The sequence below is a fragment of the Cygnus olor genome (assembly GCF_009769625.2).
Source record: "Cygnus olor isolate bCygOlo1 chromosome W unlocalized genomic scaffold, bCygOlo1.pri.v2 SUPER_W2, whole genome shotgun sequence".
Lineage (NCBI taxonomy): Eukaryota > Metazoa > Chordata > Aves > Anseriformes > Anatidae > Cygnus > Cygnus olor.
The window spans coordinates 995,277-1,056,224 of NW_024429073.1; the positions used below are offsets into that span (position 1 = coordinate 995,277).

At 44.7% G+C, this 60,948-nt stretch overlaps 1 protein-coding gene across 1 annotated transcript; it reads left to right on the top strand.

The window, feature by feature from the left end:
* The first annotated feature begins 26,602 nt into the window (after window positions 1-26,602).
* LOC121062912 (erbin-like) lies at window positions 26,603-60,002 on the top strand. Its single transcript, XM_040543210.1, is given in 11 exon segments — window positions 26,603-26,620; window positions 26,990-27,101; window positions 27,858-28,041; window positions 28,885-29,191; window positions 29,193-29,507; window positions 29,509-29,915; window positions 32,565-33,014; window positions 33,016-33,074; window positions 39,456-39,544; window positions 50,746-50,893; window positions 59,839-60,002. Coding segments are annotated over 11 exon segments (2,253 nt in total).
* Window positions 60,003-60,948: the final 946 nt, after the last annotated feature.

Here is a 60,948-nt window from a genome sequence, read left to right on the forward strand (position 1 = left end):
ACCCTGTAACAATGGTGAAAGAACACCCTAATATGCCTTTCACTTTTGTTCCCACCTGTGTTAATACTATTGTGGCTGTATAATGACCACATACAAAATTACATTCAAATCCATTTCAGACTGGCCCAAGGGGAAGTGCAAGCATCCAGAATTACAAAGCACAGGAGACTAGATTTTGCACTACTCGAAGAAAACTGTTTTCCATGTTCTAAAACAAGACAACAAAAAGGAAAACCTTCAAAGGAGTATTCTAGAAGGAGTTGTGCCTTTTCTCTAGCATGAAGTAAAAAAAAAAAAAAGTGAAAACAGAACTACTAAAAAACAAAGCAACTGGAAGGGTGTTTCTTACACTTGCTCAAAAAGTTCTTGAAGCTGCACAGCTATTTCTTTGCTTTGACAAATTTATAAAGAAGAAAAGGGGGGAACTGGAGGAACAAAAATGTTTTTGCACCAGAATTGGAGCTATAGGTAACCATACAGCTTGCCTCTCACGGCAGGGTGTGAGTGCTACCCGGCATCTGGGAGAATTTGCCTTGTGCACGAGGACCTTGAATGCTACCGAGGACTTGATGGGAAACTGCTCAGGACTTGAGATCCCCAGGGCAGATCTCTGGTGGTACTGGGGAGGGAAGATCTTATGGTCCACCCTACCATCTAACTGGGGAGGCACTTGTGCACTTGTTCAATTAGCTATACCCTTCACCCTGGCATTTGAAAGAGAAACATCACAAATACCCGGAAGAAGTAAAAGAAGCTTAGGAGTATCATTCGATGATAGAGTGTACATAGATTCTATTGGGGTGGCTAGAGGAGTTCCCGATGAACATAAAGCCAGGAATCAAATTGCTGCAGGGTTTGAGTCACTGTTCTGGTGGGTAACAATCAATAAGAATGTGGATTGGATTAATTATATTTATTAGAATCAGCAGAGATTCATAAATTATACAAGGGATGCGATAAGAGGAATTGCTGAACAACTAGATGCCACCAGCAAAATGGCTTGGGAAAACAGAATAGCATTAGATATGATGCTTGCGGAGAAAGGAGGTGTGTGTGTGTGATACTGAGCAACCATTGTTGCACTTTTATACCAACAATACTGCCCCGGATGGCACAGTAACTAGAGCATTGCAAGGGCTTACCACCCTTGCCAGTGAATTGGCAGAAAAATTAGGCATATTTACATCCTTGATCGTAGTAGCAGGAGTTTTGATAGCCGTTGGTTGCTGCATTACCCCCTGTGTAAAAGGACTAGTACAGTGGTTAATTGAAACTGCACTACTGAAATAAATGACTATGGAGCCACCACCTTACTCAGATAAGGTGATGATATTAGAGGAGATGGAAAGCAAAGAAGGTGAAGAAGAGGAAGATATCTACCAAATTACACCTTAGAGAAAAGTTTTGCAAAAATCAACAATTTATAAAGAAGAAAAGGGGGGAACTGGAGGAACAAAAATGTTTTTGCACCAGAATTGGTAACATAAGCACAGGAAGTACCAGACATGCTGCTTCTTAGGAATGCCCAATGTGCACGGGGGGGGGGGGGGGGGGGGGGGTGAGAAGGGGGAGAAAGGCAAGTACTAAATTGATATTCAACAGAAAAGCATTTACTGGATGTATGTGACCATGTAAGAAAGAGTTTTTTCTAGAGATGTTACATTGTTTAGAGGAAAGGAATGTGGTATTGAGATATGCTTGCAGTGATAACAAAGCTTACCAGACCACCTTGTAAAATGCAGACAACCAGACTCCTTAGGTCTGGTTGAATTAGGTGAATTTCACGGTAATTACATGAATAGGTGAATAGGTGGATTAGGAGAATTAGGTGAATTTCACGCAAATTAGGTGAAATTCACGGTATCAAGTCAAGCCAGATAAGGGAAGAAACATTATCACCTCAAAGAGTAAAAAAAGTCAAAAGAAAATTGAAAAATAACAGGCTGGCAACTGAAAGCTATGTATTATCTGTGAAGCATCGATAGGTTGTGAACCTGGACTACCCAGTCAATGGGGAAACAGGGGAGGGTCCCTGTCATTGAGAGATAAAGAATATAAACTGTACTATGTGACTAGTAGGTGCGCTCCTGCTTGTGGGACGCCCGCCATTGCAATCACGAATAAAAATGCTACTTCACTGAGATCCTCGCCTGAGCCTATGTTATTGGCTACAGAGTGTTTCTCACGATTTGGGGGCTCGTCCGGGATCCAGTCACCTACCGGGGAGCCCCACCGCCGCAGCAGCAGGAAGGCATGCCCCGCTGATTTCAGCGGTCCTGTCCATCCACGGTGGCGGTTCTGCAGAGAGCTGACAGAGGGCACGAGGCTGATTAAAGAGGCAGGATCCATGAAGTACTGGGGAAGGGAAGAAGGTAGGCACTCCGGGTTTAAGTATTGATCCGGTAACTCTGTGCACAGACCAAGGTAAGAAATATTAAGTATTGCCTTGGGGGTCGGGTGAGACTCTGTGTGACGTGTGATTGAGACGTACTTTTGTACGAAGCGAGTGTGGAGTCCTGATCCGCGGTTCCGTAGCTCCGCGAGGGGCGCGGCCGGAGACGGACGAAGCGTGAGATAAGGGAGAGAAAGGAAGAGTCTCGGGAAATTTGGTGTATGGTAAGCCCTTGCACAGGGAAGTGCTTGGCAGTAAACCCCCATTTTCCAGAATCGGAACGTTAGTGTGTGGTACCCTGCAGGAGGGAAATTTCTGTAGCAGCACACTGACAAGGGATAGGAAAAATGGGAAATATGAGTTCCAGGGGACAGGGAAATATCCCTGGGGGAGTGCCTACCGACAGTTCTTCCTGAAGAATGATAAGAAATTGGAAAAATAATCCCAAAATTGGAGGAAATGATAAAAGAAGAAAATGGTTAAATATTGTGTATCAGCCTGGACAAAAGAACCAATTAAGGAAACAGCAGTATTTTGGCCAAAAAACAGGCCTGATGAAAATTCAGGCTTTAAATTTAGGTGTAAACAATAAGATTCCTTTTTTTTCAGAGGAGGAGCCAAGTTATGCTCCCTATAATCCTAATATTGCACCGGTGGCAGCAGCAGTCGCTCCAGGAAGGGAGACAGGGACTGCAATTAACACTGTCCCTAGAGAAGAGCGTACTCTAGGCTCTGGCAAGAATTAGAACAAGGTAGAAGAGGTACTGAGAATTTTGCCTTCCCTGATACTAACAGTACTAACACTAACTGTGTATCCTCTTAGGTGAACTTCCCCCCTCCTTACCAGCAGAGAGGTTAGGGGTTTTAAGGAGATGAAGTCTTTAATTGAGGACCCCAACAGGCTAGCCGAACTATTAGACCAGTTCCTAGGACCTAACTTACACTCTTGGGGGGTGAATTATGTATATAAATATGTTGTTTACAGGGAAAGAAATGGGAATGATCAGGAGGAGAGCTGCTATACAAAAATGGGAAAGAGCTCATCCTCCAGGACCAGGGGTAATACCGGCAGGGCAGAAATAACCACTTGCCGATCCTGGCTGGAATAATACTAGGGTGCAACACAGACACAGACACAGACACAGACACAGATTTCTAGGTTGGAAGAGACCTCAAGATCATCGAGTCCAACCTCCGACCTAACACTAAGCACTCCACTAAACCATATCGCTAAGCTCTACATCTAAACGTCTTTTAAAGACCTCCAGGGATGGTGACTCCACCACCTCCCTGGGCAGCCCGTTCCAATGCTTAATAACCCTTTCGGTAAAGAAGTACTTCCTAACATCCAACCTAAAACTCCCCTGTCGCAACTTTCGCCCATTCCCCCTCGTCCTGTCACCAGGCACGTGGGAGAACAGACCAATCCCCACCTCACTACAGCCTCCTTTAAGGTAACTGTAGAGAGCGATAAGGTCGCCCCTGAGCCTCCTCTTCTCCAGGCTGAACAAGCCCAGCTCCCTCAGCCGCTCCTTGTAAGACTTGTTCTCCAGACCCCTCACCAGCTTGGTCGCCCTTCTCTGGACTCGCTCGAGCACGTCCATGTCCTTCCTGTAGTGAGGGGCCCAAAACTGAACACAGTACTCGAGGTGCGGCCTCACCAGAGCCGAGTACAGGGGGACAATCACTTCCCTAGACCTGCTGGTCACACTGCTTCTTATACAGGCCAGGATGCTGTTGGCCTTCTTGGCCACCTGAGCACACTGCTGGCTCATATTCAGCCGACTATCAACCAATACTCCCAGGTCCTTCTCTGCCAGGCAGCTTTCCAACCACTCATCTCCCAGCCTGTAACTCTGCTTGGGGTTGTTGCGCCCCAGGTGCAGGACCCGGCACTTGGCCTTGTTGAACTTCATACAGTTGACCTCAGCCCATCGCTCCAGCCTATCCAGATCCTCCTGCAGAGCCTTCCTGCCCTCGAGCAGATCGACACACGCACTTAGCTTGGTGTCATCTGCAAACTTACTGAGGGTGCACTGGACGCCCTCATCCAGATCATCGATAAAGATATTAAAGAGGACCGGCCCCAGTACCGAGCCCTGGGGGACACCACTTGTGACCAGCCTCCAACCAGATTTGACTCCATTCACCACAACTCTCTGGGCCCAGCTATCCAGCCAGTTTCTAACCCAGCGAAGCGTATGCCAGTCCAAGCCCCGCGCAGCCAGTTTCTTGAGGAGAATGTTGTGGGGAACGGTGTCAAAAGCCTTACTGAGGTCAAGGTAAACCACATCCACAGCCCTTCCCTCATCCACCAAACGCGTCACTTTGTCATAGAAGGAGATCAGGTTCATCAAGCAGGACCTGCCTTTCATAAACCCATGCTGACTGGGCCTGATCGCCTGGTTGCCCTGCAAGTGCCGCGTGATGACCCTCAAGATAATCTGCTCCATGAGCTTTCCTGGCACTGAGGTCAAACTGACAGGCCTATAGTTCCCCGGGTCTGCCCTCCGGCCCTTCTTATAGATGGGTGTCACATTGGCTAGCCGCCAGTCAACTGGGACCTCCCCCGATAGCCAGGACTGCCGATAAATGATGGAAAGCGGCTCGGCCAGCTCCTCTGCCAGTTCTTTCAGTACCCTCGGGTGCATCCCATCGGGCCCCATCGACTTGCGCACATCCAAGCTCCTTAGCAGGTCGCCAACCATTTCCTCATGAATAGCGAAGGCCACATCCTGCTCCCCATCCCCTTCCGCCAGCTCAGGGCACTGGGTATCCAGAGAACAACCGGTATTGCCGCTAAAGACTGAGGCAAAGGCGGCATTAAGCACCTCAGCCTTTTCCTCATCCTTAGTAACCAGGTTTCCCCTCGCATCCACTAAAGGATGGAGATTCTCCTTAGTCCTCCGTTTCGCATTGATATATTTGTAAAAGGATTTTTTGTTGTCTTTAATGGCAGTAGCCAGGTTGAGCTCCAGATGAGCTTTGGCCTTTCTAATTTTCTCCCTGCACAGCCTCGCTACATCCTTGTAGTCCTCCTCAGTGGCCTGCCCTTTTTTCCAAAGATTATAAACCCTCTTTTTCCTGCTAAGCACAAGCCGCAACTCTCTGTTGAGCCAGGCCGGTCTTCTTCCACGCCGGCTCGTCTTTGGGCACGTGGGGACGGACCGCTCCTGTGCCGTTAAGATTTCCTTCTTGAGGAGCGCCCAGCCTTCCTGGACTCCTCTGCCCTTCAGAACCGCCTCCCAAGGGACTCGGCCAACCAGCGTCCTGAGCAGCTCAAAGTCAGCCCTCCAGAAGTCCAATACAGCAGTTTTACTGGTCCCCTTCCTGGCCTCGCCAACAATAGAGAACTCTACCATTTCGTGGTCACTCTGTCCAAGATGGTTTCCGACCACCACATCTCCCACCAGTCCTTCTCTGTTTGTGAAGAGAAGGTCTAGCGGGGCACCACCCCTGGTAGGTTCACTGACCAGCTGCATCAGGAAGCTATCTCCCACACTCTCCAGAAACCTCCTAGACTGCTTTCTCTGTGCCGTGTTGTGTTTCCAGGATATATCCGGGAAGTTGAAGTCCCCCACGAGGACAAGCGCCGACGATTTTGCAACTTCTGTCAGTTGCCTATAAAACTCCTCATCCGTCTCCTCATCCTGGTTCGGCGGTCTATAACAGACCCCGACCAGGACGCTAGCCTTGCCGGCCTTCCCGCGGATCCTAACCCACAGGGATTCAACCTTATCATTCCCAGCCTGGAGTTCCACAACATCAAAAGATTCTCTAATGTAGAGAGCCACGCCACCACCCCTTCTGTGCTGCCTGTCCCTCCTGAAGAGCCGATAGCCAGGCATTGCAGCACTCCAGTCGTGGGAGCGGTCCCACCACGTCTCCGTGATGGCAACCAAGTCGTAGCCTTCCTGCTGCACGATGGCTTCCAGCTCCTCCTGTTTGTTACCCATGCTGCGTGCATTAGTGTAGATGCACTTCAGCTGGGCCATCGCCTTCTTCCCCAGCCTAGCCATTGTTTCCCCCGGCACGGCTCCAACAAGCCTTCTTTGAGCCCCGTCCCCCTTCTTGCCTAGTTTAAAGCTCTCTCTATGAGCCCCACCAGCTCCTGGCCTAGGATCCGTTTTCCCCTTGGAGATAGGGACCCGTCTGGGGCCATCAGGCCAGGTGCCGAGTAAAGCTCCCCATGGTGAAAAAAACCAAAATTTCTGTGCTGGCACCAGCCTCTGAGCCACCTATTAACCACGTGAGCTTTCCATGTCCTCTCCGTGCCTCTCCCTTCCCCCGTAGGGATAGACGAAAACACCACCTGCACTCCCGCTCCCTCCACCAATCGTCCCAGCCCCCTATAGTCCTGTTTGATAGCCTTCAGGCTTCTCTTTTCAAGATCATCACTGCCAGCCTGGACTATCAAAAGCGGGTAATAGTCAGAGGGGCGAACCAGGTTTGGAAGCTTCCTGGTAACGTCTCTGACCCTGGCCCCAGGGAGGCAGCAGACTTCCCTATGCGTGGGGTCAGGCCGACAAATAGGGCCCTCCGTTCCCCTGAGGAGGGAGTCGCCCACAACAATCACCCTTCTCTCTTTCTTGGTGGAGGCAGTCCTGAGGCATGGAGCCAACTTCCTCACCTCAGGCATCCTCCTGGGTAGGCTTCCTACCTCGTCCTCACCCACCGGTCTCTCAAGCTCCAGGGCCTCAAACCTATTGTTCAAGGGCACCTGGGAAGGCAGCGCCGGAAGGGGAGGGCATCTCCTGCGAGGTCGAGAAGGGACCTGTCTCCATTCCTCCTCAACTCGCAGGTCCCCTCCCTCTGCCCGATGGCAACAGGGCAGGGGGTCCACCCCCCTTTGGGGCATCTCACCCTGGTCCCTCTCCCTCCGGTCCTGCAGGGAGTCACTCCACCAGTCTATCTCCCGCTCGCACTCCCTGATATCCCTCAACCTCTGCACCTCCTCCTTGAGTTCCGCCACCATGCGGACCAGGTCGTCCACCTGCTCGCACCTCACGCAAGCAGTCCCCCTGCCTCCCGCCGATGGCAGCAAGAGGCTCAGACACTCCCCGCATCCGGAGACCTGAACTGCTGCATGTTTGGACGGGCAGTCGGTCTGGGTGTGTACTGACTTCCTAGAGAAAGCAGAAAATCATATGAGAATATATACAGAAATCATATGAGAGACTTGGGGTCAGAATGAGAAAGTACTTGGGGATGAATCCTGAGGACCTGGTATCCCAAGGGCTCTTGAAAGTTCATTTTGTGATTAAAGCCTGGCAAGATACAGAGAAAATGCTCCAGGAGGTGGGGGGATGTAGTCACTGGGGGGCCCTCCTGCGGGAGGCCCTGAAGGTATATGTCAGGAGGGTAGATGAGAAGGAAAAGCAGAGAGTGAAACTAATGGTATTGACAGTGTAGCAGGTAGTCAGGCAGAGGGTTGGAGAAAGAGGAAGAAAATCTTCAGGGAGAGTCAGGGCCAGGATGGAAAGGAGAGGAAAAGAGATGAAGGAATGGCAGGCAGGGAAAGCTACCCGTGTTGCGGCCTGAATCCTAGCAGGGACAGGTTTTGATAAGACGTTTTAAGTGTGGCCAGGCTGGCCACTTCAGGTAGGAATATCCGGAGTGGAAGAAGGAGGAGAGAAGGAAAATGGGATGAAATATGTTATACTGATATGTTGTTTCAGCATCCTGGAGGGAGAAAGGTATGGAATTAAGTTGGCCAATGACTGAGACTTTGGTGAAAGTACAGGCTGGAGAAAGATGAAAAGAAGTGTTAAAAAGGGTTATTGAGGGTGTTAAAGGTGTAGTATATAATGTTTGACAGAGCTGTTTTTTGAATGAGTTGGGAAAGTTGAATGAGCAGGGAAAGAGGATGTAGGCATTATCTAAGTAACAGTCTAGAAGTTTTGGTATATTTGCTGTGGTGTTTGGTCAGTTTCCCAAGTATCGAGAAGGGGGGGGACGGGGGGGCAGCCTGCTCCACCAGGGGCCTCTCCACAGGCCGCAGGGGGCTTCGGCTCCGGCGCCTGGAGCGCCTCCTCCCCCTCCTTCTGCACTGACTTTGGTGTCTGCGGAATGTTTCTCTCTCCTCGCTTTCCCAGCTGCTGTTGAGCAGCAGGTTTTTGTTTGTTTGTTTGTTTTCTTGGATGTGCTCTCACAGAGGCATGGACTGTGTTGCTCATGGCAACACATGTTGCTCATGCAACACGGCCCCCCTTTGGGGCCGGATGAAATTGTCCCTTATCTGCCACGGGGTGGTTTCTGGATTCTCCTCGTGGGGGCTGCCACTGCAGCCCCCTCACAACCTTGCCATCAAACCCAATACGCTGGGGCAGCTAGGTCATTACTGGCCTGTAAAGTATCAGGGATTAAATTAACTAATGAAACCCTAAAAAGTGATGGGGGTAGAAGGGGCTGGGATAGCAGTGCCACCTTTGGGGGATACCAAGCTGAGACTAGGGGATAAAATGATCTCTGGGCAATTATTGTATGTACCCAAGGCAGGGACTAACCTGTTGGGAAGGGATTTGATGATGAAATTGGGCATTCAAATAGTAAATTGTTAGACTGGAATAACAGTGTTATTAATGGAGTGCTCTCAGGCCCTGAGAGCAAAGATATATTCACCTCTGACTGGGAAGACCCAGAAATGGGGGCGGAAGCAACAATACAGATGGACAGTTTTACCTCAGGGGTTTACAGGGCCACCAATTTATTTGGGCAAGTTCTAGAACAGATTTTGGAGCAATTCCAACCTCCCCAGGAGGAATTACTGTTACAAAATGTGGATGATCATTTATTGTCAGGACAGGAGAAAACAGTTGTGAAGGAAACTACTAACAAGCTATTCAACTTTCTGGGAAAGCAGGGCTTGGGAGTATTGAAAAATAAATTACAATATGTAGAAAGAGAAGTCAGGTATTTAAGGCATCTAGTGCCTGAGGGAAAACTGAGAATAAATCCAGAGAGGATTCAGGGAATTGTTGAAAACTAAGAAAGAACTAAAAAGTTTTAAGAGAAAGATTTTTTTAAGGAATCAGGAGCCACGAAGTCTGAGGGAAAATGGATACTCCCTGATGGGAGAGAAATGCTGAATAAAGCACCAATGAGGCAAATATTAATCGTTTTACATCAAGAGAGTCATTGGGAGGTGCAAGCAATGTGTGATGTTGTGCTAAGAAAGTATGTCTGTGTAGGAATATACACTTTAGTGAAGCAAATATGCAGAGGATGTACCATATGTCAAAGGGTAAATAAAAAGGTCATCCGTAACCCACCTAGATGGAAGATGGGAGCCAGGGATTCGACCTTTCCAAAGTATACAGGTAGACTTTACTGAGTTACCTAAAGCAGGGAGACTTAAGTACTTGTTGGTCCTAATTGACCACGTGACTGGATGGGTGGAAGCTTTCCCCTCGGTATCTGCCACTGCAAACACGGTGACTAAGGTATCCCTGGAGCAAATAGTCCCTAGATATGGGATAGCTGAAAACATTGATTCAGATCAAGGAAGTCATTTCACTTCACAAGTACTGCAAGGGTTAATGCAGGCCTTAGAGATTGAGTGGGATTTTCACACCCCCTGGCATCCCTCCTCTTCTGGGAAGGTGGAGCAAATGAACCAGACATTAAAGAAGCAATTAACTAAATTAGTGTTAGAAACCTGACTTCACTGGGTAAAATGCTTACCCTTAGCACTGCTCCAGGTTCAAACAGCACCAAGAAACGATATAGGAATTTCACCATATGAGATACTGTTCGGATTACCCTATCTGGGCAGAAGGGATGAGATACCGCAATTCGAAACAAGAGAGTTTTCTTAAGAACTGTATTCTGGGGTTGTCCTCTTCTTTGTCATCTCTCAGGACCCGTGGGAAATTGGGTCCTGATTCAGACCTGGAAAGGATCAACTCCGGCCTGAATGGGAAGGACACTTCCAAGTACTACTAACCACTGAAACAGCCGTAGGAACTGCGGAAAAAGGTTGGACTCACTATACTCGAGTGAAGGCATCCGTCGACCCTAGTACCTGGGAAGCTGTTCCTACAGAAGACTTGTTGGAAGCTGAAATCGAGGGGAAAAATCTCATAGTGGACTCTGAGTGGGATAAAAGCTTACAATTGTAAACTAACCTTTTATTTTCACAGGTAACTAATGAGTGTGACTTGCGATTGAGAAAAAGGACAGACCTATAGTGAATTGAAGTGCTCCCAAGGGGGGTTTGTTATAGTAGTAGTGTACATCTTATTCTTTGTATTGATAATTATTTGGAAACCTAAGGGTTAAAAATAATGACAGGAAAAAATCAATTATTAATTTTGTTTTTAGTGATTGTAGGCCTCAGAGAAAGCCTTGGTCAATTGGCAACTTGGAAAAGGCATGACCAGATAATAGTAAGATGGGATACCCCGTAAAAATATGGGTGAATGTGACAGAGGGTTATGTACCACAATCTGTCATGTTTGATGCTTGTGAGGTGTTAGCTTGTGGAGATTTAAATGCCCAACGACACTTGAGCAGAGAGAACAAATAACTGGGAGAGACCCAACAGCCAGATTGAGAATAGCTAAATGGAAACGATCCTCTATTTCCATCAGAGAAAGGGAGAAACTCAAGGAGAAAACAGGAGAGAAAACAGGAGGCCCTCTCTGAAATGCGGCAGTTCAAACATTGGAGATTGAAACAGGGTATGGGGATGTGAATGCCTGGATAGAATGGGTCAAATATACTGTCCAGAGTCTCAACCATAGCAATTGCTATGCTTGTGCCTCGGGACGACCGATTGCCCAGATAGTGCCCTGCCCATTGAGGTGGACCAAGGATTCCCAGGGGATGCGATGTATGATTGCATTGTACCAAGAGAAGACTGCCTGGGGAAATGAGGCCTGTAAGTCTCTCTCTTTGCTGTTCCCTTCCTTGCGTGATAGCAATATCAGGGTTCCCCCTGCATTCTCTACAGCTATAGGTAACCATACAGCTTGCCTCTCACGGCAGGGTGTGAGTGCTACCCGGCATCTGGGAGAATTTGCCTTGTGCACAAGGACCTTGAATGCTACTGAGGACTTGATGGGAAACTGCTCAAGACTTGAGATCCCCAGGGCAGATCTCTGGTGGTACTGGGGAGGGAAGATCTTACGGTCCATCCTACCATCTAACTGGGGAGGCACTTGTGCACTTGTTCAATTAGCTATACCCTTCACCCTGGCATTTGAAAGAGAAACATCACAAATACCCGGAAGAAGTAAAAGAAGCTTAGGAGTATCATTCGATGATAGAGTGTACATAGATTCTATTGGGGTGGCTAGAGGAGTTCCCGATGAACATAAAGCCAGGAATCAAATTGCTGCAGGGTTTGAGTCACTGTTCTGGTGGGTAACAATCAATAAGAATGTGGATTGGATTAATTATATTTATTAGAATCAGCAGAGATTCATAAATTATACAAGGGATGCGATAAGAGGAATTGCTGAACAACTAGATGCCACCAGCAAAATGGCTTGGGAAAACAGAATAGCATTAGATATGATGCTCGCGGAGAAAGGAGGTGCGTGTGTGTGATACTGAGCAACCATTGTTGCACTTTTATACCAACAATACTGCCCCGGATGGCACAGTAACTAGAGCATTGCAAGGGCTTACCACCCTTGCCAGTGAATTGGCAGAAAAATTAGGCATATTTACATCCTTGATCGTAGTAGCAGGAGTTTTGATAGCCGTTGGTTGCTGCATTACCCCCTGTGTAAAAGGACTAGTACAGTGGTTAATTGAAACTGCACTATTGAAACAAATGACCATGAAGCCACCACCTTACTCAGATAAGGTGATGATATTAGAGGAGATGGAAAGCAAAGAAGGTGAAGAAGAGGAAGATATCTACCAAATTACACCTCAGAGAAAAGTTTTGCAAAAATCAACAATTTATAAAAAAAGAAAAGGGGGGAACTGTGGGAATAAAAATGTTGTTTTTGCACAGTTACAACTGTGCAATGTAACAGAGTTACACTGTTTAAAGGTAAGGAATGGGGTATTGAGATTGTTGTGGTTTAGCCCGGCTGGCAGCTAAACACCACACAGCCGTTCGCTCACCCTCCCCCCTCCCTCTCTGGGATGGGGGAGAGAAACGGGAAAGTGAAGCCTGTGAGTTGAGATAAAGACAGTTTATTAAGACAGGAAAAGAATAATAATAATAATAATAATAATAGTATTAATAGTAATAATGTGTACGAAATAAGTGATGCACAATGCAATTGCTCACCACCCGTTGACCGATGCCCAGCCTATCCCCGAGCAGCCGGTCCCCCCTCCACCCCGGCTAGCCACCCCTATATATTGTTCAGCATGACGTCAGATGGTATGGAATACCCCTTTGGCCAGTTTGGGTCAGCTGTCCTGGGTCTGTCCCCTCCCAGCTCCTGCTGCATCCCTAGCCTGCCCGCTGGCAGGACAGAGCGAGAAGCTGAAAAGTCCTTGGCTTGGTGTAAGCACTGCCTTACAACAATTAAAACATCAGCATGTTATCAGCACTCTTCTCATTCTAATCCAAAACATAGCACCCTGCCAGCTACTAGGAGGAAAATTAACTCTGTCCTACCTGAAACCAGGACAAATACCTACCCTCCTATGGAGTTTGGCAAATAAATTAAGTGGTTTTCATCAATTTTAAATGTTGCTACCTTCTTCAGGGAATCTGTAGGAAAACAAATAACTAAATAAAAAAGGGCATTTGAGTTCATTAAATTTAAAATTGAATTAAGGGGAAAAAAAAAACTACAGGCAAGCAACCACATCTTTTGTATTTCGTGGTATGCCTATAGCATTCTGTATCTGCTAAGAAAATAAGATGAGCTTACAGAACTTGTTTGCCAGCTTACCACATACCAGTCATAGGAAAAAAAAATCTTTTTTATTTTTTTAAAACTGTTACAGTTTACAGTCACTCATCTATTTACAAACTACTTTATAAAAATCAAGAACGCTCCAAAACAAATATGAATGTTATTATTCAGTTTTGTCTAAAACTGGAACTTTAAATCAATTGAAACTTCTATCTAAAAGGTAATTTGCATATTTTAAATATTCTGTGTCTAAATGTTTTAGAACATGAGTTAACTGAAAATACAAACCAAGAGACTCTGGCAGATGCTGAAGTGAGTTACTGGATAACAGTAGGTCTTGTATTGTTTCACAACCTGAAATACCTTCTTCAACTACTTCAATGTTGTTTTTAGAAACATCCAAGTAGGTCAGTTGTTTCAAAGTGCCTATGAACTAAAAGGAAGAGAAAATAATGCATTCTAGGAAGTGCAAGTTCAAAACAAAAAAGCCAGTAGTTTTGACAAAAAACTGTTTCTCAAGTGTAATGTCACAGGAAAAGAGAAAATCTATAGTGCTGAAATACAATTTTATGTAAAATAGCCAAACTTTATAATGAAATATTTTGTGCAGATACACACAGTTAGTGTTTTTCTACACCCATAGGCACACCACAGTTGTTCTGCAGGTCTCTGTAAAGTCAGTCTGCTGTAAATTCAATTGTTTGATCAGTTACCATGAAGCAAAAGATTGGAGCTTTAAAACAGACTTAAAAGAGATGTACGGTGTAACACAAGAAAATAATTAGGCTCTAGTAAAGTCTTTTACTGCTATTTTTGAATTTTGTGTAAAACTGCATCCTACTGAACCTCAAAAGCAATAATGAGTCAATAACTGTACTGAACTGAAGAACAAAACAAGCCAAAATATAAGCTTTTATTACATTGTCATATGAATGAAGAATAAGCTTGAAGATTTATATGCACATCTACTAAAATCTTTATGGGAAGATACAGTTGCTTTCACAAATACAGTTTCACTTTTACTGTAAAGTGGAAAGGTTTGACATCCACTCAACTCTTCTCAAGGAAGAATTAGCTGAAGTGAGAGAGGAGTAAAGACTACTGATCAGGCAAGATCGCTTCACGTCAAAAGACTGCTAATGATTTTAAGTCTGAAAACAAACCATCTGCTTCCCAAATTTCAAATATTATTTTACTAGAACGTAAACACAGGTTCACAAATACTAAGATAATAGGTCATCGTACTACAATAATTGGTCATCCTGGACCCCATGTAATTCTGAGACATGTCAGGAACCTAGATGAAATGGACAGATCATTTCCTCAGGAATTTCCTATACTCTGGGTACATATGGCATAAAATCCTCAACAGTCATTGCTTACTTTACAACCATTACCAGTAAAAATCCACACAACTTTTATCCTGTAAATTCTTGCTTGCTTTCTAATACATAATTCCTTTTTTGGAAGGACTGGGCAATGCTAAATTTGATCCAGGATTTGATCTAGGATTTTTACCCCTGAATTGGAACATAAATTTTAGAGGAGAGAGTTTTTGACGTCAGTGCCAGGGAAGCTCATGGAGCAGATTATCTTGAGTGTCATCACACGGCACTTGCAGGGCAACCAGGCGATCAGGCCCAGTCAGCATGGGTTTATGAAAGGCAGGTCCTGCTTGACTCACCTGATCTCCTTCTATGACAAAGTGACATGCTTAGTGGATGAGGGAAAGGCTGTGGATGTGGTCTACCTTGATTTCAGTAAGGCTTTTGACACCGTTTCCCACAGCATTCTCCTGAAGAAACTGGCTGCTCATGGCTTGGACTGGTGTATGCTTCGTTGGGTTAAAAACTGGCTGGATAGCCGGGCCCAAAAAGTCCTGGTGAATGGAGTTAAATCCAGTTGGAGGCTGGTCACTAGCGGAGTCCCCCAGGGCTCAGTATTAGGGCCAGTCCTCTTTAATATCTTTATCAATGATCTGGATGAGGGGATCGAGTGCACCCTCAGCAAGTTCGCAGATGACACCAAGTTAGGTGCATGTGTCGATCTGCTCGAGGGTAGGAAGGCTCTGCAGGAGGATCTGGATAGGCTGGACCGATGGGCTGAGGCCAACTGTATGAAGTTCAACAAGGCCAGGAGCCGGGTCCTGCACCTGGGGCACAACAACCCCAAGCAGAGCTACAGGCTGGGAGATGAGTGGCTGGAAAGCTGCCTGGCAGAGAAGGACTTGGGAGTATTGGTTGATAGTCAGCTGAATATGAGCCAGCAGTGTGCTCAGGTGGCCAAGAAGGCCAACAGCATCCTGGCTTGTATAAGAAGCAGTGTGGCCAGCAGGTCTAGGGAGGTGATTGTCCCCCTGTACTCGGCTCTGGTGAGGCCGCACCTCGAGTACTGTGTTCAGTTTTGGGCCCCTCACTACAGGAAGGACATGGAAGTGCTCGAGCGAGTCCAGAGAAGGGCAACGAAGCTGGTGAGGGGTCTGGAGAACAAGTCTTACGAGGAGCTGGGGTTGTTCAGCCTGGAGAAGAGGAGGCTCAGGGGCGACCTTATCGCTCACTACAGGTACCTTAAAGGAGGCTGTAGAGAGGTGGGGGTTGGTCTATTCTCCCACGTGCCTGGTGACAGGACGAGGGGGAATGGGCTAAAGTTGCGCCAGGGGAGGTTTAGGTTGGATATTAGGAAGAACTTCTTTACCGAAAGGGTTGTTAGGCACTGGAATGGGCTGCCCAGGGAAGTGGTTGAGTGACCATCCCTGGAGGTCTTTAAAAGATGTTTAGATGTAGCACTTAGTGATATGGTTTAGTGGAGGACTTGTTAGTGTTAGGTCAGAGGTTGGACTAGGTGATCTTGGAGGTCTCTTCCAACCTAGATGATTCTGTGTGATTCTGTGAAATATTTTTGAAAAAAGCATTATTTTTCAACTGGGGCTCACAATAAATAAATCAGTGTACAAATCCCTCTCTCATAGAGGAGGTCTAAAAACCCTTAAATTTCACCAACTCAGAAGAGCTTTTTTCAAAACCCACAAAGTGTACAAGATATTGACCTAGAAAACTTGGAAACAAATTTTAATTTTCTAGCAGCAAACAGATGATGCATCTGTACAATACAAGCAAACCAGTCTATCCCAAAAGTAAAGTGCAGGATGTGCTCCCATTACAATTTATTGTTAGTAGTATCTTATTTATCAGGGAAAGGTAAAACATCCATGCTGCATATGATTTCCTACTTAAACTTCCCTCATGAGAAAGTAATACAAAACAGGTGCTACTGCAGCTTAACAGCTACAACCAAATTCAGTTAAATGCAACTCATTTTTTTTTTATACTGTAAGTATATAGTATTCCTACGTAAATTGCAGTCCTGGCTCCCATAAATTAATTTTTCAAGAGAATATCTTAAACTTCTTTTTATTTTTTTCTAATCAATGAAGACTACCTTTCAGACAGATCTTTAACCAAAAAAGCAGTTTCAAAACTTTTTGTGCTTTTTCCAAAAGATCTTAATGAAATACATTACCAATAATTGACTCTTCTAGATAAAAGGCTGAGAGAGATGAAGCAATTAGTCAATAATATACCCAAACAGGTAATTTTACAGCCTAAACTTAGTTCCTGTCTGTTATGGCATAATGTGGGCTTAGACATGTTAGTTTAGAGCTCCCACAAGGCATATCTACACTGTAATGAGAATATGTCAGTAACGGTTATAAGTGTAATACTAATGAAAAAAATCCTGAAAAACAATTCTTTATCTACCAAACCATACAGCTCTGCATGATCTGTGGCTAATGAAGTACCTGCTGGTGGTACACAGTGGCTTGACTTTATCATATGGCAGGTCAGTATGTTCCACTATAATTCTATTTATTTCAATTCCCTGTGCTGGTTTTGGATGGGATGGAGTTAATTTCCTTCATAGTAGCCTGTATGGTGCCCTATTTTGGATTTAGGATGGAAATAATGTTAACATGTGATAACATGGCATGGTAACATGATGACAAGTTGAATATGAGTCAACAGTGTGCCCTGGCAGCCAAAAGGGCCAACCATATCCTGGGGTACATCAAGCACAGTAGAGCTAGACAGTCAAGGCAAGTGATTGTCCCACTCTGTTCTGTGCTGGTGCGGTCTCACATCAAGGGCTGTGTACAGTTTTGGGCACCAAAACATAAGAAGGATCTAAAAGTATTAGAATGCATCCAAAGGAGGGCAACAAAGATGGTGAAAGGTCTAGAAGACAAGACATATGAAGAGTGGCTGAGGTCACTTGGTTTGCTCAGCCTAGAGAAGAGGAGACTGAGGGGAGACCTCATCCTGGTCTATAGCTTTCTCATGAGGGGGAGCAGAGGGGGAGGTGCCGATCTCTTCTCTCTGGTGACCAGTGCTAGGACCCAAGGGAACGGCATGAAGCTGTGTCAGGGTATGTTGTGGTGTGATTGCCTAAAGTAACTTGGAAAATCAAACTACTATTCATATTTTAAAAAGAAAAGTACAGCACTGAAGAGGTTTTCAGGGCAGGGCGCAGCTGCATGACCTGAGTGTTCCCTAGGCTTCTAACCTTGGATGTTACTGCACCAGGGGAACCTGGTGTGGTAACTCTAAGAAACAACGTGGAGTGTAGAGTGGCGTGGAGACACCACGGCTAGGCTCTGACAAGAGGGGGACTCGATTGTTCTTGTGCACACTGAAACTGATAAACTGCACATTTGCCACCCTGAGCAGACGACCTGTTATGTTTTTGACAAAATGCTGTACTCTAGTGAACTTTTGCTCATCATAACATCATTACAACACCAAAACACACCTCCTTCCCAAAAGCTACCCGCCTCCGAGGTACGACCACCCCTCACGGAGCATGCGCTCTGAATTTCTTGGAGCCTATACCTTTAAACGAAGGCAAGAAAACTTTTCACCAATCACAGTTAAGATATGCTTGACTAGAGTCACTCAAGCTCCACCTAAAAGATAGAAAATAATATAAATTGGCTCAAGAGAAATGGAATGTTGGGGAAGATACCATTTTCAGGACAGATACCATCACGAAGATACCATCGTGACTTCTGGGTCAGTCGATGGGCTGAGCCTCTCTCCTCCCCCCCCCCCCCCCCCATTGGGACGTCTTTGGGTGAGATTTAAGCACTTGACTAATCTCTAGAGTCTCTGTGCCTTTTAATGCATTAATAGCCAGGCTGTATTCATGAGTATTTAATGCATGCTAGCTTGCTTTTGCAGACAGTAAATTATCGCCGGCAATCCAAAGAACCTGTGTACCTGTTGCTGTAATAAATTGCACTTAATTACATTGTTCCTAGCCGTGATAGTTCTCATTGAGCACGACTAGAGTAAGGGCGTGTTACGTTGTTGGAGAATCCGTGATCGTGATAGTTCAGTATCCTGAATCCAGCCGGGCCCACATCAATTAATACGTTAGTGGTGAATCTGTGACCGTGATAGTTCAGTACTCTGAATCCGACCAGACCCGTAACGGTTAACCAGCTATACCCCTTTAACGCGACAGATGTTCAGATTGGATATCAGGAAAAGGTTCTTCACCGAGAGGGTGGTCGAGCACTGGAACAGGCTCCCCAGGGAAGTGGTCATGGTCCTAAGCCTGTTGGAGTCCAAGAAGTATTTAGACAATTGTCTCGGACATATGGTCCGATTTTTGGGTGGTCCTGTGTGGAGCCAGGAGTTGGACTTGATGATCCTTGTGGGTCCCTCCCAACTCAGCATATTCTATGATACCTGATTGTATGATACGGAGTCAAGGACATCTTCTCGTGCTGCCCTGCCAGCGAGGAGGCTGGTTGGGATGCACAAGAAGTTGGGAGAGGGCACAGCCAGGACAGCTGACCCAGACTGACCAAAGGGTTATTCCATACCATACAACGTCCTGCTAAGCAATAAAAGCTAGAGGGAAAGGCGGAGGAAAGGGGGGAGGTTTGGAGCGATGATATTTGTCTTCAAAAAAAAAAAGGTTACATGTGATGGAACTCTGTTTTCCTAGAAATGGCTGAATATCTGCTTGCCCCTGGGAATCATAGAATCATAGAATGGTTTGGGTTGGAAGGGACCTTGAAGATCATCTAGTTCCCACCCCCCCTGCCATGGGCAGGGTGTGATAAACAAAGTTGTGTTTTTGGAGTAGAAGGTGTTTTTGCAGTGGAAAATTCCACTAACCTTGCATATTCAAAAGTGATTGTGTGGCATAGCAGTGGGTGGGGAGTATGTTAAGCAGATAAGGGGAAGGTCCCACTGTCCCAAAATTAGGAGGATAGCTAAGAAAAACAGGGTGAGCAGTACAAAATGAGTAAAAACAAAAATCAGGGGCACTCTAGTCATGAGAGAAGAAGGAAAAAAAAAGGAAAAGGAGAAATTAACGGTTGGTCAAATAAAATTGTACATATATGGTATAGTAACAAGCGTTGAGTAGTTTGTGAACCTGTAGTACTCAGCCAATGACGAAACAGGGAAAGAATCAAGCGTCGGGAAATAGGGAATATAAGGTTATGATATACTTTTGCTGTGCACTCCTGCTTGGAGGACGCCCACCATTGCAATCACGAATAAAAATGCTACTTCACTGAGATCCTCGCCTTAGCTTGTGTTATTGGCTCCAGATTGTTTCTCACACCCAATGAACAGATCCTGATAACAGAAACTATGACTGAACAGCTAATGAAAGACTTACATGAAGGGACACACTTTGGCACTGATGCCATGGCAGATAGCCTAAAGCACTTTGCAATAGGACTAAAAATGCAAATTATCGGAAACCAAGTAGTGCGAAAGTGTCTTGTATGCTGTGCAAACATCCCCAAGATCCAGCCAAAACAACCGCCAGGGAGACAAGAAAAGGGATGAAACCTGGGGAGTACTGGCAAGCAGACTTTTCCCAACTGCCTAGACAAGGATCATAGCGATATCTCCTAGTTCTGCTGGACATGTTCACTGAATCGCTAGAAGGCTTCCCATGCCAAACTAATAAAGATAGGGAGGTTGTAAAGGCTTTACCGAAAGAAGTAATCCCACACTTTGGAATACCAGAGGGACTAGGTCCCTATATCTCCTAAATCTAGGATCACTAGATCACCTAGATCTTTAGGTGATCCTGCTTGGCAGGGGGGTTGGACTAGATGATCTTCACAGGTCTCTTCCAACCTCATCCATTCTGTGATTCTGTGACTCTCCTCAGACAATGGACCTCATTTTATATCAAAAGTAGTTCAAGAAATATCGAGAGCATTACACATTAGGTGGGACTTATATACTGCTTGGAGACCACAATCAAGCAGACAAATAGAATGAATCAAACACTGAAAAAGCAGTTCACTAAAATTTGACAAGAAGCTCAACTAAAGTGGCTGGAAGCCTTACCAATAGCTTTGCTGAGAATTAGGGTAGCCCCCAGAGCTAGAGAAATAGTTAGCCCATTTGAATTATTATATGGCAAACCATAACCTGTAAATGAATTGGTGACAGAAGGGAGTCAAATGCATGTCAGAGGGGAGGGTTGGGTCAGACAATATTTGTGTCTTTGTCTTCCATGGTGTCCTCTCTCCATAGATATGTACAGGAGTGACTACCGATTCCATTGGATGTTCCAGCACACCCATTCCGACATGGACATCAGGTGCTGATCTGAACTTGGAAAGGCTTTCCACTTCTCTAAAGGAGAAGTGGAAAGGACCTTATACTGTCTTGCTCCACTTCTGCACTGCAGTGGAAGGGATCAAAAGAAAAATTGATTGTGGATTCACTACATTTGTGTAAAAGCAGCACCACCAGAAGAGGAAAAGCGAGACACACCATCAGAAGAAGGAGCACAAGAGAAATTGTGGCAAGTTGAACCAACTGTGGACTTGAAACTGCTGTTTAAAAGGACAAAATTATCTTTATTCTGGTTATACTTTCCTTAACAAGGCTGACTTATGGTTCCAATTCTTGGATACAGAATTCTATAGTTCGATTAGCTTTAAAATTAACCCATTTTGCAAATATATCGTCTTGTTGGGTGTGTACATCCATGTACCTGCTTCAGCATGAGGGAACTCCTGTCTATGCTATACCACTCACTGTGAACAAGACAGACGTGTGGCAATTAGCAAACTCAAGTAATGCTCTGTCCTATAGATAATGCTCTATCTAGTTCCTCTATCCCTGTATATCCTAGCAAAAAAGAAAATCTATCATGTGTATACTCAATTAGTAGAAGTAGGGAGAATGCTGCCCAGGGATCATATGTAGGTTCCTGGAACCTGACTGGACAATGTAAAACTATTATTACAATTGAAACTACCAATTACACTATCATTCATTAGAAATTATGGAAATAGAAGTGGGCCTATCGGACTCCAGTGGTGGATATCCCCGGCAGGGGTATATTGGCTATGTGGTCCACGAGTGCGCAAAGTACTTCCTCCTGGATGGTATGGGACTTGTGCCCTGGGAGCTGTAGTTCCAGATGTTAGATTCCATAAACATGCAGACATAAGGGGTTGGCTAAGATCACAGGCTTTGTGACGCCTTGGGAAAAATGAGTAATTTATACCTGGTTTCATGCTTTTGTGAGGGCTTTAATCCTTTCGTTGGAAATAATAGAACTTGAAAAGGCAATAATAAACATTTCTGTGACACTAGAAACTATAAGCAATGCCACTATCAGTGCTCTTGGTCGAATAAAAACAGAAATAGAACAAATATCCCAAATAGCCTTGGAAAATTGCCTTGCCTTAGACGCACTACTTCCAGCTCAGAGAGGTGTTTGCACTGTGATAATCTGAAGCTGCTGTGTCTATGTAAATAAGAAGAAGCAAATTCAGACAGATATCAACCGAATCTGGCAAGCATCCCGTTTGTTTCACCAAGTATCTTAGGATGCAGCCATTAATAGTAGACTAGATTTTTTCTGGCTCTGGTAATGGTTGCCAGACTTTGGATGATTAAAACAACTGGTTTTAGTTGTCATATTAATTGTAGTTATAATAGTCATATGTAGTTGTGTGGGAACAAAAATACTGTTTTCGCACCAGAATTGGTAACATAAGCACAGGAAGTACCAGACATGCTGCTTCTTGGGAATGCCCAATGGGGGGGGGGGGGGGGGGGAAGGGGGGAGAAAGACAAGTATTAAATTGATATTCAACAGAAAAGCATTTACTGGGTGTATGTGACCATGTAAGAAAGAGTTTTTTCTAGAGATGTTACACTGTTTAGAGGAAAGGAATGTGGTATTGAGATATGCTTGCAGTGATAACAAAGCTTACCAGACCACCTTATCCCTAACCTGGGATAGTTGAATAGTATTGATATTATGTATTAGTAAATGATATTCCATATCATTCATGTCATGCTCAGGTTACACCTTTTCCAATACTTTCTAATTAATCACCATTTTCATCTATGGTATATAGAATGTCCACTGAGTTTGCATAGTCCGTGACTGACTTCGGGCTCCATCTGTCACAGCAGTCTTTCAGGGCAGAAGAGATGGTGTATGATGTTGGATCGTCACATGTTGAAGCCCGTTCTCGTTCCATCACCTCTCTGTGCTTGTCCAATTCTATCAAAATTGATTCATTATTATCTGTGTGGCTGTTACTGTGATACCATTAATAGGACATTGACATATAGCAATCATGGTAATGATGACATACAATATTGTATAATAATTAACATAACACAATTCAACTCATGGGCTATTCTCACCCAGTATTAAATCCCCTTGAGGTACACACCGGACCTCCCCATTCTTTTGCATTACCACCAAGTGCATCCAGGTCCCTGAGCAAAAGCAATCCCACGAATGGGTTTGCCTTTTCCTGAGGCAGGAGTAGCCCAGACTGTTTTACCCAGCATGTTTCTTACGTGCACTACAGGAACTTTATCCCCTTCTACAGTACATAACAGGTTTGATTGGGCAGGTCCAGCTCGGTTGGCAGATCCCCTAGTATTGACTAACCAGGTGGCCTTTGCCAAATGCGTATCCCAATTTTTGAATGTCCCAGCACCCATTGCTTTCAGTGTAGTCTTTAACAGTCCATTGTATCGTTCAACTTTCCCGGAGGCTGGTGCATGATAGGGGATGTGATACACCCACTCAATACCATGTTCTTTGGCCCAAGTGTCTATAAGGTTCTTTCAGAAATGAGTCGCATTGTCTGACTCAATTTTTTCTGGGGTGCCATGTCGCCATAGGACTTGCTTTTCAAGGCCCAGGATAGTGTTCCGGGTGGTGGCATGGGGCACAGGATATGTTTCCAGCCATCCGGTGGTTGCTTCCACCATTGTAAGTACGTGGCGCTTGCTGTTGCGGGTTTGAGGGAGTGTGATGTAATCAATCTGCCAGGCCTCTCCATATTTGTATTTCAGCCATCGTCCTCCATACCAAAGAGGCTTTGACCGTTCGGCTTCCTTGATTTCAGCACATGTTTCACAATCATGAATAAGCTGTGCTATAGTGTCCATGGTCAGGTCCACCCCTCGATCACGAGCCCATCTGTATGTCGCATCTCTACCTTGATGGTCTGAGGTGTCATGGGCCCATCGGGCTATAAATAATTCACCTTTATGTTGCCAGTCCAGGTCCACCTGAGCCACTTCAATCTTAGCAGCCTGATCCACCTGCTGGTTGTTTTGATGTTCTTCAGTAGCCCGATTCTTGGGCACATGAGCATCTACGTGGCGTACCTTTACAACCAGGTTCTCTACCCGGGCAGCAATATCTTGCCACAATGCAGCAGCCCAGATGGGTTTGCCCCTGCATTCCCAGTTGTTCTGCTTCCATTGCTGTAACCACCCCCCACAGGGCATTTGGTACCATCCATGAATCAGTATAGAGATAGAGAACTGGCCACTTTTCTCGTTCAGCAATATCTAAAGCCAGCTGGGTGGCTTTCACTTCTGCAAACTGACTCGATTCACCTTCTCCCTCAGCAGCTTCTGCAACTCGTCGTGTAGGACTCCATACAGCAGCTTTCCACCTCCGATGCTTTCCCACAATACGACAGGACCCATCAGTGAACAGGGCATATTTCTTCTCATTTTCTGGTAGCTTGTTGTACAGTGGGGCTTCTTCAGCACGGACCACCTCCTCCTCTGATGATATCCCAAAGTATTTGCCTTCTGGCCAGTCCATAATCACTTCCAAGATTCCTGGGAGACTGGGGTTTCCTATTCGAGCCCGCTGAGTAATCAGTGCAACCCACTTGCTCCATGTAGCATCAGTTGCATGATGTGTAGAGGGGACCCTTCCTTTGAACATCCAACCCAGTACCGGCAGTCGGGGTGCCAGGAGGGGCTGCGCTTCAGTACCGACCACTTCCGAAGCAGATCGAACTCCTTCATATGCTGCCAATATCTCTTTTTCGGTTGGAGTGTAGCGGGCCTCAGATCCTCTGTATCCCCGACTCCAAAACCCCAGGGGTCGCTGTCGACTCTCCCAGGCTCTTTCTGCCAGAGGCTGCAGGTGGGGCCATTCTCTCCAGCGGCAGGGTTGAGCACCACCTTTACACCCTGTCCTGCTTGGACTGGCCCAAGGGCTACTGCATGAACTATTTCCTCCTTAATTTGTTCAAAGGCTTGTCGTTGCTCAGGGCCCCATTTGAAATCATTCTTCTTGCGAGTGTCTTGCTGAAAAGTCCTTGGCTTAGTGTAAGCACTGCTCTGCAACAATTAAAACATCAGTGTGTTATCAACATTCTTCTCATCCTAAATCCAAAACATAGCACCCTACCAGCTACTAGGAGGAAAATTAACTCTATCCTAGCTGAAACCAGGACAATTTCACAGGCAGATTATTTTGCCTGTGTTGTGTAAGCAGTGGAGCATGTGTATGTCATGTGTTGAAGAAGCTTTGTAACAAGCGGTTGTGGCTGTTGCTGACTCTTTCCCCACTAGCACGTTCCTTCTTCTACATGCTTTCTGAAAATACTGGTTTTGAACATTTTTCTTTAGTTTAAAAACGTAATTTCGGAAAATCATATTAGTTGTCTAACAACAGTGGCAGTAATTCTTTGAATCTGGCTGTACACTAGTTAGCGAGGCAGCAGTGCATAGTCATTCAGGAATACTGAATTCCTTACTTCCACGTAATAACCTGCTGGTAACTCTGTTACAGGTGAACCCAGTTATCTGTTTCGGTTGTGGAGAAATAGATTGTTTTCTTTTTTTTTTTATTTTATCTTTTTTTTTTATGGAGACTATCGTACAGTGTTTGCTATTTCTCAGTCAGGTTTGTCCTCCTCTACTCCAGTCTAAAGAACTGGCCAGGTAGTTAGGTGGTGCTCCAGTAGGTTCTACACATTAAATGTTATGAAACTAGTAAGAAAAAGTGAACATTGACAGACTTCTTCTGCAATCTGTGACATGGATTTTGTAGCATTTGTAAGAAGTATGCCTGTTAGAAAGAAAATTTCACTTTAGGTAAGGAAGTTTTTTTTTTTTTTCTTCAAAATATTACTGAAAACAACTGCTTTTTTAAAGATGATAGGAATATAGGCCTGGCAGTAGGATACCAAATCTATTGCATGGCTGCTTTTGCAGGCAGCTTCATCAGTTAATCTCTTTCATAAGTGCACTGAGTTCCATCTTATGTTTAGGAACTAGTGATTTCTATCTTAAATCTATTCAACTTCACTTTACTCCTCTGTCACTGTTGTTCTTGAAGTTAAATAATTTCTCTTCCTTTTGAAATTCACCCTCCAATATAAATTTCAAGATATAAACCCACTTTTTTTCTTTTTTTTTTTTTTTGCTACACTAGACAAGCCAAGCTCATTCAATCTTTTCTCACAGCATATCTCCATTCCTAAAATAATCTTGATAATGCTACTCTGTAGCTGTTATAGTTTCAGTTTGAGCTCTTTTCTGCAGAACCAATACCCAGCTCGTCAGTCTGGGGTGTTTGCTGGTTCAGTGATAATGTAATGGGAGTCAACACTGGGAGGAGAGAAGCAAACATGACTGATGTGTCAGGAGTAAACTGGTAATTCCTTAGTACATTTAAGACCTCAGATAGAGCAGCGTGTGCAGTTTTGAGCACTGAAATTCAATGAAGGTGGAGAGCAATTACATAAAGAGTCCAAAGAGAGCAATAGCAAGTATTAGTTATCTAAGGTCTAGAGAACTTGTAAGGAAAACTGAAAGTATTGGTGTCCTTTAGTCTAAATATGTGAAGTCCTTGGGGCAAGAGGCAGGGGAGGAGATGCACAAGAGCAGCTTTACAACACGTGGTAAGTAACTGCAGAGAGAAAAGGAATAAATTGTAACCCATTTCCACTGGCAGTGGGACAAAAAAAGTTGTAATGCAATAGCATAAATACTTCCTTATCTGTTACTGGAAAGTTTGTATTTGTCACATCATGTTAATATCTATTACTATGTCATTGAATGATGATGTAAAATGATGGGTGTTGTTTTCTTCTGACATAAACTGAACTGGAGGTTCTCTCCAGTGGTGAAACAGAGGTTGCATCTGCTTGTTCTGAGTAGGTTCTTGCAGCCGAAGTTACCACCAGTTTGACTATCATTCCCATGGCGTTCATCACTGACAATCAAGCCAGTATACGCTGCTTCCTAAAGATAATTCTGTGGCAAAAGTTACTAAATTCAGTTGACTTGCACTACAAACGCAGTACACAACTGTTATGTTGCTCATTTCTCTTTTTCTCTTTTATTGTTTAGTGGGTGACAGTTTAGATGGCACTTACTTAACCTTTAAGTACTTATTTAAAATGCACAGCATTCAGTTTTTTTTCCTTTAACAGGATTCAGAACTCTCCTCTGATGAAGAGATTAAAATGGCAGAAATGCAACCACCGCTGATAGAAACCTTGATAAACCAACCAAAAGTGGTAGCTCTCAGCAATAATAAAAAAGGTTAGATATAAAAAGCAATAGGTGTTATGTGATTCAGATGATTTCTTGACTCAAAATGGCTATTTTTTCCAATTAAATTATGTAAAAGATTATTTAATTTGTGTGTTTTAAAAGAAATATGATCAATTCTCATGTTAAGCAATGAAAGCAGAAAAGAATTCTTTAGTATCTTATACTTAATTGAGTGTGGGGTAGAGAAAGCTGTATTGACATCCTAATTTTCTTGATTCTTGTCATCAGTTTAAAAGCAGAGGGGGAAAGGGTGTCTTCTGTTTTGGGGGACTGTTAGCTTGAACACACTTGATATGTTTAAGAAGGAACTGTGTATGCTTTCAAAGTTCTGCATGTGAAGCAGTGTACTTGGTTTTCATAGGGGCTAATAGATTCATGCAATTGAAAACTTTGGAGTCATTGCAAAAACAGAAAATCATTTGATGGATATTTTTGGGAAATATTGCATTATGCAACACTATGTAACACTAGCTTATACCAAGGAAACTTGGAATAAAGCAACAAGTTCAATTTCTTTAACAGTTGAGGGCTATTTATGTCAAGCCCAATATTTCAAAAATAGGAACTATTGCCAACAGTCTTTAGTGAGTTTATAGTTTGCAAAGGTATTAGCTTATATGTTATTTTCCAGTAATAAATATCACTGAAGATCAAGATACAGTTTCTAAACACCATAACATAAACACATTAAATGGTTATTAAACAGATATATGTCTAACTAAATTGGCAAATTTTTTGTTTCAGATGATTCAAAAGATGCTGATTCGTTATCAAATGAAGTTACCCACAACAGCAATCAAAAAACCAGCAACTGTTCCTCTCCTTCTCAAATGTCAGAATCTGTTTCCTTAAATACTGATAGTAGCCAAGATATTTCTCTCTGTTCTCCAGACAAAGAAACATGTGCTGCTGTTTTATCCAAGATAAGGTTTGTAAAATACAGTATACCACTGAGCAAGTATAATAGAAAAATATTACTTAATCTTTCATATTACATGTCAATTTCTTAATTTACTAATCATTCATTTATCATTTATCAAATAATTTAAATGTTAATGTTTTAAAATAATGTTAAGTAACAAAGTAGTTCTTTCAAAACAGAACTTTAGGACAATTAAATTCAGAGACCAATTTTAGTATCCAAGACATGGTTACATCTCTTCTAATAATAGGGTATAATAATCTCATCCTTAATAATTTCTGTTATCCCTGCAAAACACTTCCAATACAACATTTTAAAAGCTCTGTTTTTATTTGCATAATGCTGAAGATCAATTTGAGTATTAACATAACTATAAAAAAAAACTTTTAGAAACTTAGAAAAATGAACTTAGTTTGCTACTCTTTTTGTGGTTTTAGTTAAAATGCGCCATTCTTTTTAAAATGTGGCAGTAGAAACAAGACTTTTCTCCAAAATTCTCATTGAACTTGGAAGTATATGATAAGAAATTTAGGTTATTGTCACTTTGTACTTTTTGATACTTTTAAACTGTCTTTAATCATTCCTGTTGCATTTAATTAACCTTCAGAAATCAGTGCATGATCATGTAATTGACACAAACGAGTTGCCAAAATGAGCCCTTTGTATAATGTATTTTTGTAATGGTAAGATAGAAAATCATAAATTTGGTTTTATACTGATCTTTGTCCTGTATTGTGTGTACAGTATTGCTGTGTTGCATCCTAATGATTAATTTTTCTAAAACAGTTCTTAAAGGAATATCTTGGAATATCTTTTGGAATTTCTTTTAAGAGACATCTTTTCTTCCAGGAGAGAAGATGAAAATTTGAATAATCTTTTGCAAAATGGAGGTGAATTGAGCATTATAGTAGAAGAAAAAATAAATGTGCAAGAGAAGGTTACAAATTTGTCTCAATATGAATTAAGCACTGAAGAAAGATTAGGCCTGGTAGGAAAAGATGTTGATCTAAGCACTCGTATGGAGAAGTTTCACAAATTAGACCAAATAAAAATGCGTATCAATAAACTGGTTAATGAAGAGGCACTGCCAGTTCCTGTAGAAAAGTTAAAAACACAGGAAATAGCATCAGTAAAGGGCTTTTTGAATAATAATATGAAAAGAAAAAAGTGAGAATTTGGAAAATGGAAATCAATATCCTATAAATAAAGTTAATGGACATCCTGAGGAAGCAGTACAGTCTCCCAGTAAAGGTGAACTAATGAGAAGCACTACAGTTGATTTTGATTCTTCTGCTGAGGTGTCTATTTCAAGGAGCACTGAAGATCTGTCCCCACAGAGGTATGGACCTGTGATGAAATCTCATAGCAACACCAGTATGGACACCGGTGGACTGAAAATCTATGATATTGTCACTGACAATGTATTTCCACAACCATACTCAGTGGTAAAATCTGCATCTGGTAGTGCAGATGGGAAAAAACATAGTCCAAAGTAAATCCACTACTCTTCTATATGATCAACCTTTGCAAATTTTTCCTGGGTTGTCATTGTCATCACCTGATTTAATATCTTCTACAAAAACTGTGTTCAAGTTTGACTCAAACCACAATCCTGAAGGTGCTAATGTAGTGAGAGGATCAGTGACAGGTGTTGCACAGATGTTCTGCACTCCCCAATATAATATTCAGTACAGCAACAATGCAACAGGAAAAGACACCTCGTGGTCCCAGAAACACAACACTCAAGTAGAACAAGCCAGCTTACCTCCTTCACGTCTGCTAAGGTCTGACAGCACAGAAACCCCCAGCTATGTAAAGCATTCTGCTAATATGAATTTTTCCAAGCACAATGTCCGAACCAGTTGTGGTGGTTTTACCATGCTAGGCAGCTGAACACCACAACCGCTCTCTCACTCCCCCTCCTTAGAAGAGGAGGGGAAGAAGTAAAGGGAAGAACAACTCACAGGTTGAGATAAGGGTAATTTAATTAAAGGGAAAAAATAATTATTAAGGAAAGATTATTATTAATCAGACAATTTAACTAAAGAGAAAAAAGGGAAAGGGGAAAAGGGAGGGGGGAAAGGGAAGAAAACAAAACAAAACAAAACAAGTAAAGGCTATGTGGAAGTGCAGAGGAAAGAAATTACTCTCTACTTCCCACAAATGAGCGATGCTTGACCACGTCCTTGAAGCAGGGCCTCAACGCACGTAGCCGGTGTTCGGGAGGAGGACAGACGTTTTCACAACGAGAGCCCACCCCTCCCCTCTTCTTCCTTTTTCCACCTTTTATTGCTGAGTGTGACATCATATGGTATGGAATATCCCTTTGGTTGGTTTAGGTCAGCTGCCCTGGTGATATTCCTTTCTCACTTTTTTGCCCACCCCCTAGGAGGGTTAGAGAGAGTCCTGATGCTGTGCCAGCACTGCTCAGCAGCAGACACAACACTGGTGTGATACCATTGCTGTTTTAGCTACGAGTGCAGAGCACAGCACTGTATGGGCTGCTGCAGGGAAAGTTAACATCCCAGCCCGACCCAGTACAGTTGGTTAGGGTTTGGGTTCGGGTTTTGCTTGGTTAGGGTTTGAGTTAGGGTTTGGGTTAGGTTTCTGGTTGGTTAGGGTTTGTGTTAGGGTTTGGTTTGGGGATTGAGTTACGATTTGGTTTGGCAAGGGGTCGGGTTAGGGATTAGTTAGGGTTTTGGTATGTTTTTCAGTTCGGGTTCTGGTTAGGGTTTGAATTTAGGTTTGGGTTAGGGTTAGGTTTTGGGTTACGGTTTGCGTAAGGGTTACGGTAACGCTCAGGGTTTGGATAAGGGTTTGGGTTCGGGTTAGGATTAGTGTTAGGTTAAGGGGTAGGGGTAGGGTTAGGGTTAGGGTTGGGTAGGGTTTGGATTAGGGTTTGGTTTAGGGTCAGGCTTAGGGTTTGGGTTAGTGTTTGTGTTGGTTAGTGTTTGTATTATGGTTTGGTTTTGGGTTAGATTTTGGGTTAATTTTTGTGTTAGGTTAGGGTTTGGATTAGGGTTCTGGTTAGAGTTAGGCTTTAGGTTAGGCTTTGGTTTAAAGTTTGTGTTGTTTCGGTTTTGGGTTAGGATTTGGGTTACAGTTATTGCTTGGGTTAGGGTTCTGGTTAGGGGTAGTGTTTGGCTTTGGTTTGGGTTAGGGTTTGTGCTAGGGTTTGGGTTGCTTAGGGTTTGGTTTAGGGTTTCTATTGGTTAGGTTTTGGTTAGGGTTAAGTTTACGGTCATGGTTAGGGTTTGGTTTAGGGTTTGGAGTGGTTAGGTTTTGAATTGGTTAGGGTTTGGTTTGGTTAGGGTTAGCGTTAGGGTCAGGGTTAGGGTTTGGATTGGTTAGGGTTTGGAGTGGTTAGGGTTTGGGTTAATGAGGGTTTGGGTTCGGGTTTTGCTTGTTTAGGGTTTGAGTTAGGGTTTTGGGTTAGGGTTTCGTTTAGGGTTAGAGTTTGGGTTAATTTTTGTGTTAGGTTAGGGTATGGATTAGGGTTCTGGTAAGAGGCTTTAGGTTATTTTTTGGGTTAGGGTTTGTATTAGGGTTTGGGTTGGTTTGAGTTTGGGTTACGGTTAGGGTTAGGTTTTACTTTGGTTAGGGTTTGCATTAGGGTTTGGGTTAGGGTTTGAGAGTTATGGTTTGGTTTAGGGTTTGGGATGGTTAGGGTTTGTATTAGTGTTTGGGTTAGCGTTTTGGTATGTTTTTCGGTTAGGTTTTCGTTTGGTAAGTGTTCTGGTTAGGGTTTGGATTTAGGTTTGTGTTCGTGTTTGGGTAAGGGTTACGGTTTCGCTCAGGGTTTGGATTAGGGTTTGTGTTGGTGTGGTGGTTTTACCGTGCTAGGCAGCTGAACACCACAACCGCTCTCTCACTCCCCCTCCTTAGATGAGGAGGGGAAGAAGTAAAGGAAAGAACAACTCACAGGTTGAGATAAGGATGATTTAAGTAAAGGAAAAAAAAATAATTATTAAGGAAAGATTATTATTAATTAAACAATTTAACTAAACAATTTAACTAAACAATTAACAATTTAACTAAAGGGGAAAAAAAGGAAAGGGGAAAAGGGAGGGGGAAAGGGAAAACTAAACAAAACAAGTAAAGGCTATGTGGAAGTGCAGAGGAAAGAAATTACTCTCTACTTCCCACAAATGAGCGATGCTTGACCACGTCCTTGAAGCAGGGCCTCAACGCACGTAGCCGGTGTTCGGGAGGAGGACAGACGTTTTCACAACGAGAGCCCACCCCTCCCCTCTTCCTCCTTTTTCCACCTTTTATTGCTGAGTGTGACATCATATGGTATGGAATATCCCTTTGGTTGGTTTAGGTCAGCTGCCCTGGTGATGTTTCTTTCTCACTTTTTGCCCACCCCTAGGGGGGTTAGAGAGAGTCCTGATGCTGTGCCAGCACTGCTCAGCAGCAGACACAACACTGGTGTGATACCACTGCTGTTCTAGCTACAAGTGCAGAGCACAGCACTGTATGGGCTGCTGCAGGGAAAGTTAACATCCCAGCCGGACCCACTACACCAGTGTTGCATATAACACTCATCAGTGGATGACTGGAAGACATATAGATATGTGGGCTGTTCCACAAAATGATAGACTGCTCCCCAGAGCAACCAGACACACTCTTCAAAGACAGAGCACTGTATCCTGTACAGCTTCTATAAATGTTGGTGATACTGGACCTTCAAGGCAGGCCCAGGTTCCTGAAGGAGACTATTTAACATACAGAGATTTGCATTCAATGGGAAGAGCTCCACCAATAATATTTGGGCAACAGAGACCTCTTTCTGCCAGGACATACAGCATTGATGGTCCAAATGTACCTCGACTGCAGATTGCTCAGCCATCAGTGAATGAAATGCCAGAAAGAACTGTGTCAGTTAGTGACTTTAATTGCTCATGGACTAGCCCCTCAAAGAGATCAAACCCAAAGGTTAACTCTGAGCACTCTTTTTTAGACCGTCCAGTAAAGTCGTCATGACTGGAGGGAATGGGTGTTGCAACATATTGAGGCTAAAAAGCTAGAAAAGATAAAAATAATTTCAAACTTTTCTATATTTCTGTCATCCATTTTATATGGAATAAAATAAATAATCTGTTTCAAACTGCTTTTAATTACCAGTGAAAATGTACTTCTGATACTGCCTTAAAAAGGATAAACATGCTGAATACTGGAGAAACAGTCAAATGGTAGACTGTAAATGAACTTTTCCCCCCAAAGAAAAGTCTCTTGTTTTTACATCATATTCCCTTATGCTTCTTGATCTTTCTGTTCTGCCTTTTTTTTTTCTTTTTTTCTCTCTATTTTTTCCCTTTAAGAACAAGGAAAGAAAACCAGTAAAATCTATTTGGAAATATAGCTCTACACCTTCAGTTGCTGAAGAATTCAAAAGCCATAATTAACATATATTTGTCTACAAGCTAGTTGTCTCTTGAACTTGGATATTTGACAGATTGTTGAATTAATATTTATTGTTGTGAGATGAGAACACTTAAAAATTGTGTTCATTTCAGGAAATCACAGGAGGTTTTGATATAACTAGAGATGACAAACAGCATTCTTTATGTACTTTAAATGATATCAAAAATCTGAGATGATTTATAGAGCTGAAAAATTAAATATCTTCAAAGACATCAAGTAGAGACTGGAAGATTATAATGTCCTATGCTGTCCAGTTAAACCACTTTAAAAAATCATCACTAAATATCGGGCAGAATGTCATTAGTCTGATCCTGTTTCCTTGGAGGGAAAATGAGTAAAGCAGGAAAAATGCATTCTGATTATTCCAACTAGATGGATTTTCTTTTTAAATGTATTTTGAAAAAACATAGTTTGGTTTGTGATTATTATGCCCTACTTCAATATCCTTGATAGCTAAAGAAGTTTATTTGGAGATGGTTGAAAAAATTAAACTCCGTATGTGATTTTTATTTGTTGAGGGTTGATTTTTTTTTTTTTCATGAGGCTCCTGGAGTACTGGTTTGTTAGTAACTGGAAAGAGAGAGGGGGAGAGGGAGACTTAAACCACTGTGTCTGCTTGTTAGCCAAAATTGGAGAAGCTGGTTATTATTTTATTAGACCTTTTCAGCTGATGAAGGTGTAAAAAAATCTTTCAAGGGTTTAATTTGCATAAGGAGTGATATAGAATAGTTTTAAGTCCTGCAAAAATGATTAACAATAGATTCCAGCCAAGTAACCAACATTTATAATCCATTTGACAAGATGTATGAGAGCATATCCAGATAAACTGATAAACTACGATTATCCATCTGGTTGAAGGAAAGTGAAAACAGTTCATGAGACCATTTGTAAAGAGAAATTTGCATATATTCAAGAGAAACAATTTGCATATCTGTTGCAAAGCATATTTTATTGAGGGATAAAGAAGAAGGTTGTACTTCCTTTGTCAACTGATGCGGTCACTCCATCATAGAAAGCCACCAGATTGGTCAGGCACGATTTGCCCTTGGTGAAGCCATGCTGGCTGTCTCGGATCACCTCCTTGTCTTGCATGTGCCTCGACATTGCTTCCAGGAGGATCTTTTCCATAATCTTGCCAGGCATAGAGGTGAGGCTCCACCAGGTCCTCCTTTCTACCCTTTTTTAAAATGGGAGTGATATTTCCCTTTTTCCAGTCACCAGGGACTTTGCCTGACTGCCAGGACTTTTCAAATATGATGGAGAGAGGCTTGGCAACTACATCAGCCAATTCCTTCAGGACCCTGGGATGCATGTCATCAGACTTGCATGTGTTTAGTTTCATCAGGTGGTCTCGAACCTGCTCTTCACTTACAGTGGGATGCAATAATAGATTTTCTAACTTCAGTAATTTCAGTTGCATTTCTACAGACATTAGTTATTGGGAATTTGCATAGTTGTTGATATGTATTGCATATGTAAACTTTGACAATGCAAAAAAATAGTTTTCCCATGATCCTTTAGATTTTCAGAAAGAAAAAAAAGTGGAAAATCTTGTAAATTGAATACATCTGATCTGCAGATATACATACACATTGACATTTCTTAGAATCACTTTGGCATAGTGATTAGACATAATTTGACATTATATCTTTATCAGTGATCTGGATGAGGGGATCGAGTGCACCCTCAGTGAGTTAGGTGTGACCAAGTAAGTTAGGCAACACCAAGTTAGGCACGAGTGTTGATCTGCTCGAGGGTAGGAGGGCTCAACAGAGGGATTTGGATAGGCTGGACCAATGGGCAGAGGCCAACTGTATGAGATTAACAAAGCTAAGTGCCGGGTCCTGCACTTGGGGCACAACAACCCCATGCAATGCTACAGGCTGGGGGAAGAGTGGCTGGAAAGCTGCCCAGCAGGAAGGGATCTGGGGGTATTGGTCGATAGTCAGCTGAATATAAGCCAGCAGCATGCTCAGGTGGCCAAGAAGGCCAACAACATTCTGGCTTGTATCAGAAATAGCATGGCCAGCAGGACTAGGGAAGTGATTGTCCCCCTGTACTCGGCTCTGGTGAGGCCGCACCTTGAGTACTGTGCTCACTTTTGGGCCTCTCACTACAAGAAGGACATGGAGGTGCTCGAGCGAGTCCAGAGAAGGGCAACGAAGCTGGTGAGGGGTCTGGAGAACAAGTCTTACGAGGAGCGGCTGAGGGAGCTGGGGTTGTTCAGCCTGGAGAAGAGGAGGCTCAGGGGAGACCCTACCACGCTGTACAATTACCTTAAAGGAGGCTGTAGCGAGGTGGGGATTGGGTTCTTCTTCCAAGCATAAAGTGATAAGATGAGGGATTGGCCTCAAGTTGTGTCAGGGGAGGTTTAGGTTGGATATTAGGAAAAATTTATTCACTGAACGGGTTGTGAAGTATTGGAACAGGCTGCCTGGGGAAGTGGTTGAGTCACCATCCCTGGAGATCTTCAGAAAAGCATGTAGATGTAGTGCTTAGTGACAAGGTTTAATGGTGGATTTTGCAGTGCTAGGTTAAAGGTTGGACTAGATGATCTTAGAGATCTTTTCCAACCTAAATGATTCTATGATTCTGTGACAGAAACTCATCTTAACAGAATGGGTTTTGATGTGTGTCCATTCACTAAGCATAGTTAAAGGTTGAAATTTGCATACTTCAGTTATTTATAATATTGAGAACTAGAGTATTTTAATATCCTTGTATCCTATAACTAGTGAGATTATGGTAGTAGGCAGAAAAATCTGTAACTCAAGACTATAGCATTTATGGAACATGGGAATCCTACAGAGGGATGACTGACTACTTAGGCTGGGTAAGAGTGTGAGGAAGGAAAGGCTGCTCATCTCAGTGCAGAGCTGAACAGTAACTGGGGTTTCAGTAAGAAATGTCATCTCCAGCATCATATTAATGAAATGGTTTGAATACACTGAATGTCTTTACAGCTGTGTACCTTACTGCTGTCATTATACCTATCAAATCAGTGGCAGATGTCTTAAAAAAATTAATAATAATATTTATTAGAAATATCATCATTACAGTTTTAGTATTAAAATCTGGAGTTTGTATGTGAATCTGCACAGGAAGTTTTCTGGTGAAGTGGTCACAAAAGGTGTTCAGAGAGCATAAAAATTATGTCTGCTAGCTGTGTGGGATTTTTATTTTGTGTATGATCTATTGGGAATTGTTGCAAAATCTCTGAATTGCAAACAATAACAATATAAAGTAACTGTCAATGCTGTCAATCCCACTGCCAGGAAACAGTAGTTGAGATAACTCAGTGAAACAAGTGCTAATAGCAAAGAAAATTTTGTCTAGTTTGGTCGAGTATATTAGATTTCAAAGTGAGGTTTTATTTTTCAGATTTGTTCTCAAAAGGTCAGAGCTGATGACTATAATGAAATTTGAGTGAAATGGTACATGATCCAGAAGAGTAGTTTTAGTAACGTTCCTAAAATTAAAAGCAGTCAAGCATGAGAAATATTGAAATAATTAAGGAGGAATTGAGAATCGCTACTTATAACCTGTATGGCATTAAGAATATTTTTGTTTTATTCAGATATCTTTGACAAATGGACAAATGTGCCAGCCTCAAAGACCTCAGGCAAGCTACAGCCAAGTCCATCATCTCCCGCCTCGATCATCAGTAGCAAGACATCCATCTAGAAAACAATTAATTGATTATCTGTTGTTGAAAGTTGCCCACCAACCTGCCTATACCCAGTCTCAGTATTCGTCCAGTAAAAGACGAATTGGAAAAGCAAGAGGTAAGGATAAAACCTAACAAATATATGACATGTCAGTGGTAGTGAATTATTATATTTTCATTTATTACTGTTTCTCTATAGATGGTGACAGAAATCATATAGGAATTGATCTCCAGCAGAAGGCAACGTTATCTCAGTGGAGTTCTACTACTGAAATCACACATTCCTTCTAGTTTTGAGGTCTTTTTCCTTTTTATGTGAACATTTTTAAAAAGAAATGTGGTAGATTTTTAACAGAATGTACCGGAAACTTATGTTTGCATCTTTTTACTGTGATAGAAAAGTATTTCTTGACTACATTTATTGATCACAACTCATTATTTATGAGAAACTTAAAAGTAAAAAGTAACAGTACAACTTAGAGTGCTTTGCATCTATTCATTGATATCCACAATGGTTCAAAAACCTGCAAATGTAGAAGTGTGCAGCCCTAAACAAAAGCTAGGATTAAAAAAAAAAGTGAACATCTGATGCATGCCTGATAATTATCAATTTTATTTATGGTAGGCAGATGGGGGTAAGAAATTCTTATAACATTTAATGGCTCTCTTTCATTGTGGGCAACCTTTCTGCTCTTGGACACAGGATGTTTCCTCTGTATTGTTTTTTTTTTGTTTTTTGTTTTTTTTTGAGAAAGTACTGACAGCTGTGTTTTCATTCTGTGCTAGAATGAGAATGTTCACTTTTTGTATAAAATTAAGCTTACTAATCAATTCTTCCGGCAAGAGAAAGGGGGATACACTGTAAATACTATGTAAAACTTAGAAAGTAGGAGCTAGGTTTGATTTAAACTTCAGCTAGAACTTCTTGCATATGAACATGTATATTTGCTGGGGGCATTAAATTCATTTACATATGTGGTGGGTTGACCCTAGCTGGCTGCCAGGTGCCCACCATGCCATGCTCTCACTCCCCCTCCTCAGCAGGATAGAGGGAGAAAATGTGATGGGGGAAAAAAAAACAACAACTTGTGGGTTGAGGTAAGGACAGAGAGATCACTCACCAATTGCCATCATTGAAAAAATAGTCTTGTCTTGAGGAAGATTAAATTAATTTATTGCCAAATAGTAATAGAGTAGGGCAGTGAGAACTAAAAGGCAACTAAAAACACATTCCCCCTTTCTTCGACCTCCTCCCATCTAGTGGCACGGGGGGGACAGGCAATGGGGGTTGCAAATGGTTCGTGCTGCTTTGTCCCTGTCACTTTTCCATCATTACTCTCTTCCCCTGCTCCAGCACGGGGTCCTTCTCAATGGGATACAGTCCTTCCCAAACTGAGCCAACATGGACTCTTCCCACAGACTGCAGTTCTTCAAGAACTGCTACAATATGGGTCCATACCACAAGGTGCAGTCCTTCAGGAATGTACTGTTCCACCATGGGTCCCCCACAGGCTACAGCTCCTGCCAGAACACCTGCTCCAGCATGAGCTCTTCTCCACAGGCTGCAGGTCCAGATCAGAGTCTGCTCCTGCGTGGGCTCTCCATAGACTGCAGCTTCCTTCAGGTCACATCCACCTGCTCCAGTGTGGTACACCATGGGCTTCAGGGGGACAGCCTGCTCCACCATGGTCCTCTCCACGGGCTTCAGGGGAACTTCTACTCTGGTGCCTGGAGCACCTCCTCCCCCTCCTTCTTCACTGACCCTAGTATCTGCAGAGTGGTTTCTCTCACATTTTTCTCACTCCACCCTCTTACAGCTGCTGCACAGCATTCTTTACCCTTTCTTAAATACAGTATCACAGAGATGCAACCAGCAGCACTCAGCTTTGGCCAGTGGTGAGTCCCTTTTGGAGCCAGCTGGAAGTGGCTCTGGCCAACATGGGGCAAGCTCCTGGTTTCTTTTCACAGAGACCACCCCTGAAGCCTCCCTGCTACCATAAACCTTGCCACATAAACCCAATACAAGTTATCTAAATATCTCTGAATTTAAAGCTTACATGGACTACTATAATCATAATAATAGTGATATTGGAGTAAAGCCTGTACAGTGATGTAAGATGTTGTATTGGAACCTTGTTCTGAATTAATATTATAATTATAATATTCTAATATTAATATTATGATAGCCTTGAATTGTGATAAATGCTTTTTTGCATTTCTTTTCAAAAGCTTTTGTTCATCTGAATTCCTTTGTAATAATTTAATTACAGTAACTTTGTATGCAATTTTTCAGCCAGTTCTTCTAACTTTGTAACTACTTAGATTCAAGTGAGAACTGACAAAGATCCTGAACTTGGATTAAGTATATCAGGAGGAATTAGTGGTAGAGGGCATCCATTCAGACCTGAAGATGATGTGAGCATTTTATACTAATGCATCTTAAAATTATTCTGATTAACAAATGTTTCCAATGTTCACCAAACGGGGGTGGGGGAATCCCCCAATCCCCCAAACCACTAAACTCCAGGACTCAATGGGAGCAAAGTAAGGACAGATAACTATGGAAAATCAAGGTGGTAGATGACCACTGTGGCCACATGGCAACACAGAGGATTATTCTAGCTGAGTGTTTCTTACACTGTTCCAGATACTAGTCAACAAATCTGAGATAGCTAATTATGGAGTTTACAATTAGAAAGCCTCTTGAGAGAACATGATTTCACCTACAGCCTTATTTCTGGTGGTTCATAATTTATCTTGACATAAACATCCGCCAAATTAAACAAAGAATTGAGTTAAACATCAGGCAGATCAGAATTTGCCATTAAGTACTCCTTTAAAGGCAATTCTCCTGGATTTAACATCAGTAAAGGAAGGCAGTCACAAAAGCCAGTCGATCTGTAGAATATTATTGCATTCCCTTCTACTTAGGATGGAAAATTGAAATAATGGTTTGAATTTCATCTGTACACCCTATTAATTATGAAATAAGTTGTCAAAAGTGTTTTCCACCTCTGTTTTTCAAGGGACCAGCATCTACACTGTTGCAGCCTGGAGATAAAATAATTCAGGTACGGTAGTCATCTAATTAGCTAGCCTGTGTAATATACCAGTTAATTTGTAGTTTGCTTCTTTTCTAAGATCAGAATCTTTTTTTTATCACACACTGCCTTTTAAATGGAATGCATACAGACAAGTCCTAAATTAATTTGGTCTTCTACATAACCTGTATCTTTAGAAAGGGAAAAGTCCATAAAGCAGAAAATGATAACAATGCAGGGCCTGAATGCCAGATTATACTCAAGGCCAGTGCTTTACAACACAGCAAACTAAAAAAGAAAACAAACAAAAACGAACACAGATTTTAGCACATTCTCCGAACGGATATAGAGGAGAAGGGAGAACATGGCACAGATTATATAAGACAGGATCACATTTTCTGGAGAGTGTGGGAGATAGCTTCCTGATGCAGCTGGTCAGTGAACCTACCAGGGGTGGTGCCCCGCTAGACCTTCTCTTCACAAACAGAGAAGGACTGGTGGGAGATGTGGTGGTCGGAAACCATCTTGGACAGAGTGACCACGAAATGGTAGAGTTCTCTATTGTTGGCGAGGCCAGGAAGGGGACCAGTAAAACTGCTGTATTGGACTTCTGGAGGGCTGACTTTGAGCTGCTCAGGACGCTGGTTGGCCGAGTCCCTTGGGAGGCGGTTCTGAAGGGCAGAGGAGTCCAGGAAGGCTGGGCGCTCCTCAAGAAGGAAATCTTAACGGCACAGGAGCGGTCCGTCCCCACGTGCCCAAAGACGAGCCGGCGTGGAAGAAGACCGGCCTGGCTCAACAGAGAGTTGCGGCTTGTGCTTAGCAGGAAAAAGAGGGTTTATAATCTTTGGAAAAAAGGGCAGGCCACTGAGGAGGACTACAAGGATGTAGCGAGGCTGTGCAGGGAGAAAATTAGAAAGGCCAAAGCTCATCTGGAGCTCAACCTGGCTACTGCCATTAAAGACAACAAAAAATCCTTTTACAAATATATCAATGCGAAACGGAGGACTAAGGAGAATCTCCATCCTTTAGTGGATGCGAGGGGAAACCTGGTTACTAAGGATGAGGAAAAGGCTGAGGTGCTTAATGCCGCCTTTGCCTCAGTCTTTAGCGGCAATACCGGTTGTTCTCTGGATACCCAGTGCCCTGAGCTGGCGGAAGGGGATGGGGAGCAGGATGTGGCCTTCGCTATTCATGAGGAAATGGTTGGCGACCTGCTAAGGAGCTTGGATGTGCGCAAGTCGATGGGGCCGGATGGGATGCACCCGAGGGTACTGAAAGAACTGGCAGAGGAGCTGGCCGAGCCGCTTTCCATCATTTATCGGCAGTCCTGGCTATCGGGGGAGGTCCCAGTTGACTGGCGGCTAGCCAATGTGACACCCATCTATAAGAAGGGCCGGAGGGCAGACCCGGGGAACTATAGGCCTGTCAGTTTGACCTCAGTGCCAGGAAAGCTCATGGAGCAGATTATCTTGAGGGTCATCACGCGGCACTTGCAGGGCAACCAGGCGATCAGGCCCAGTCAGCATGGGTTTATGAAAGGCAGGTCCTGCTTGACGAACCTGATCTCCTTCTATGACAAAGTGACGCGCTTGGTGGATGAGGGAAGGGCTGTGGATGTGGTTTACCTTGACCTCAGTAAGGCTTTTGACACCGTTCCCCACAACATTCTCCTCAAGAAACTGGCTGCGCGGGGCTTGGACTGGCGTACGCTTCGCTGGGTTAGAAACTGGCTGGATAGCCGGGCCCAGAGAGTTGTGGTGAATGGAGTCAAATCTGGTTGGAGGCTGGTCACAAGTGGTGTCCCCCAGGGCTCGGTACTGGGGCCGGTCCTCTTTAATATCTTTATCGATGATCTGGAGGAGGGCGTCCAGTGCACCCTCAGTAAGTTTGCAGATGACACCAAGCTAAGTGCGTGTGTCGATCTGCTCGAGGGCAGGAAGGCTCTGCAGGAGGATCTGGATAGGCTGGAGCGATGGGCTGAGGTCAACTGTATGAAGTTCAACAAGGCCAAGTGCCGGGTCCTGCACCTGGGGCGCAACAACCCCAAGCAGAGTTACAGGCTGGGAGATGAGTGGTTGGAAAGCTGCCTGGCCGAGAAGGACCTGGGAGTACTGGTTGATAGTCGGCTGAATATGAGCCAGCAGTGTGCTCAGGTGGCCAAGAAGGCCAACAGCATCCTGGCCTGTATAAGAAGCAGTGTGGCCAGCAGGTCTAGGGAAGTGATTGTCCCCCTGTACTCGGCTCTGGTGAGGCCGCACCTCGAGTACTGTGTTCAGTTTTGGGCCCCTCGCTACAGGAAGGACATGGACGTGCTCGAGCGAGTCCAGAGAAGGGCGACCAAGCTGGTGAGGGGTCTGGAGAACAAGTCTTACGAGGAGCGGCTGAGGGAGCTGGGCTTGTTCAGCCTGGAGAAGAGGAGGCTCAGGGGCGACCTTATCGCTCTCTACAGTTACCTTAAAGGAGGCTGTAGAGAGGTGGGGGTTGGTCTATTCTCCCACGTGCCTGGTGACAGGACGAGGGGGAATGGGCGAAAGTTGCGACAGGGGAGTTTTAGGTTGGATGTTAGGAAGTACTTCTTTATCGAAAGGGTTATTAAGCATTGGAATGGGCTGCCCAGGGAGGTGGTGGAGTCACCATCCCTGGAGGTCTTTAAAAGACGTTTAGATGTAGAGCTTAGCGATATGGTTTAGTGGAGTGCTTAGTGTTAGGTCGGAGGTTGGACTCGATGATCTTGAGGTCTCTTCCAACCTAGAAATCTGTGTCTGTGTCTGTGTCTGGTTCTTTACTGATCTTGGACTGGCTTTGTATACATTTTGCAGTACGTTTACGTATATCACTGAGGAATTATACTGTGTTGTATTTTTCTTTAATGTCAGCAGAAGAACTATATTGTGTCACTTAATTTTTAGCTTTATGTATCACAGGACAATTCTACCAAAAACTGTTTGGCTATGGTAGAACTGTAGGAGTAGAGATTTATATCAGGAAGTTTAGTACTTCTTGGGAAAATACTTGGACAAAGCTTGTCTTCAGTAAATTAGCAAATGAACCATCAAATAAAACATAGATTATGCTGATTTTACTCAGTAAACTGTGGAGTTTTTAATGGATTGAAATGTGTTCCTTCTGTGTTTGTGTGTAAAGGTAAATAAATGTCAAGCTAGATTTTGCAAGGAGTGGGAGAAAGATGTCTCCTGAGCTAGTCCAGACAGCATTCAGCAAGAGGAGAGATGATGTGCGCACTTTTCATTTTGAATGCATCTTAAACTACATTTTGAATAGAATAAAATCCATTATCAGCATAAGTTACTCAGTATGGCAGTGAGTTGAAGCAAACTCTGTTAATTCTTTCTATTCTTAATAATTCATTAAAGAATCGATTCAACTGATGTAATGAAAAGATGAAGTCTCCCACTTATTATGTAAATATATATATAAATATTTTTGGACTGGAGCTAAAAATAGAAATAAAAATATGTATATACTTGAAAGCATTTTATGAACACAAACATAGCAATAAGCAACACAGAATCAAACCTTTATGATTATTTTGTTGTTTGTTCAAAAATATTCCCTTGTCAACAGCTACAAAATGGTTTTTATTCATCAGCATTTATTCAACATTTCAAATTTTTGTATATAATTAGGTGGTTCTTGAGGTAGCACATGGGGAATAGATAATAAACTAATGTTCTTTAAAGCTATGTGTAATTGACTTATTTAATTTCTAGGAAAGTCTCCATAACACAATTTTATTCTTATGTAGTTTATATAGACCTTAATCCTTTATCAATATCCATTAGTAAAGGCAAATTTGTATTTGTATATCTCAGTGCCCCTGGGCACTGAGATCATAGAATCATTAAGGTTGGAAAAGACCTCCAAGATCATCTGGTCCAACCATCCCCCTACCATCAATATCACCCACTAATATCGTGTCCCTAAGCACCAAGTCCAACCTTTCCTTAAACACCCCCGGGGACGGTGACTCCACCACCTCCCTGGGCAACCCGTTCCAATACCTGAATAGATCATAGAATCATAGATGCACGGAGCCAGCTCTAACTGACTGGGTTATCCACAATAAAAAAAATGCTCAAAATAAAAACAAAGAATATTCAAAATAAAAAAATAAAATCAACTAGGGTAGCCAGTGGCTCTTTTCCTTATAGAAATGAGTAGTCTGTTTATGTCTGAGGCAAATTAAGTAGTTTCAGTAGAAGAGAGGGGTGACTAAGTCAACAAGGAGTGTTAAAATTGAGTGTCTTTAGAGTTATTGTGTAAAGAAAGTGAAGACCTAGGCACAAAACAGTATGAGACAAAAATGCAAACATACATGCAATTTTATTGAAAACCACCTGACAACATGTATGGAACTTATATGGCAAGGTTTTGGTAGTGGGGAGGCTGCAGGGGTGGCCTATGTGAGAAGAGTCCAGAAGCTGCCCAATGGCAGATAAAAGCCAGTTTCAGATGGCTCCAAAAGGGACCTACCACCACCCAAAGCTGAGCCAATGAGCAATGCTTGTTGTACCTCTGTGAGAGCATAGTTGAGAAAGAAAGAAAAAAAAAAACTTCTGCACAACAGCGAATGGGAGAGAGGAGTGAGAAAATGTACAAAAACAACCCTGCAGACACCAAGATCAGTAAAGAAGGAGAAAGAAGGTGTTCCAGGCATGAGAGCAGAAGTTCCCCTGCAGCCCATGGAGAGAACCATGGTGGAGCAGACTCAGGGCTGGAACTGCAGCCCATGAAGAGGAGCCCATGGTAGAGCAGGTGATCTGGCAGGAGCTGCCACCTGTCATACTGGAGCAGTCCATTCCTGAAGTATGGACCACGTGGTACAGACTCGTATTGTAGCAGTTCTTGAAGAACTGCTGTATGTGGGGATAGTCCACGTTGGATCAATTTGGGAAGGACTATATCCCATTGGGAGGGACCCCACACTGCAGCAGGGGAAGAGTGGACATGAAAGAGTGGCAGATGGCGATGCAACTCCCATTCCCTGTTCCCCTGTGCTGCTTTGGGGGGAGGACTTAGAAGAGGGTGGATAGGGAGGTGGTTTTAGTTTGCTTTTAGTTCCCACTGTCCTAGTCTGATATCAGTAGGCAATGAATTATAGTAATCTCCCAATGATGAGCGCATTTTGCCTGTGATCTCCCTGTCCTTCTCTCAACCCTTGAGCCCTTTTTCATCATGTTTTCTCCCCCATTTCCTTCGAGGAGGGGGAGTGAGAGAGCGATGTGGTCAAGTTTAGCTTGCCATCAGTGTGAAACCACCATGCAACATAGTAAAACAAAAGTTGTTTAGTCTTGTTTTCCTTTTATAGGTGGATCTGGCATATCAATCTCACTACGTGACTTTTCCTACTTCTACAAAGAAACCTGACATTAACCGTAACAGGTTACAGCCCTGTGTACTGGGTCTGGCTGAGATGGAGATAGCTTTCCCTGCAGTGGCCCATATAGTGTTGCGCTCTGCACTTGCAGCTAGAATAGCCCTGATATCATACCAATGTTTCGTCTATTGCTGAGAAGTTCTGGCACAGCATCGAGACTCTTTCCAAACCGCCCCCAGAGCCAGTAGGCTGGAGGTGGAGAGGGGACATCACCAGGTCACCTGACCTAAACTGACCAAAGGGATATTCCATACCATATGATGTCACACTCAGCAATAAAAGCTGGGAAATGCGAAGGAGAACAGGGGGATATCATTATGAAGATGTCTGTCTTGTGGAACGACCGCTACATGTATTGAGGCCCTGCTTCCCAGGTCATGGGTGAACATTGCTCTTTGAAGGGAAGTAGAGATATTTTTCTTTCTTTATGCTTCCACTTGGCCTTTACTTGTTTTTTCCCTCTTTCTTTTCCCTTTAATTAAATTGTCCTTATCTCAACCCCTTTTTCTTTACCTTCTTCTACCCATCTTCTTTTGAGTATGAGCGAGAGAGTGGTTGTGGCGGAGTTTAACTGCCCAGCAATGTAAAACCATCAAAGACCTTTTTGGTGCCCAACGTGAGGCTTGAAGGGTTGAGATAACAATAGATTTGATCAGAGCTCTTTAGAGAGCACTTGAAATTATCATAGTTAACAGTTGCTAGTCACGTTGTCTTGTTTGCTCTTAATATTGTTTTATGTGATCTATGCCATGTTCTCCCTTTTGCTATAGAGCAGATCTGAGAGCTTGTTATGGTGTGTGAGAAACAAAGGTGTGTTACTGCAATAGAAGTTGTTTTTGCAGTGGAAAATCCTCTAGCCTCACATATTCAAAAGTGATTGTGCAGGCATGACAGTAGCATAGCAGTGGGGAGTATGTTAAGCAGATAAGGGGAAGGTCCCACTGTCCCAAAATTAGGAGGATAGCTAAGAAAAACAGGACAAGCAGTGCGAAATCAGGAAAAACAAAAATCACGGGCCCTCCAGTCACGAGAGAAGGAAAAAAAAAAAAGGAAAAGGAGAAATTAATGGTTGGTCAAATAAAATTGTACATATATGGTATAGTAATAAGCGCCGAGTAGGTTGTGAACCTGTAGTACTCAGCCAATGAGGAAACAAGGGAGGAATAAAGCATTGGGTAATAGGGAATATAAGGTTATAATATACTTTTACTGTGCACTCCTGCTTGCAGGACGCCCGCCATTGCAATCGTGAATAAAATAGCTTCACAGAAGACCCTGTCTAGGAAAATATTTCTCAAATGGTGTTTGTTCTTTTCTGTTCACTGTACTGTAAAGCACTGGCCTTGAGCCAAATCTGGTATTCAGGCCATGGGTTGCTATCATCTCTGTCCTTTGGGAACTATCTCCTGGAGAATACTAACTACACTCTTTTTTTTCCTCTGGAAATCAACTGGTAGAGGATACCAGGAACGGTAGCTCCTCCTTCTTTCTCTATGGGCTAATTACAGTAACTTTTGAGTATTTTTGTCCTGGTTTCAGTTAGGATAGAGTTAATTTTCCTCCTAGTAGCTGGTAGGGTGCTATGTTTTGGATTTAGGATGAGAAGAGTGCTGATAACATGCTGATGTTTTAATTGTTGTAGAGCAGTGCTTACACCAAGCCAAGGACTTTTCAGCTTCTCGCTCTGTCCTGCTAGCGAGCAGGCTAGGGATGCAGCAGGAGCTGGGAGGGGACAGACCCAGGACAGCTGACCCAAAGTGGCCAAAGGGGTATTCCATACCATCTGACGTCATGCTAAACAATATATAGGGGTGGCTAGCCGGGGTGGGGGGGCCGGCTGCTCGGGGATAGCCTGGGCATCGGTCAGCAGGTGTTGAGCAATTGCATTGTGCATTACTTGTTTCGTACACATTATTATTAGTAGTACTATTATCATTATTATTATTTTATTTGCTGTCCTAATAAACTGTCTCTATCTCAACCCACAGGCTTCAGTTTTCTCGTTTCTCTCCCCCATCCCAGAGAGGGAGGGGGGAGGGTGAGCGAATGGCTGTGTGGTGCTTAGCTGCCGGCCGGGTTAAACCACAACAGGTAGCCAGGAATTAGAAGTCAAGGAAGCTAAGCAGCTGGGATGCCTCTCTAGAGAAAGGGTCACTGACAGAGAAATTGGGAGAGAGGCCCAGGTTCTCAGTCTCCCGAGGCGACTCCTGTCAGGTGTGAAGGAAAGGTATCCCTTCAAGGAAGATACTGTATATCAACTAGGCAAGTGGACCACCATGGAGAAAGGTCTCCAGCACCTGAGGTAATTAGTTGTGCTGGACATGGTTTATAGTGATTGGGACAATGACCAGACACGCAAAGGTTCCGATGAAGTCCAGTGCATGCCATCCATGTTGCAGAAGTTTGTACAGAGCACAGCATTATCACACGCCAGCACGGTGGCAGCAATGAATTGGAGAGATGGGATGGGACCAGCAGTGGAACGTGTATCTAGCCAACTTGGGCAATACGAAGAAAATCTCTCTGTATGGGCCTGCATCTTGGCTGTAGAGAAATTGTCCCAACAGGTCCATCACCTTGAAGAACATATATCTTTCTCCTCACCCAGATGGACCAGTATCTCAGCTCCTAAGAGTCAGCATTTTCCTGCTTGAGGGAGAGAGTACCATAGACACACGGCACATAGTACCCTGGGGTTTATCTGCACGACCACAGGGAGAACATGAGGAAGTGGGATGGTGAACCTACCTCGACCCTAGTAGCTCAGGTATGTGAACTGAAAGGAAATACGGCAGCCAAAAGGGTGTCCCCTAGGAAAATTATTGTTCCAGTTTCTGTTGGACAGTCCCCCAGAGAGAGTAGAAGGGCTGATGATACTCTGGACCCTGATGGAGGGACTTCTGCTTGGCATTTGCAAGAATTAAGTGACAGATACTCCAACCAAGGCTAAAGGAGGCCTGCCTCTGGTCAGGCAGAGGAAAGGGACAACAGGATTTACTGGACCAGGTGGATCCGATGGCCTGGCACATTGGACCCGCAGAAGTACAACGCTCTAGTGGACACCAGCGTGCAGTGTACCCTAATGCCATCAGGCTACCAATGGGCAGAACTCATCCGTATCTCTGGAGTGACAGGGGGGATCCCAACAGCTAACTGTATTGGAAGCTGAACTGAGCCTAACTAGGAATAAGGGGCAAAAGCAGACCAGTTGTGACTGCCCGGAGGCTCTGTGCATCCTTGGCATAGACTACCTCAGGAGAGGGTACTTCAAGGACCCAAAAGGGTACCGGTATGCTTTTCGCATAGCCATCTTCAGTGCAGAAAAGATAAAGCAGCTGTCTACCCTGCCTGACCTCTCAGAAGACCCCTCTGTTGTAGGATTGCTGAAGGCTGAAGAACAGCAGGTGCCAATTGCTAATACAACGGTGCACCAGCGGCAATATCACACCAACTGAGACTCCCTGATTCCCATCCATGAGCTGGTTCATCAACTGGAGAGCCAAGGAGTGATCAGCAAGACTCACTCACCCTTCAGTAGTCCCATATGGCCAGCGCAAAAGTCTAATGATGGGTGGAGACTAACAGTGGACTACCGTGGCCTGAAGGAAGTGACGCCACCGCTGAGAGCTGCAGTGCTGGACATGCTAGAACTTCAGTATGAACTGGAGACAAAAGCAGCCAAGTGGTATGCCACAATCAATATCACTAATGTATTTTTCTCCATCCCTTTGGTGGCAGCAGCAGCGTGCAGGCCACAGTTTGCTTTTACTTGGAGGGGTGTCCAGTACACCTGGAAACAACTGCCCCAGGGGATATCAACTGTAGCATACCACTTGGCTGCCTTTGACTCTAGTTCATATTGAAGTTCTAGAATGTCCAACACCACAGCACTCAGCGGTGGCGTGACTTCATTTAGGCCACGACAGTCTACTGTGAGGGGCTGCAGGCGTGGCCTCTGTGAGAAGAATCCAGAAGCTGCCCCATGTTAGATAAGGGCCAGTTCCAGCCAGCTCTAAAAGGGACCTGCCACTGGCCAGAGCCAAGCCAATAAGCAATGTTGTTTGCGCCTCTATGAAAGCATATTTAAGAAAGGGAAAAACTGCTGTGCAACAGCAGCTGGGAGAGTGAGGAGTGAGAAACAATCCTGCAGACACCAAGGTCAGTGAAGAAGGAGGGGGAGGAGGCGCTCCGGGTGCTGGAGCAGAAGTTCCCCTGTGGAGGGGGAACAGTATTTGCAGCAGCAAAGGACTCAGGAGCGCAGGTATTTTTTTTTTTTTTTCATCAGCCCTGCTGGTCAAAGGGAAGGGGATTGAAAAGGCCAGATGAATCTGGCAAATCAACAGATGATTACAGGACTGGTGCCACAGACAGGGTTTCGGCTACTTAGACCATGGGACTCACTTTGAGAAACCTGGTCTGCTGGGGCTGATGGAGTCCACCTGTCAGAGAAGGGGAAGAGCATCTTCAGTCGCAGGCTGGTGAAGAGGGCTAAACTAAAGTTCTTGGGGGAGGGGAACCTCAGTCCATCCCACTCCTCCCAGTTTGACTCCGGTGTCAGTGACAGATGTCCAGAGCCTGGAGAAGGGTCATGGGTCAGCAGGAGAGCAGCTCAAAGGAAGTCCAGCCACTCCAGCCAGTGAGTCAGCCTCACCAGGGGCCCAACTTAAATGCCTCTATGCTAACAAACCTAGCATGTGGAATAAACAAGAGGAGTTAGAGATGTATGCATGCCTGCAGGGCTATGACCTCATTGGCATTACAGAGACATGGTGGGATGGCTCCCATGACTGGGGTGTTGGAATGGAAGGATACAGGCTCTTTACGAAAGACAGGCACTAGAAACAAGGAGGGGGTGTTGCCCTCTATGTCAATAACCAGCTGGAGTGCATGGAGCTCTACCTGGGGATGGATGAGGAGCTGACAGAGAGCTTATGGGTCAGGATTAAAGGGAGGGCAGGGACAGGTAACATTATACTGGGGGTCTGCTACAGGCCATTCAACCAGGAAGACCAAGCAGATGAGGCTCTCTATAGACAGATAGAAGCAGACTCATGTTCAAAAGTCCTGGTCCTCATGGGGGACTTCAACCACCCCAATATCTGTTGGAGGGACAACACATCAGGGCATAAGCAATCCAGGAGGTTCCTGGAGTGCACTGATGTAACTTCCTTCTCCAGGTGGTAGAGGAGCTAACAAGGAGAAGTGCTATGCTGCACCTCGTTCTCACCAACAAGGAGGAGCTTGTGGGAAATATGAAGCTCAAGGGCAGCCTTGACTGCAGTGACCGTGACGTGGTGGAGTTCAAGATCCTTGGAGTTCAAGAGAGTACAGCAAGCTCTCTACCCTGGACTTTGGGAGAGCAGACTTCGGCCTCTTCAGGGATCTGCTTGCTGGAGTCCCATGAGATAAGACCCTGGAGAGAAGAGGGGCCCAAGAAAGCTGGCTAATACTCAAGGATCACCTCCATCAAACTCAAGAGCAATGCATCCCAACAAAGAGGAAGTCAGGCAAAAATGCCAGGAGGCCTCCTTGGATGAAGAACGAGCTCCTGGAAAAACTCAGACATGAAAAGGAGGCCTACAAAGTGTGGAAACAAGGACAGATAGTCTAGGAGGAATACAGAGACATTGTCCGAGCAGCCAGGGATCAGGTTAGAGAAGCTAAAGCCTTGTCAGAACTAAATTTGTCTAGGGATGTGAAGGGCAACAAGAAAGGCTTCTATAGGTACATCAATGATAAAATGAAGACTAGGGAAATTTGGGGCCCTCTCCAGAAGAAAACAGGAGAGTTGGTCACCTGGGATATGGAGAAGGCTGAGATACTCAATGACATTTTTGCCTCAGTCTTCACCAACAAGAGCTCTAGCCACACCACCCAAGTCCCAGAGGGCAAAGGCAGGGAGTAGGGGAATGATGAACCACCCACTGTAGGAGAAGATCAGGTTAGAGACCAGCTAAGGAACCTAAAGGTACACAAGTCCATGGGACCTGATGAGTTGCATCTGTAGGTCCTGAGGGAACTGGCAAATGTAGTTGGCTACATATATATCTGTCCTGGTTTCAGGTAGGACAGAGTTAATTTTCCTCCTAGTAGCTGGCAGGGTGCTATGTTTTGGATTAGAATGAGAAGAGTGCTGATAACATGCTGATGTTTTAATTGTTGTAAGGCAGTGCTTACACCAAGCCAAGGACTTTTCAGCTTCTCGCTCTGTCCTGCTAGCGAGCAGGCTAGGGATGCAGCAGGAGCTGGGAGGGGACAGACCCAGGACAGCTGACCCAAACTGGCCAAAGGGGTATTCCATACCATCTGACGTCATGCTGAACAATATATAGGGGTGGCTAGCCGGGGTGGAGGGGGGGGCCGGCTGCTCGGGGATAGGCTGGGCATCGGTCAACGGGTGGTGAGCAATTGCATTGTGCATCACTTATTTCGTACACATTATTACTATTAATACTATTATTATTATTATTATTATTATTGTTATTCTTTTCCCTGTCTTAATAAACTGTCTTTATCTCAACTCACAGACTTCACTTTCCCGTTTCTCTCCCCCATCCCGGAGAGGGAGGGGGGAGGGTGAGCGAACGGCTGTGTGGTGTTTAGCTGCCAGCCGGGCTAAACCACAACAGTCCATTTGGCGCCCAACGTGGGGCTCGAAGGGTTGAGATATCGACAGATTTGACCAGAGTGTGTTAAACTAAAATTGGTATAAGTATTCGACCTGCTTAATAGTTGCTAGTCACAATGTTGATTGCCTTAATCTCAAGTCTGCTGTGCCTGTTTCCCAAATTGAGTTTTATAGAAAGTTACTTTCTGTATGTGCTCCCTGTCGTGCTGTTTATCCTTTCCGGGCCCTGGTTTAAGATTGTTATGGTACTGTGTGGTGTAACGATGGCTTATGAAATGATGAGATTTCTGGTCATGACTTTAACCTGGTATTTGTACTCAGCACTGTCGTCGACTCTATACTTCGGAAACCATATCTCAGAAACTATTAGCAATTACACCTATTGCCTTTTTTCATCAGGGAGTCAATCTCTGGAGGGGACAGGGGAAGATATTTTTTCCTACCTGTTCACTCTCCCTTCCTCCTTCACCACCCTCTTATCCCCCGAGCTAGTTACGGTAGCTCTCCAAGATGTTGAATATCCTTGGGATACTCAGACCAGCATGTTCTTGTTGTTATGTCTCCTGAATGCGCTTCAGGTTCTGTTTAAGGTTAAACAACTACTTAGGAATCTCATCCGGAGATCTGTCTTGAGGCGGGATATTTGCAAGTGGCAGGGAGTGTGGGAGGATATGGGCAGGTTTCTAGAGCAGTGGGCACCTCCAGTGTTTTGGACATTCACCCCTGAACAACTGCAAAATCCTAAAAAACTGGTAGAATGCTTGAAAAAAAGGTGTCATGACTCTGGCAGTTCCAAAGTGACACAAATCACTGTGGCGTGCTGGGGTCTGGCTTGTGCCTATCGAGCTGCAATTGATGCTACTATCAACCTAGTGACAGACCCTGCGGCCGTTCCAGTCCCGGCTCCTGCAGCCATTCCAGCTCCAGCTCCCACAGCCGTTCCAGCTCCAGCTCCCGCAGCCGTCCCGGCTCCAGCTCCCGCAGCCGCTCCAGCTCCCGCAGCCGTTCCAGCTCCAGCTCCCGCAGCCGTTCCAGCTCCCGCAGCCGTTCCGGCTCCAGCTCCCGCAGCCGTTTCAGCTCCCGCAGCCATTCCAGCTCCAGCTCCCGCAGCCGTCCCGGCTCCAGCTCCCGCAGCCGTTCCAGCTCCCGCAGCCATTCCAGCTCCAGCTCCTGCAGCTGTTCCAGCTCCAGCTCCTGCAGCCGCTCCCACTCCTGTGGCTGGGTCAGAGAAACGAACTGTAGCAGTGCAAGTTGCCCCTGCAGAAGGTATTCCAACCCCTGTGGCAGACCCTGTGTCTGGGTCGGAGAGGCGAGCTGTAGCAGTGCAAGTTGCCCCTGTAGAAAAGGTAAAAAAAATGGTATAGAAACTCAGGTCGTTTAGAACGTAGAAAGTCTTCTGCTAAGTCTGGGTGTGGAGAAGACGAGGCTGGGCCATCAAGTGTGCAGGAGGATGAAGATGAGGATGAGGATGTCAGAAAATCAACAGTAACTACCCGAACCCTATACCAGCGTGAGCTACGAGATGTGCGAAAAGATTTTGGTCGCTGTATAGGTGAACAGCTTGTCACCTGGCTGCTCCGGTGCTGGGACACTGGAGCCAATGGTGTGGAATTAGAGGGCAGGGAAGCCAGGCGGCTGGGATCCCTTGCTAGAGATGCAAGCATTGACAAAGCAATTGGAGATGGAGCACGATCTCACAGCCTCTGGAGGCGTCTCCTGTCAGCTGTGAAGGAAAGGTATCCCTTCAAGGAAGAACTTGTATGTCTACCAGTCAAGTGGACCACCATGGAGAAGGGAATTCAGTACCTGAGGGAATTAGCCGTACGGGAAGTAATTTATAAGGACCTAGACGACGCACAAACATCCACAGATCCAGATGAAGTCCAGTGTACTCGACCCATATGGCGGAAGTTTTTACGGAATGCACCATCATCATGGGCCAGCACATTGACAATAATAACCTGGAAAGACGGTGAAGATCCCACAGTGGGTGACATGGCTAAACAACTCCGGGAGTACGAAGGAAATCTCTCCTCTTCCCTACAGCCCTGCGTCTCGGCTGTGGAGAAACTCTCTGAAGAGTTCCACCAACTTAAAGAGAATTTATCTTCCCCCCCACCTGAACAAACCAGTGGCCACCAACTAAAAGAGAATACTTTGGAGAAACTTTTTGAAGAGGTCCACCAACTTAAAGAGAGTGTATTTTCTTCCCCACCTGTACAAACCAGCGTCTCGGCTATTAGGGGTAAACGTGCATCCGTGCAAAGAAGACAATATGGTGGGTACACACCCCGCGCCACCCTGTGGTTTTACCTACGTGACCATGGAGAGGACATGAGAAAATGGGATGGAAAATCTACTGAGACCCTAGAGGCACGGGTACGTGAGTTGCAAAAGAAAACAATCGGGAGAAAGGGGTTCTCTGAAAAGTTTGCTGCTCCAACTTCTAGCAGGCAGTCTTTTAAACACAGAAACGAAGATTCTGACCAGGACTAGAGGGGCCCTGCCTCCAGCCAGGGGGAGGAAAGGGACAACCGAGTTTATTGGACTGTGTGGATTCGATGGCCTGGCACGTCTGACGCACAGAAGTATAAGGCTCTAGTAGACACCGGTGCACAATGTACTCTAATGCCATCAAGCTGTAAAGGGCCAGAGCCCATCTGTATTTATGGCGTGACAGGGGGATCCCAGCAGTTAACTGTATTGGAAGCTGAAGTGAGTCTAACCGGAAATGAGTGGCAAAAGCACCCTATTGTGACTGGCCCAGATGCTCCGTGCATCCTTGGCATAGACTACCTTAGAAGAGGATATTTCAAGGACCCAAAAGGGTTCCGCTGGGCTTTTGGCATAGCTGCCTTAGAGACAGAGGACATTAAACAGTTGTCTACCTTGCCCGGTCTCTCAGAGGACCCTTCTGTTGTGGGGTTGCTGAGGGTTGAAGAACAGCAAGTGCCAATCGCTACCACTACTGTGCACCGGCGTCAATATCGCACCAACCGAGACTCCCTGATTCCCATCCACGAGCTAATTCGTCAACTGGAGAGCCAAGGAGTGATCAGCAAGACCCATTCACCTTTTAATAGTCCCATATGGCCAGTGCGAAAGTCTAATGGTGAGTGGAGACTAACAGTGGACTATCGTGGCCTGAACGAAGTCACGCCACCACTGAGTGCTGCAGTGCCGGACATGCTAGAACTCCAGTACGAACTGGAATCAAAGGCAGCCAAGTGGTATGCCACAATTGATATTGCTAATGCATTTTTCTCCATCCCTCTAGCAGCAGAGTGCAGGCCACAGTTTGCTTTCACTTGGAGGGGAGTCCAATATACTTGGAATCGGCTGCCCCAGGGGTGGAAACATAGCCCTACCATTTGCCATGGACTGATCCAGTCTGCGCTGGAGCAGGGGGAGGCTCCTGAACACCTGCAGTACGTCGATGACATCATTGTGTGGGGAGACACTGCAGAGGAAGTTTTCGAGAAAGGGAAGAAAATAGTCCAAATCCTTCTGAAGGCCGGTTTTGCCATAAAACAAAATAAAGTTAAAGGACCTGCACGAGAGATCCAGTTTTTAGGAATAAAATGGCAAGATGGACGTCGTCAAATCCCAATGGATGCGATCAACAAAATAACAGCTATGTCTCCACCAACCACCGAAACGGAAACACAAGTTTTCCTAGGTCTTGTGGGATTCTGGAGAATGCATGTTCTAGGCTTGTTGGAGAATGCATGTTGTAGGCATGTTCTATTCAGCTTGTGAGTCTTCTGTATCAAGTGACTCGAAAGAGAAACTATTTCGAGTGGGGCCCCGAGCAACAACAGGCTTTTGAACAAATCAAACAAGAAATAGCTCGTGCAGTAGCCCTTGGGCCTGTCCGTACCGGACCAGCTGTGCAAAACATACTTTACACTGCGGCCGCGGAGCATGGCCTCACCTGGAGCCTCTGGCAGAAAACCCCAGAAGAAACTCGAGGTCGACCTCTGGGGTTCTGGAGCCGGGGCTATCGAGGATCAGAAGTCAATTACACCCTAACTGAAAAAGAGATACTCACGGCATATGAGGGTGTTCGAGCTGCTTCAGAAGTTGTGGGTACAGAAGCACAGCGCCTCTTGGCACCACGGCTACCTGTGTCACATTGGATGTTCAAAGGGGAAATTCCCACTACACACCATGTGACTGATGCTACGTGGAGTAAGTGGATAGCGTTAATTACACAGCGGGCTCGAATGGGAAAACCTAACCGCCCAGGAATCCTGGAAGAGATCATGGACTGGCCGGAAGGCAGAGATTTCGGAGTGCCGACAGAAGAGGTAACCCGTGCTGAAGAGGCACCACCATATAATGAGTTGCCAGAAGACAGAAAGCAGTATGTGTTGTTCCCTGACGGATCCTGCCGTGTGGTAGGGAGCCATCGGAAATGGAAAGCTGCTGTGTGGAGTCCCACACAACGAGCTGTGGCTGCCATGGAAGGGGAAGGTGAGTTGAGTCAGTATGCAGAAGTAAAAGCCATACAACTGTCCCTAGAAATTGCTGAAAGAGAATCATAGAATTATAAAATGGCCTGGGTTGAAAAGGACCTTAAAGATCATCTAGTTTCAAACCCCCTGCTCTGGGCAGGGTTGCCAGCCACTAGAGCGGGCTGCCCAGAGCTGCATCCAGCCTGACCTTGAATGCCTCCAGGGATGGGGCATCCACAACCTTCCTGGGCAACCTGTTCCAGTGCCTCACCACCCTCTGAGTGAAAAACTTTCTCCTAATTTCTAACCTAAATCTCCCCTGTCTTAGTTTAAAACTATTCCCCCTTGTCCTATCACTATCAACACATGTAAACAGGCATTCCCCCTCCTGTTTATATGCTCCCTTCAAGTACTGGAAGGCCGCAATGAGGTGTCCCCGGAGCCTTCTCCAAGCTAAACAAGCCCAGTTCCCTCAACCTTTCTGCATAGGAGAGGTGCTCCAGCCCTCTGATCATCTTAGTGGCCCTCCTCTGGACCGTTCCAAGAGCTCCACATCCTTCTTGTGCTGGGGGCCCCAGGCCTGCACGCAGTATTCCAGGTGGGGTCTCACAAGAGCAGAGTAGAGGGGGACAATCACCTCCCTCTCCCTGCTGGCCACCCCTTTTTTAATGCAGCCCAGGACATAGGTGGCCTTCCGGGCTGCAAGCGTGCACTGCTGGCTCATGTCCAGCTTCTCGTCCAGCAGGACCCCCAAGTCCTTCTCCGCAGGGCTGCTCTCAAGTTCTTCTTCTCCCAGTCTATATAAATACCTGGGATTGCCCCAGCCCAAGTGCAACACCTTGCACTTGGCCTTGTTGACCCTCATTAGGTTCTCATGGGCCCACTTCTCCAGCCTGTCCAGGTCCCTCTGGATGGCATCCCTTCCCTCTATTGTATCGACTGTACCGCTCAGCTTGGTGTCATCTGCAAACTTGCTGAGGGTGCACTCAGTTCTATCATCTATGTCGTTGATAAAGATGTTGAAGAGCACTGGTCCCAAGACCGACCCCTGAGGGACACCACTTGTGACCGGCCTCCACCCAGACATAGAACCATTGACCACAACCCTTTGGCTGCGAACGGCCAACCAATTCTTTATCCACCTAACAGTCCATCCTTCAAATCCATACCTCTCCAATTTAGAGAGAAGAATGTGGTGAGGGACCATATCAAAGCCTTTGCTCAAGTCCAGGTAGATGATATCCATCACCCTTCCTTTGTCCAGTGGTGCCATCACTCCATCATAGAAGGCCACCAGATTGGTTAGGCAAGATCTGCCTTTGGTGAAGCCGTGCTGGCTGTCTCGAATCACCTCTTTATCTCGTGCATGCCTTAACATGTCTTCCAGGAGGATCTGCTCCATGATCTTCCCAGGCACAGAGGTGAGGCTCACTGGCCTGTAGTTCCCCGGGTCTTCCTTTCTCCCTTTCTTAAAAATGGGAGTAATGTTTCCCTTTTTCCAGTCACCAGGGACTTCACCCGACAGCCATGATTTTTCAAATATGATGGAGAGCGGATCGGCAACCACATCAGCCATCTCTCTCAGCACCCTGGGATGCATACCATCTGGCCCCATGGACTTATACACATCCAGTTTCCTTAGGCAGTCCCGGACTTGTTTCACTGTCACAGTGGGACGGAATCCGCTCCTCTCACCCTCTCCTCGAGGTTCAGGGTCCTGACAGACATAGGAAACTTGACCACCAGTGAAGACTGAGGCAAAGCACTTGTTGAGTACCTCAGCTTTTTCCATGTCTGAGGAAGCCAGTTGATGTTTCGTAAAACAAATTTATCATGGCTCCTGTATCACTGGAAAAAATACTTGTGTCCTGGTTTTGATGGGGATAGAGTTATTTTTCTTCTTAGTAGTTGGTATGGTGCTGTGATTTGAATTTAGGATGAGAATAATGCTGATAACACAGTGTTGTTTTTTAGTTGTTGCTGGGCAGTGTTTACGCAGACTTCAGGACTTTTCTGCATCTCATAGTCACCAGCCAGTGAAGAAGCTGGGAATGCACAAGAAGATGGGAGAGGACACAGCTGGACAGCTGACCCCAGGGAAGGGAAGATGCAATGAGACTCTACTATTGCTAGTAACAGTCTTTCTGGTCAAAAAAGAGGCATGCAACCTTTTCAATATCAGAATAAAAAAATCATTAACACAATATGGTACATTGCACAACAAAAACCTTGTCTTGTATCAAATTTGGCACTCGATTATTTTAATATAGATAATGAATCAAAATTAAGTGTAAACTGAAATTTTCCAGAACAAAATATATAAACAGCTCAAATTCACTTTTGCTGTCAGTGTCCCCCTCTATTAAGCTCAATAATCATGAAACTGCCACAACATTTTTCTTGCCCTCTTGCCTAAGAAGAGTTCACTGTTTCAGAAAACATCATAAAAAACAGAATTCATAGAAGGAGGTGAATTGAGCCAATTTGTGGAAGTGAAGGCCATCCAGCTGGCTTTAGACATTGCTGAACGAGAAAAGTGGCCAGTTCCCTATCTCTATACTGATTCATGGATGGTAGCAAATGCCCTGTGGGGGTGGTTACAGCAATGGAAGCAGAGCAACTGGCAGTGCAGGGGCAAACCCATCTGGGCTGCTGCACTGTGGCCGGGTAGAGAACCTGGATGTAAAAGTACGCCATGTAGATGCTCATATACCCAAGAATCGGGCCACTGAAGAACATCAAAACAACCAGCAGGTGGATCAGGCTTGAAGTCGCCCAGGTAGATCTGGACTGGCAACAGAAGGGTGAATTATATACGGTTCATGGGAAGATATGGGCAGGCACCTAGAACAGTGGGCACCTCCAATGCTTTGGAACTTTACTCCTGAACAAGTGCAGAATCCTAAAAAAATAGCAGAATGCTTGAAAAAGGTGCATCACCACCCTGGCAATTCCAAAGAGACACAAATCACTGCAACATGCTGGGGCTTAGCCTATGCTTACCGAGCTGCAATCAACGCCACTACAACCCCTGTGACAGACCCTACAGCTGTTCCAAGCCCTGCAACTGGCCCTACAGCCGCTCCAACCCATGACAGGCCCTGCAGTCACTCCAACCCGTGTGACAGGCCCCAAGGCTGGGTCAGGGAAACAAACTGCCAGTGTCAGTTGCCCCTGTGCAAAAGATGAAACAATGGATGAGAAAGGTCATTTAGAAAGCAAAGGAACTCCTACTCAGACTGGGGAGGAAGAAGAAGAAGATGAAGCAGGCTACTCCGAAGTGGCTAGGCCGTCAGAGGAACAGGAAGACGGAGAGGAAGACAACATAAAAGCATCGATAACTACCTGAGGCCTATACCAGCGTGAGCTATGAGATATGCAAAAGGATTTTGGTCGTTGTCCAGGTGAGCATCTTGTCACCTGGCTGCTCTGGTGCTTGGACAGTGGAGCCAATAGTCTGCAATGAGAGAGCAGGGAAGCCAGGCAGCTGGGATGCCTCGCTAGGGAACTGGGCATTGACAAAGCAATTGGAAAATGAGCACAAATCTTCACCCTCTGGAAGCGCCTCCTGTCAGGTGTGAAGGAAAGGTAACCCTTCAAGGAAGAACTTGTATGCCAGTGTCCTGGTTTCAGTTAGGACAGAGTTAATTTTCCTCCTAGTAGCTGGTAGGGTGCTATGTTTTGGATTTAGGATGAGAAGAGTGCTGATAACATGCTGATGTTTTAATTGTTGCAGAGCAGTGCTTACACTAAGCCAAGGACTTTTCAGCTTTTCGCTCTGTCCTGCCAGCAGGCAGGCTAGGGGTGCAGCAGGAGCTGGGAGGGGACAGACCCAGGACAGCTGACCCAAAGTGGCCAAAGGGGTATTCCATACCATCTGACGTCATGCTGAACAATATATAGGGGTGGCTAGCCGGGGTGGGGGGCCGGCTGCTCGGGGATAGGCTGGGCATCGGTCAGCGGGTGGTGAGCAATTGCATTGCGCATCACTTGTTTCGTACACATTATTATTAGTAGTACTATTATCATTATTATTGTTATTATTATTTTCCTGTCTTAATAAACTGTCTTTAGCTCAACTCACAGGCTTCACTTTCCCGTTTCTCTCCCCCATCCCAGCGAGGGAGGGGGGAGGGTGAGCGAATGGCTGTGTGGTGCTTAGCTGCCGGCCAGGTTAAACCACAACAGTCCTTTTGGCGCCCAATGTGGGGCTCGAAGGGTTGAGATAACGACAGATCTGACCAGAGTGTGTTAAACTAAAATTGGTATAAATATTATACCTGCTTAATAGTTGC